The following is a 72,089-nucleotide window of genomic DNA, read 5'->3' on the forward strand; positions in this document are numbered from 1 at the left end:
TGCCTTCTGATAAATTAAATTTGAAAAAAAAATCTAAAAAATAACATTAACAAACGCTAGTCTAGAAATACCATAGTACGAGTTCTACGAAATACCATACAAACAAATTTATCTAAGAATTGTCATGGTTTTTATGTTTCCATCCATCTCGTGCAGTTAAATCCACTATTCATATTACCATAATTAACATCGTACTGTTGGTGGAACTCTAACGATGATGATATTTCCAGATAAATTCATTTGTACGATGTTATTTCATAGAGCTTAAACTCGTCGATGATATTTTGTTAGAATTATGTGTTTATCAAAAACATTTGTTAGATTTTCTCAATAAATAAATATGGAAATCAAATCAATTAACGCAACAGGACATGTGGTATACATATTCCTTTGTCTCACTCTAAGACAACTACTATCAGTACTAACCAAAATTGCCCCTTTCATCACTCATTTTCGTAATCATCTCAAATTTCGTTGTATTAGTTTCACATGCATTTAATTAATTAACTGCCGCATGTCTGGATCGAGCAGCTGGTCGATGATGAGTGTGAGTGCTACAGAGATCCAACCCGATGGAGCTCCAACACCAAACTAAAATTAATTAATTAATTAAACAGCAGCATCGACCCGTCGACAAATTAAACGCTGCAGCGTTGCACGCGTGCTAACATTGTTCATCATTGCATATATATATTACTAATTTTTGTATCTGTAGTGTTACATCACCAAAAAGTTGTGGTTAATCTTGGAGAAAACGAAATGGCCGGCAGCCACTTGCACATCCGTATCTCCTAAGTATACGTTACTAAAGTGTAGTATAATTAATTATGACAAAAATATATATGCCCGTATATTAATGTAATGGAATTGCCTTGCTAAAGCATCATTTTCCACTTAATTAATTAGGTTCCTGACTTAGCGGCCTAGCAGGTCCAGCTAGCTTTGTCAAACACGCTCGATTGACTGGAGTTTTGACATTTTGATCTTTTTAAAAACCTATTTTACAAATAAACATCTGAAAAACTTAATGTGACCACACCAATATTATTGGCGCCGTCGCTGAATAGAACGACATTAATATTGCTGTCCTCTAAATCATTATGTTATGCTCATGTGGCCGGAGGACGGTACCAATGATATCCGTATCTCTTAAGTATATGTTACTAAAGTATAGTATAATTAATATGACAAAAAATATATATGTCCGTTAATGTAATGGAATTGGCTAAAGCATCATTTTCAACTTAGTTAATTTGGTTCCTGACTTAGCAGCTTAACAGGTCCAGCTAGCTTTGTCAAACACGTTCGATTGATGCTATATATACACTAGTATAAAAAGACAGCAGTGCACCGTTAAAGCTTATTATATCATGTGTAAATACTTTAACTGCTATTTCTACTTACTGGCTCTACAATATTTTTGTTTTTGTTTTTCACACCAATATTTTTGTGTTTTTTAAACACAGTATAAAACAAAAGTCATGTTGTTTTAACCAACTATTTTTTTAGAAAAAGATTTAATTCTGTATAACCTGATGCAACACCGACATATGTTCAACATAGTTTTTGATCCCAAAATTTTGGATTTTTTCTTTAATAAAAGGTTGGCACCAAAAGTTATGGTCGTTCTCCACACTTTTGTGTAGGGATGAACGTGGGTCGTCGGTTGACAGGTAATCTGTGGTTGACTCCAGTTGAACCAAATAAACTAAGTTCTATTATTAAGCATTTTTTATGTATGAAATATAAAACTTAGCTCATTTAGTGAAATTAAAACTAGCCATGGATTATCCATGAATAGCGATTCAGTAACCATCTCTACTTGCCGATGTGCAAGGCAAGAGGAGGGGTGAGCCATCACACACGACAGGGGAGATTTTTGCAAGTGGTTACTTTTTTTAAGTTTAGGGAGTTGAATTTTGTTATCGTTTGGAGAGAAGATATCTTTTAATATGTAAATTCTCTCTAAAGATTTCGAAGAAGATATTTAGGGGATAATATTTTAGGCTTCTATTAGTGACACATTTAAGTTCGCCCTAAAAACTAGCATGTATAGTCATGGGGTTGGATCTAGATATATTATATGAAATATATATACATATATTCTAGGCAATTATAAATTAAATTTTGTTAGACCGCTTATTGTTGTACCATGAGAAATTAATGGGCGTGACAAAAATAACTTGCCATATCTATTCACGTCACCTCACTGCAAATCACAAGTGATGTACTTAACATCAAGTTCTTATTGCACCTTGCTATTTAACTAGTCGAGACTTATACCTAAGAGATGTACTAATAAAAAAGTAAACTGAAAAATCCCGATTAGACCCTTGACATATCAAATCCGTCTATATGCATACAGAATTATTACATATCACTTGTACCAACCTGAGCCACCACACGTAACACACGAAAACCAAAAAAACCTGTCATCCGTTGGTAGCTACCAGCAGCAGCTTTAGCTTGTAACGGTTGCTCCTCAGCTCAGATGGAGTACATTACTGTATATTGGTAGCTACTAGTAGGGCGGAACCAACCACGAGCCTGCCTAGGGCTCAAATCAATTATTTTGTTCTAAATCTTTATAAATTTAATATTTTTCTAAAATTTATATAATATTTATATATAATTTGGATCATAGGCCTAAAGCTTAAGCCTAAACTCCCCTGGGCCTGAATCCGCCCTGGGCTACTACTCGATCCACCAGAAACGGTAAAAGCATGCGTAAAGCTGCAGATGATTTTGCATCACGCTAGCTAGCTAGGCACCTGCCGCTGCAGCTGCACGTTAGCTACAGGAATAGTATCGGTTGATGATCAACTACTCAACAGTCATATATATATATATATATATATATATATATATATATATATATGTCACCTTGTATTCAAATTCATGTCTAACATCTGCTACTCCCTCCGTTTTTGATAATGTAAGATGTTTGAATTTTTTGGTTGAAATGTTTGATCATGTTTTATTTAAAAAATTATGGAAATATCAATTATTTTCCCTGTGACTTACTTTATTATCAAAAGTACTTCAAGCACGACTTGTTATTTTTTACATTTCTACTAAATGTTTGACTAACATGAATGATCAAACGTTACAACTAAAAAAATCAAACATTATGAAACGGATGTACAATTATCTTACAAAATGTTCTGCTATTTGTATAACAATAGTAGATAGCATACATAGCTTTCACCTCTCGCCCAATGCTATAATCCTTGCTCGCTAGTCGCTACTCTCCCAACTTCTCTCCTCCACGTGACATGTGGCCGGTTGAATCTTTGCCCATAACTTTTTTTCCTTTTCTTTTTGTGGGGTTTTCTTAATTTTTACCATTGTAGTGAGAATGTTTCTGTTTGTTGGTCTAAATATATAATAGTCTCACAGCCGAAAGTTGAAGACGGAATTAAGCATAGTTTGTTGGATTGATGTCCAATGGGCCACGGTAGCTAGCTAGTTGACCATATGATGAAACAACGAAGCAAATAAAAACGTACGTAATTACAGAGATTAACAAATTAGAGATTGTAACACACACTGATTGATCGATCGACATGGAATTAGTAATCAATCAACAAGTTATATGGTTGCTGGTAGAGGATCGCAGTCATACTCATACAACGCTGCACAACTAAATTAAAGAAAGAAAAAACCAGATGAGCACCCAAGAATTAGAAGGCATTGATTGAGAAAGTGCGTGGGAATACGAGGACGAACATGCGTGAAAAGGAGACGATGGATGATGGCAGAGTAAAGAGCCGCATGCAGGGTCCTACCACCATTGGAGGTCCACCTGCGGGGTCATCATTTCGCTTATTTAAGAAAAAACACCGAACAATATATTTATAAACAGAAAATAATTTATTAATAAAATTTTCATATATATATATATATATATATATATTCGTAGCGATATAAAAAATAATACTGAAAAATAAAATACGATACAAAAAACTTTAAAATCAACCCCAAATTTAAGGTTAAAAAATTTAAATTTTGATTTGTAATCACAAACAAAAATTTAAAAAAACGGGTGGTACGCAGACAGCTAGCCGCAGGAACAGCAACAGCAATATTGCACCAAACTGCACGCCCTCCCTGTCCACGATTGATCTGCCATTCCTTGATCTCTCAGTGCGTGCTGGATGCATGTTTCCATGTACTGAGTGTGTGCCACGTCACTTATGAAATTGCCGCGATTAGTTCCTCGCAGAATGGAAATTTTCTGTATCTTCTTGTGCAAAATGGTTGCCTTAACCGTCTTGTGCATTCAGTTCAAAATTAAGGTTATTTTTTTAGCCATTTAGTTTGCCACAAAATACATTTACTTTTAAGTATAAATGCATTGAAAATAGATAGAACAAGAAGTAATTGTATTAAGATTTGATAAAGTGGATGACAAGTTAGTCTTTTTAGCTTTTGTATGTGTGTAGGTGTGTGATGAGTGAAAAACGAAGAGATGATTTAATTTATTGGTTTACTGTTCATTATTGAGGACTTGTTTGGAACATATATAGCAATTTATAAATTCCACCTGCTCTGTGCTACGTTCAAATCCTTTTGATGTTGCTATTGTGTGGTTATCTCTTATGGCGATGAATGGAGGACGAGGTGAAACCAAGGATGATGGTGGCAAGATAAAGTTGCTATAGGAGATTAGGAGGTGTTGTTCTGTGCTGAATGACTAAATAATTTACGATAATTATTCAATGGTACAAACAAATTAAATAAACATGTCAAAAATTTAAAGATGAATTTAAAATATTTTCCAAGGAATTCATTCATTTCACTTCATGTTCCTAAAATTATTGTTTAGTTTTGAACTATCTATTTCGAGAGATTTTTTAATGTGTTTAAAAAAGTACATCAAGATACCATATTTTTTAAGTTCAACTTAAAAGGCTAGTAACTCGAATTACCATATGCTTTAAGGTATCAAAATTTTAAACTAAAATTTTTGGTAACTCAATATACTTCTTAAGGATGGTAATAAAAGCCCTTATTTCGAAGACAACTGATACGCTCTCTGAATTTCATAAGCTTTAATCATTTCACGTTAGGCCATGTTCTTTTGTTAGATTAATCTCATATTTTTCCTTGGCTATCGTTAAAATTAAGAAAAATATTTTATCTTTCATTTTTATCCAAAACATAACTGCTCCCTTCATCTAAAAAAAACTTAGTACTGTGATACATCCTATTACTATAAATCTAAATATAATTCTATCTAAATTTGTAATATTAAAAAGTGTCATATGTAGTATTGGGTTTAATTTTTATGGATGGAGGAAGTATGCACTTTCTCCATTTTCTATTGAAAAACTTTTTAGTATTCATTAATGGATGAATTTATATATATAAATGACTAGATTCGTTAGTGTTTATATAAATTTATGCAGTCACAGTAAGTATTATTACATGATTAAACGGATAAAGTACAAAAAATAGTAATATCTTCTGGTGTACTAAATTTTAAATAAAAAACAGTGGTACCTCCTGATACCTTGTTAAGTATGATAAAATTACTCATTTTTATGGCAACAAAAAAAACTGACATCACCCCAGCCCCAAGACGATAAATTACGTGTGAGACCATCTGAGTCAATAACAATGAACCATGATGTCAAATAATCTAACCTCAAATCTTAGTGGTGTTAAAAAGTCAAATCTGTCCCCAATGCCCAAGCCTACGACAAATCGTCACAGCGGTATTTAAACGAGTACGCTTCAACTGCAGTTGATGTTCCCACTGTCACTCTCCCTGTCCGTCTCCACTCTCTCGCCATGCCACCGTCCCAGCCACACCCGCCGCCGCCGCTGCCGCTTCCGCCGCCTCCCCTCTCACTGCCCTCGCCGTCGTCCTCGTCCACCGCCGCCCATCGCCGCCGCCACCACCACCACCGCCGCCTCGTCTCCTCCTCTTCCTCCTCCTCCTCCTCCTCCGCCGCCTCCATATTTGTCTCCCCGTCGCCCTCGCCTTCCCGACGTTCCTCCCGCGCCGCAGACGACGCCGCCGGCGCCGGGGGCGACACGAAGGCCTCCGTCGTCGTGCCCTTCTCGTGGGAGCTCCACCCGGGCATTCCCAAGAACGGTCACGGCTCCTCCTCCTCCTCCGCCGCTGCCGCCGCCAGCGAGCCGCTCCCGCTCCCGCCTCCGCTCCGCGCGTCCCCGCCTCGCCGGCGCCACCACCGGCGCCGCCGCTCTGACGGCGTCCCGGCGCGTTCCGCCACCGGCGACGACCCCTTCACCGCGGCCTTTGCGGAGTGCACCAGGGAGAGGGAGGACGGCGCCACGGACAGCTGCCGGCCGGCGGCGCCGACGAGAACCGTGTCGGCGGGCCGCCGCTCCGACGCCTCCGAGCACCACCGGTGGTGGCTATCCGGGAGCAGCGGCCTCGTCGGGTTCCTCGACCTCTATGGATGCAAGAGCGCCATGGCGGTCACCGACGTCGCCTTCTTGGCTCGCCGGCGGCCAGTCGTGGCACGTACCAAGCAAGGCAGCAGAGCCACCCGGAGAGATAAGTAATTAACGCAAGTGCTAAATTTGATCAAATTTTAATTAATGGAAGTGTAAAATTTGACCAAATTTTAATTACTTATCCGCGTGTATATATAATAACCAAGATTAGATTAGAATGGATTGATCATTTCTCACTCTATCTCTCTCCCTCTCAAAAATGGGAGGACTATATTGCTTGATGCTATAAGCAATAAATTAAACCTTGTAATTTTTTGTTTCATTTGGATCACCCCACATGTATTTACATGCTAGTTTATGATCAATTTGCTGTGTCATGTGCAATATGTACTCCTCTTGCCTAGCTATCATATTGCTGTTGGTGACAGTGGTTAGAGCTGTTCCTTAATTACACTAGCACCAAATTATGTTATCTTAATCAAGGTCACTTGTGTGCACCAAGGAGCTGGCAATTAATATATAATGGAGTATTGGAAATCAATACATTGATAATGTCCCTACCTAGCTTGACACTTAGGTGCTACATACATGTCACCCCAATAACTCAACAAATTGATGTGCAAGCATATATATATACTAGCACCATGTATGTATGCGTACATGTATGTTCCATTTGGCACACTACACAATATGTTCCTGTCAGGTGCAACACAATCATGAGTGCATGTAATTAAGCTGTTGTCACTGGATTAATTGCATGACGATGCTCCCTGGTCTTCTGCAGTTAGCTGTTCTTAATTAGTCCTAACAAAGTTGTTCATATATACTTAATAGCATCTTCCTTGAAGCAATGTGGATACAGTGGGTGTATATAAAAGATTGTCACAAGTGGTCAAAGTACAGCTTGATTCAATCCTGCAGAAAGTGGTTTCATGTGTCCATGTGAGCATCATCTTCTTGGCACATGGTCACCATTGCATATTGGCTTGCCACTAGATCTATATATAGTTCTATATAAATTTATTTGTATGGAAGAGTGAACTGTCCACAATCACAAGCCATAGTACTGTCCTAACTATTTTGCAGACTGATTATGAGAGTGCCGGCCGGTACGAATTGAAAAGAACTCAGAAATTTTTTTATCAATATATATATATATATATATATATATATATATATATATATATATATATATATTGGATACTCTTTTTCCCTCTTCCGTTTATTGACATCAAAGTAGGCTGGAGAGTGGATCAGCTTCGATATATAGAGAACAAAAAGATTGGGCGTTGCGGTGTGACCTAGCTAGTAATTCACCAAATTTCATGTCCTAGATTTGGCGCTGATGTGAGATGTCTGTCGGTTTGAATGTATATACTAGTAAAATATTCAATTTTTCTTGCTGGGTTTTTAAGTGGAAAAAGAAACTTCGGAGGTGATAGAGGTGGTAGAACGGACGAAACTCTCTATTTATGTGGTGTTAGTATCTATGAGAGATGCCATTGTTATTAATCCGACAATATAATAGTGGCTCTGTCATGAAATATATCTTGCGAGGGCCTTGATAGCTGTATCAAACAGGCCTAAATGTTTGTATTACATTTGTCCTAAAATAAATGAACATTTTAGTGTAGAGATGATAATTTACAGAGTTAATTAGAACCATGCCATTATAAATTTATCTGTTTTAAAAAATATCATTACTATTTCACTAATTAGAAGAATATCATTATAGTTTTAGAACTATCTAAAATAAGCCATTGCGTACCCCTTTGGTACACTTTTAAAATTTTTTGGACAATATCACCCTCTGTATTGTTTACTGCTTCCTTCGGGACATTGCTATAAGTGCAAAAGACAATTTGGTCTAAAAATTTTTAAAAGCACCGCAGGGGTACACAATGACATATCTTAAATAGCTCTAGAATATAATGACATCTTTCTAATTAGTAGAATAGTAATGACATATTTCAAAACATGCAAATTTATAATGGTATTGATCTAATTAACCCTAATTTATAAAGATAGTAAAATGACCCATATATTCCTTATCGAATGAAAAATGTTTATGAGTGAAATGGTAGTTGGGAGTAGAATGAGAAGAAATTTAAAGAAGCGATAAGTGGGGGAAGTAGTGCTTCAAACACGGTCACTTATTTTTAGACAATTTTAGAATCCAAAATGATCGCTTACTTTGATACCAAATGGATACTTTATAGGAAATATCTAAACAGTCCTCATCAGAGGTGAACTAGAGAGAGATTAATTTCTGAACTGAGAAACTGAAATTCCAAAAGGCTGCTGATTACATGAAGGACACCATGAGCGGAAACTTGTCATTGCTTCTGAAACGTAATTTGATCTTTATTGGACTTTGCATTTTGATCGGGAAGAGCGAAGTCGGCCCAGCAAAAGCTTGACCGATCAAGCTCGCTTGCTGCTAGATTGGGCTCCCACACACGAAACCTTATTATCTACTCTATAGATCCTTTCCTTTCCTTTTTTTTTTTTTGGGGTCTAATGAGGTTGAGGTAGGAGGGATGGTATTCATCGGATCAACACAGAATGGACGGTCTCAACAATCTTGGAGCACTATAAAAAGAAATCCTAAGCCAATACATATGTTATAAAATGTTAAAAGATCCATTACTACAATTTGTGAGTGGACAAAATTAAAGCCCTTTTTGACAACGCGGTGACCCAAGAGTCACGTACGTGACACGGCGGCAAGTAGCACATATATTGCCAGCAGCTAGCGTACGTGCGTTTTGTTGGAACTGGCTACCGTGTTGATCCGACCGAGAGCGGACCTACGATCGACCCGTCCCGACCGGCATGGAAGTCGCCTGTGCCCACCAACCCCGCCAACAACGACGCACGCACCGACCCAGCTGATCCATAGATTTGCAGATCAATCCTACTCCCGAGGGTTTCCGTTTCCGTGGTAACCGGGGCCTTCACGGGGACGCGATACGAGATAGCCGGTGGTTTTCAGTTTAAATTTTAGAAGGATCCAAAAATTTTAAGAGAATTTAATGAAAAAATATATATGTCGTAGATATCGATAATTAATGTATTTTTGTCAAAGAAAATACTAAAAAAACGTATTTCCGTCATAATTAAAATTTATAGGTGAGAAATAAAAAAAATGATACTATTCATGACAAGGCCCGATAGGGCCCAAGAAGGGGACCAAAATATCTACCCCACCCACAGGACAGAGGACCACATCCCCCAACCCCTCCGCAAAGAGAGCGGAAGCGCGACATCTCGCCGCCAGCGCCAGATCCGCTCCTGCCGCCGCGTGGGAAGGGGCGGTACGCATGGTAACTGCCTGGTATAACCGTGGCTTGAAGCGCCCAAACCGCATGGTAGAAGGCGATTCCCGTCTTACTCTCGGTAAAGTGCTGGAGCTACACTCCGCGGTTACCGTGGTTAATTACACGAGTTTTCTTCGATTTCGTGTTGTTTTCTCTTGGAAGCCAACGTTTCATAGCTGATGAAAATATATGTAATGGACAGAACGTGAGGATTTGTTTGCTTAATTAGCAGCATATATGCAATGTATATATTTGGCATCATAAATACAATATATAAATGCGTTGCGGATTGTATAGGGCGTGGTTAGCATGCCCAAACCGCGCGATAAACTCGTTTGCCGTGAAAATTTGAATTCAAATTTTTGGTTTTTAAATTCGTCATGATTTTACGGCATCCGAAGCTACGGCAGGGGCGGGAGCCACGGGAAGTGGAGCCCTGCTACTCCCTACTCCGAAACAACATCCTAAGGCCCAGCTCTAAACAACTAATTAATTTGGTTTAGCTATTCCTTGAGATTCCCATTTGCTTTTAGAAAAATAAATCTATTTTATGTTTTTAATAATTAATACTTTCTTGGTTTTTTATTTAACGATGTCCATATATTTGTTTATCTGTATTTGATTGTTTGTCTTATCAATTATTTTTCAAAAAATGTGTTCGACATCAAAAGTAGACCCGATGACATATCACATGCGAAGGCCTGATAGTCCCTTCTTAGATCGTGCAACAACCATTATTGTGGCCTTTTGCAACAACCATTCCAGCATATGCACGAGTCAAACATGATAATCCTAACAACTCATTCAGAATTTAAAAATATATATTGCATCCGAGGATAATTGTAGAACATAAATTGATAAATGTTCAATAATAGAATTCTAACTTTAGATACATGACATGAGATAGCACAAGATGGCGACGATGGATTTGTTCTCTTGCACCCGGACGGAATGAAAAAATGGCGACAGTGGAAAAAAATGGCGCAAAAACGTGAGATTGGGAGTCCCATGACAGGGCCAAAATTTAGGTAAAAATACACTGATGCTTAGGGATGCTAAAATTTTAGGAGTATTTTTGGGAGCTGTTGGAGTCTATTTTTATCCTTTAATGCCAAATTTTTAGGAATCATATTGGCCTCTTGTTGGAGATGCTCTTAGAATTTATGGCTCCATTCAAAGCTAAAGCAACTTCTCTAGATGCAGGTAGGAACACTAAGGGGGTGTTTAGTTAGGGAAATAAAAAATTTTGGGTGTCCTATTAGACGTTTGACCAGATGTTGGAAGGGGTTTTCAGATACGAATGAAAAAACGAATTTTACAGCTCGAATAGAAACCGCGAGATGAATCTTTTGAGCCTAATTAATCCATCATTAGCGCATGTAGGTTATTGTAGCACTTATGGCTAATCATGGACTAATTAGGCTCAAAAGATTCATCTCACGATTTCTTACATATTAGTTTTTCGTTTCATCTATTTAATGCTCTATTTAGGTGTCCAAGTATTTGATGCAATGTTTTTGGGGAAAAAATTTGGGAACTAAACAGTATCTAAATTAATCTGCACAGTTTTTCCAGCATGCATCGTCTTTCTTTCTTCCACAGTATCTAAATTAATCTGCACAGTTTTTCTAGCGTACATCGTTTTTCCAGCATGCATCACTTCCACTCCGATCGTCTGCTCGTCCCAACCAGCCAACGTAAATATCAACCTTCCCCGCCGCGGCAAACAGCCATTGCCAACCACGCGCCGATCGATCAACCAGCAACCCATCCAAGAACCAACCATACTGCAGCCATGGCCGCCGCCGTGCTACGACGCGTCCGGCTCGTCGTCCTCGTCCTCGCCGTGGTCGGCGCAGCGGAGGGTGTGGAGACGACGCACATCAAGGTGTACTGGCACGACGTGGTGAGCGGGGCGAGCCCGACGGCGGTGCAGGTGGCGCGGGCGGCGACGACGAATTCGTCGGCGACCTTCTTCGGTGCCGTGGTGGTCATCGACGACCCGCTGACGGAGGGCCCCGACCTGAAGAGCTCGGCGCCGGTGGGCCGCGCGCAGGGCACCTACATCAGCGCCGGCAAGGACAAGCTGGCCATGCTCATGAACATGAACTTCGTCTTCCAGTCCGGCAGGTACAACGGCAGCACCGTCGCCATCATGGGCCGCAACGAGGTCTTCTCCGCGGTCCGCGAGATGGCTGTCGTCGCGGGCACCGGCGTGTTCAGGTGGGCGCAGGGCTACGCCCAGGCCAGGACGCACACCCTCGACATGAAGACCGGCGACGCCACTGTCGAGTACAACCTCTGTATCAAGCACTAATCCATCCCTTGTATCGCTAGAATACTAATACTTCCGTTTCATATTATAAGTCTTTAAAGCTTTGCCTAAATTCATTTATGGATGGATGTATGTACTTTATATATGTGTTTATATTCATTAGCACCTATATAAATCTAGGCAATGCTAAAAAGACTTACATTGTGAAATGGATGGAGTAGTATACTACATTCTCCAGATATTTTATATAAACTTTTTCAATAAAATGAATGGTCAAACATATAAATTTAAATCTGCAGTGTCGAATATATAAAAGTACAAGTTATTTAGTGGGAACTATACATATGTATGTAGGAGTGTCTAAGTCGTTATCACATCTCAAGATGCCACACGAGAAATACCCAGGGGTCTTTTGGCTAGCTCTATGAGATGGTGGGTTAGCCAGCGTAGATTCGAAGCCCCACTTCTATCTATTTTCTATCTATTTAATTGATATTAGGTACTTCCCTAATATCCTAGTTTTTTTCTTGGAGGCCATACATACATGTATTATCGGAATTACTAAATTTCTATCGACAGAAATGGACAGGAACGTCCAATTTTTTAAGTAACATATATTTGCTTTCAGGGGCGGATTTAACGTGTGGCGACGAGGCTCGCTCCGCTTCCCCTCTTAAAGCATTTGGAGCCCTCACGAAGATCCTACTAAAGTTTTATGACAAATATTAATAGAAACGGGGGCTGAAACTCTATCTATCTAACTTGTTCAGACCCTCCTAATCTCGTTGGCTAAATCCGCCACCGTTTGCTTTGAGATTCTAGTAACAGATATGATTTCGTCTATCCCCAGACGAAACTCTAATCACCATCTCCTAACGTCAAGCCAAGAAAAAAAAACAAGAAGAAAATAATGGCGTCAGTACTTTGCACTTGCGAACCACGGGAAATGTGTAAATGCAGGATGCAAATGAAGGCTCAAGTTGATCCATCCGCGAGTTGCTTTTCAACATCTCGAGCGAAAAATCCAAATTTTAGTATGTTATAAACATACTCGCCTTCATTAGTTTCTTCCCATTTTTCAAAAGATAAACAACCATTTTCTCAAGAACCAACCTTAACCAATCTTTTCCTTCATTAGCTTTTGAATTTCAAATGATTCAGATACTATTTCTAAGTTTTTGATCGGTCAGTAAATTATTACTGTGATATAGGAGTAGTATTTTAGAACGTACTAGCAAGTATATATTAGGTTACAAATGGCGTCGTACGTTTGGTGCAGCTAAAAATACACTTGGGTCATTTCACAACCATACATAAGTAAATAGAACAACTATAAAATTTCATCTAATTCTATTTTAAACCTAACCATTAAATTTTATACGAAAAAACTTTAGGCATTACTAGCTATAGTTAATTAAGCCGGGTCCGGTCCATAGCGATGGGCCTGAACGTCTTGATCGGTTTGTTAAAGTTCCATGAGAAATCATGGTAAGAGTATGAAATTAAAACTCATATATAAAAATTTATATTTTGCAAATAAAATGGACTGCAGTTTTAAAATCCAAAATTATGAAAGCTGCAGCGAAATAAAATATTGTGTAGATTCCAAAGTATTTGAAAATTTCATAAGCATGTAAGTCTGAAATATATGCACCAAATTTGAATTAAGCTGATTTGATCACATAATTCAAAATCCCCATTCGGGATTTAAAGACGTACAAAGTTGAAAAATATGAAATGAAAGTATCGCCTAGCTGTGTTGTAATTCGAATTCTCATTAATTGCTTATTTTATAGACATTAATTTTGTTATAGCAAGTTGAAAATTTTTTCCCTTTTCTTTTTTGTCCATTAATTACCTCCAATGAGATAGGAGGGATCATATTCATGAGATCAACGCAAAATGGACGGTCTCAACAATCGTGGAGCACTATAAAAGAAATCCTAAACCAATACGTGGTACATTTGTTATAAAATTCTAAAAGATTCGTTACTATATTTGTTTGTAAGTGGACACAATTAACGCCCGTTTTGACAACGCGACGACCACAAGACTCACGTACGGACCTGACACGGCAGCAAGTAGTACATACGTAGCCAGTAGCTAGCGTACGTTTTGTTGCAGCTACCGTGTTGATCCAGCCGAGCGGACGCACGCACGGTCGACTCGACCCGACCGGCACGCGCGCATGGAAGTCGCGTGTGGCCACCAACCCCGCCCGCCCACACGATAGATTTGCAGATCTCACCCACCCACCACTCATCCCTACATCCAAGGCCCAGCTCTAAACAGCTACTACTAATTAATTTGGTTTAGCTACTTCTTGATTTCCGTTTGCTTTTTAAAAATTAAATATGTTTTATGTTTTTGATAATTAATACTTCATTTGGTTTTTTTATTTGACGGCGTCAACTTTTATATCACCGTTCATCTTATTCTATTTTTTAGTGTAAATACGCAAATTATAAGTCTTTCTTAGAGTTTTCTTTAGTAAATCAAATCATTGTCAAAATAATTAATAATTATATAAATTTTTAAATAAAACAAATAATAAAACATAAACATAAAAATTAACGATATTAAATAAAAAATGAGAGGAGTACTCAATTAGCATATACTCTCTCATTTACTATACCGTAGACTTTACGGTCCTGCATACATTCATTCGTTAAGTAATATATAATTTGTATATAAATATGTGTGTTTTGATGTATTAGCAATTATATTAAAAATTCTTACCTTATGCAATTGTGGAAGTACTAATCATATTCATCATTTCGTGTGTTAATAATCAATTATAATCACTCTTTAAGATGAATGAGGCCGGACTAAGAGCAAGGGTGACCAAGGCCTAGGCGAGGCCCAACCATCTAGGGCTCCAGCTGAGAGGGGTCCGCCAAGTTTATATTTATATGCTCATATGATTTTTATTTTAAATGATATAAATGATTGTACAATATAGGTTAGAAGTAAAAATATTTAGCCTAAAGAGGCTATGATGCTGAGTTTACCTATGACTCAAAACTATATAATCAGCCATGACTAAAAGTTTAAGTTTTGTCCAATAATATAAGAACATCATCATCTAACTCCTCATTTTAACTAACCACAGCAACATGTCATTCATTTTTCGTTCTACTTATCCATCTTAACCGATCACTACACTTAGTTCTCTCAACTTTAATCTCTCAAAAAGCTACATTCACCGACGGAGGAACTACGTGCTATTATAGTTGCTGCCATGTTAATGACCATATAAACATAAGCTGTTTGGATTTTCCTAATTGCGGTATATGTTACTTGCAGTGTTTTACATACGGTCACATCTTTTCGTTTCTGCTTAGACTTACAAGCCAAAATTTAAATTTTTAATGTAAATTTAGAGTGGATTTTGGGTTTTTCATCGTAGTTTATTTATTAACATTGGCTTTTAGATCAATAATTAAGAACATGCATGTGAAAGTTTTATTCATAAATTATTTTTTGTTTATAAATATGTAGTTAGATATTTTTCCTAAATAAGAGAAATAACCCCCTTAAATCCTTACTACGTGAGGAACATATATATAGGCCTAGATATCGAGTTGGCTCAGCTCAACTTGTTATAGTTTGATAGAATAATGAGCTGGCTCGTTATAAATAACGAGCTAAAATACTGACTTGGCTTGGCTCGTTAAAAACTCGATCCAGCTCATTTAGCTTGTGAGCCATTGGCAAAGACAACCAAAGTCACGACACCAATCGCTCGGCTGGTAACCACCACAACCGATAACAAAGCCAACGACGGCGTGAGGCGTGCGATTGTGCGGGGCGGTACCAGAGAAAGTGAGGGATTAGGGTTTGTACATCGTGTGCGTGTACATGTGGGCCGAGCTTTGCGGGCTCATTAGGCTCATGAGCTGCTTGGGAGTTGGCTCGATATAGCTAACGAGCTAAAACCTTGGTTTGGCTCGGCTCGGCTTGACTCATCCTGTTATTATAACGAGCCGAGCCAAGCCAATCCTAAGCTACTGAGTTTCGAGTTTTTCGTCTAGGCGTAGGACCATATTATCAAGACGAATGGAACGCTCAGGTGACGTGCATTTCGCTACAAGTACATTTCATACGGATTTGTGTGGTGCATCTATGCATGTGACATCCATAAAAAGGCTATGTAATTAAGTAAGGTTTAAATTCGTTTTTAAATATTTATCTAATCTACAGCTATGTCAATTAAAATTTAAAGAAAGACTTCAGATGATTAATACTGCAGTCAATTAAACATTTAAAATAAGACATCAGATGATTATAGTGGTCCATTAAATTTAAAACATGAACCCAAATGAAAAAAATGAATATAGCTTGTTGCAGAAAATATAAATATTTTAATCGTTAAATTCTGATATTCCATATATAATGACAAAACAATTCAATTATGATTTTAACTGTATTTCACATTTTCCAGAGCTTATAACTTATGGTCCACTTGCAGTCAACTAAGACTCTGTTTGGAAAAGCACATTTTCTAAAATGCTAAACAAAAATGTTTCAAAATAAATTATGTCAAAAAATACTTTTAAATCATATTAATCTATTTCTTGAGTTTATAAATGCTAATACTTTATCATTTGCCAATAAAATACCTTGTTTTATATAATCTTCTTCCACTACTTTTTCACTCACTCAAAACCCAATAACTTTCACTCACCCAAAATTATTTATATTAACTAATTTATGGGTAAACTTTTATCTAAAAGTAAATAGTAGGAAAAAAACTACGATACACTCTAATTACATTTTAAAATTCAAAATTTAAAAATATAAGCGTGAGCATAAGCTAAAAAGATTATGCTCCATGGCTCCATTCAAAGCTAAAGCAACTTCCTTCTAGATGCATGTCGGAACACTCTAAATTAATCTGCACTGTTTTTCCAGCCTCGATCGTCTTCTTCCACAGGCCGACGAAGTGGAGGCCCCGCCCGCGCATCTGACCAAACATTTCAGCAAAAGCAACCACCACAACACGCCATGCGCACCACCGCGCGCAACACGCCATGCATCTTTTCCATCACTTTCCAATCCCATCGTTTGCTCGCTTCTCCCAACCAACCAACATAAATAGCAAACCTTCCCCGGCCGCCGCGCCAGCCATTGCATGCCATCGATCGACCACCAACCCGCCCAAGAACCAACCACCACAGCCATGGCCGCCGCCGTGCTCGTCGTCCTCGTCCTAGCCGTGGCCGGCGCAGCCCGTGCGGAGACGACGACGCACATCAAGGTGTACTGGCACGACGTGGTGAGCGGGGCGAGCCCGACGGCGGTGCAGGTGGCGCGGGCGGCGACGACGAATTCGTCGGCGAGCTTCTTCGGCGCCGTGGTGGTCATCGACGACCCGCTGACGGAGGGCCCCGACATGAAGAACTCGGCGCCGGTGGGCCGCGCGCAGGGCACCTACATCAGCGCCGGCAAGGACAAGGTGGCGCTGCTCATGAACATGAACTTCGTCTTCCAGTCCGGCAGGTACAACGGCAGCACCGTCGCCATCATGGGCCGCAACGAGGTCTTCTCCGCCGTCCGCGAGATGGCCATCGTCGGCGGCACCGGCGTGTTCAGGTGGGCGCAAGGCTACGCCCAGGCCAGGACGCACACCCTCGACATGAAGACCGGCGACGCCACCGTCGAGTACAACCTCTACATCAAGCATTGATCCACACTCATTGTATACTACTGCCTGTACCGCTCGCCATTGTATTTCTTGTATACTACTGCCTCTCGACTTTTTATATCAAATTTTCAAATGAATAGTTATATATATATAAAAATAAAAAAATTAGGAGTGCATACAGCATTTGCAAGTTAGTTTGTGAGAACTATATGTATGTGTAGGAGTGTCAAAGCGTTATCACCTCTCTTGGAGGCCACACACATGTATTATCGGAATTTTTCTATGGATCCGTATATTGATTAAATGTTTGAAAATTTTAATTCCATCGATCAAATGCGATCACTTATGTTGGATGATAATCTGTAGACGTGCACGCAAGTAAAAAAATCCATACATGTCCCCCGGCCCTCATGTATTGCTCTCGTGTTTGACATAAGAAAAAAAAATCAAACGTTTCGTCAATAGCAATCCGCATATTGACACAGTACGGTGCCATCCGAACAGACACCACCCGCCAGTGGCCACCAACCCGACCAATGGATGGACCGATTGTGCCAAGTGAGCGACCTAGATCCCCCTCAGCAGACCCAGACGGCCGGATTTTCAACAACACTCCGTGAGATTTTTGATCAAGATAGACTTTATTTATTTAAATATTTATTAAAAATTAGAAGAAAAAAATAAGATGGTTTATTATGAGATATATTACTATATACATAAACATGTAACTTCAAATTCGATTCATACATGTTATAACCACAAAAAACATATCAAACGGAAACCAGTATGGATACATTTAATGTTAAATTTATTATTTTTGTTACAACCTTTACGTGTCAAATTTGAACTTGCATATATATGAAGTGATATATCTTATATTTATCTTCTTTTTAATTGTTTTTTAAAATTTTTCTGGTTATTTAGATGACAATAAGAAAGAGGTGGATATCTATCGAGTGATAAAAATACTTTCCTTAACAGATAATGTTATTGATTCTTGACACATATGTTCGATCATTTGTTATTCAACAAATTATTAAAATATATAAAAAATTAAGTTATAATTAAAACATATTTAGTAGTAAATCGAATTTAAAAATAATTAATCTATTACTACGTTTATATTTTTTTAATAATTAATTAATCATGTACTAATCTATTATTATGTTTTCCGTGCGGGATAAATTAACTTATCACCCTCAGTACCGAACACGGGCTTAGTTCATTTATAAGTCACGTGCAACTCACCCCGTTGAAACTATATGGTAATGGGGAATTCATCGTGAGGGATCACCACTGCGTCGCCGTCCCCACGGTGATAATATTTCCTTGTCCCTGTTCCCGTCAACCAGCCGGGCTCTTTTTAACCCATCCCTGTTCTCCGTGTAGTGAATTTTCCCTGGCCCCATAACCGAGCCGGCGGCGCACCAGTGGTCGGGAAACAATGTAAATTGGTCAAAGTGGAGGGAGTAATGTGCATGAGTATATTTTTCTGATTGCATGGAAAATACGCCAGTGGCGGAGGGAACATATACATGTTGTTCCGTTCCTCCAAAATGTTTTGCATCACATAAATATATGTCGACAATAAAAAGTCTAGATAATCAATCGAGTGAAAACCCGTTTGTCTCATGATATTTAAACTTCCATAAATCTATATCATCCGAACGAATTATTATTTTGGTGATTAATGTCATCATTTTTCTAAACATGCCACTTGAGTTACAAGCTTAACCTCGGTCGACGATCTGGCTCGGCTGTAATATACGAGGTGCCTAATAAGGTGCGAAGATCAAATGGTTAGATATAGACACGGGGTTACCCAGGTTCAGACTCTTGATATAAGAGATAACACCCTACTCATGCTTTGTAACTCTATTCGATAATGATTAGATTAACTCAAAAATAGTTAATCTGAATATGACATGCCTCTTCACAGAAACCATGTCCTCCTTATATAATGAGGGACAGAGTAACAGATAGAGAGCTAATATAATAGGCCTATCCGGTCTAAATACAGTAGAGAGAGTCTAGCCATCTCACCATGTAATCTAGATGTAACCAAACTCTAACTGACATAGTACAAAATAATATTGATTTCGCCGTGCAGTATCCCTACCTATATAGATACATACAGGTTATAAATATCTCAAGTACATGTATCTCACAACCTCTATTACGAAAATTATCTCTTCGCCACTAAGACGTGCACACGCCACAATGCACAAGTCCCCACAATTATATATGGATCTAGGAATTAAATTTTTAAAGGATTCAAAATTGGCTCGTTTTTCATCAAGAACCTAGAAATGCTCAAACTCATTTTTTTCCTCTCAACTCAACCAAAATACCGCTTCCATCTTTAAAGGTACGATGCTTTGTTTGGACATGAAGTTTGACCATGTTCATCTTATTCAAAAAAATTAAACATTGTTTATTGTATTGTGACTTATTTTTTCTCTTTATAAATAATTTAAGCATAATTTATGTTTTAAATTAATACGTTAATTTTTAAATAAGATAAAATGTCAAACATTGAATTAAAAGGCGAAGCATTGTATGTTAAAACAAAGAGGCAATAGTTTATATAATGTCTTTGAATTATTATTTTTCGATTGTATAGAAGACGCACGTGCCAGCAATTATGAATTTAGGAGTTAATATTACTTGGTACCAATAATTGATGATTAATCTGTATTGGCCGGCCAGCTTGATCCATTTAATCATTATTACGCCCTCCGTTTCATATTGTAAGACTTTTTAGTCTTCTTTAGATTCAAATAGATGCTAATAAATCTAGACATATATATATTATATATATTTATCGATGGATGAATTTAGAAAACGCTAGAAAATTTTTTATAGTACAGAATGGAGGCAGTATGTCCCAAACATTGGGCGTCGATTAGTGCTAAGTGTTGTTTAATAGCAGGTGTGTGTGCACGCATATATACGTGTGCGTGTGTCTACCTCTTAGAAAACTACATATGCATTCCACTGGGTCAAATTATTTTTAAAAATAAATTGCGTGTCTAGTCAAGCAAATAGTAAATCATGGTCAATGTACAACTGATTTGAGAAACGTACACTAGACCCTATTAGGCCATTTTCAACCAATTTTTCTATGCCCTAGTCTCTTTAAATTTTTTATTTGATGCAATGAAATTAAAATTAAACATTGTGCGTAGAGAAAGACATGGATAAATTTGATATTGCATAGAAAAAGACAAAAAAATAAATTTCGGATTGTGTAGAAAACCATATAAAAATGAGAATGTTTAAAAAAATAAAAAAGTGTCTACACAAATTATTCTAGGTAGAAAAACACAAAAATAAATAAATTTGAGATTGTGTAGAAAAAAAAGTGTAAGAAAATAAAAATTAATGTGTAGAAAGATACAAAACAATTCTAGAAAAAATGAGAATGTGTAAAGAAATAAAAAAAATCCCCTTGGGATCATGCCATGCACACCTTTTGTTCCCATACTAATATAATTAATTGTATTATTGTACATGAGGGTCGATATGTCTGAGTGGTTAAGACGGAAGACTTGTAATCTGGAGACAAAGAGGAAGCACAGATCTTAGATTAAATATGAAGGTTAGAAAATCGTGTGATTCCATCTCAGTGATATCCTTTTGCCCAGTTAAGTTGATTGCGTAGGTAATTTACCATAAATCTGTTTTGAAGGCTGGCCTACATGGATGATCCATGTACTGAGTTTCGAGTGTCTGTCATTGATTAGAAGAAAAATTGAGATGAAGAATTCTCTCTTAACAGGATAATACTTTAGACATTTTGTACTTAATTTTTGGGTATTTGGATGCAAACCATCCCCAGACCACAGCATCAATGTGATTAGTATACTCTACCTAGCTTCTTTCTTGCTCATGCTGTAAGTGACCAGATTGTTATACATTTCTTGGCAACACTTGCATGCTCTTTAATTTCTACAGGAGTCATGGAGGACCACAGGAAAGAAAGTCGTACAATGCATGCAGAAAAAGGAACAGTGCTGATTTTAGTAAAGATGTTTAAATCATCCAAAAGATGATTAACCAAAATTCATGATCATTTAAAGCATGTTAGTATCTGATTCCTCATTTCTACCAGCATTAGAGCAAGTCCAATAGTATAGCCAACCAGTAGCTCAAAATCATCTATAGTGAACCTAATTGCTAATTCATACCATATTTACCTATAAAACATATACTACCTTATCCCAACTGTCATGGGGCGTGTGCGGACAACCGTGGGGCGTGTGCGGCGACGGCCAGCGCGGGCGGGCGCGCCGGCCGGCGCATGGGGGTAAACGATGTATGGTTTTCGCGTTTATGGGGTTAATTCAGCCGACCGTGATACTTAGGGGGTAATTCTTACTTTTATATTCCCAGTGCATTTGTATCACTTTACTGTAATTGATTGAGATCAATTAAAAAAACTTCCTTTATCTTAAAAGAAAATTACAGTGCATGAAAAAAAAGAATCCGTGATGCTTTCATTCACTAGTTTGCGTCATCCAAAGGACCAAAGTTGCAGCTTTTCATGATCATGTAAAGCATTTTGCTAACTGATTCCTATCCCATATTATCTTACTCGGATTTATATATGTGCTAATAAATCTAGATACATATATAAAATATATTTATTAATTTAATAGCAGTTGTCATGCTTTGTTCCAGCTATATTATTCCTACTAGGAAAAATGTATAAGGCATTCAATGTTTCAGCTTCCTCGTGTAAATACATTCAATAGACTACCTGTGCGGAAGATATAAAGCAAATTTTGCTATTGGACATCGTAGCTTTGTGGTTTAGCTCCTGAACACAAGGAAAATCAGGTTTTAAGGCAAAACACTCTGAAAATATAGTCAATTGTTGGTGAACATCGTATCCATTAGAATATGGTAAATTTGGCTACAGAACATCCTGACTTCGTGATTTTAACTGTATGACACCGCACGAAGTGACTTTTAGGAAAATACTCTGTTAAAAGTTAAATATTTGCTGGTGGAGCTATACCCATTAAAATAATAATTTCTACTTAAAGAGTAGGGAGAAATCACATGAAAGGTTAGAAATACCCCTAGACCCACATATCAGTTCTCTCATCTCTCTATCTCCTCCTTCCCCATTGCTTGGTCGGCACCGCATCACATTGCTGCCACAAGCCATAGTCGTTGCTGTTGTTACCGTCACCGCAAACGTCCAGGGGTATTTTTGACATTCACATGATTTCTCTTTAATAAATTTTTAAATTTGTTAAAAATTTAGAGTTAATTTCACGTATTTTTATCATAATTTATTTTTTAACATTTTCTTTAGATCGTCGTTAAGAACATATATATAAAAGTTTTATTCATAAATTATTCTTCATTGCAAATATGCCATTTAGGCTGCATTTGGTAGGGATTCAGATTCTGGGTTTCAGTGTTTCTGATTCTGTGTAAATCAGATTTAGGACAGAATCAGAGACAGTTTGGTACAGCATTTGGCTAAAAACAATAAACTTGGTTTCTGGTACGAGTTTTTGAGATAAATTGTCAATACTACCCCTAACGTAGCAAGATGTTTGAATTTTTATGCATTTCTACCTGTGGCATAATGTATACTTCAATAATTATTGTTAGGCGACATATATGCAATTGTTCTAGGAAAAAAAAGGGAAAATTCAGTCTGTAGCACAGGTGGAGGGTCGAAATCACAAAATACCATCGAAAACTCTCAGTTTTGGTTTATACCATGGCACGGTGCTTCTGTCTTTCGTTTCTACCCTGACCGTTAAGAATGACATTCACGGAGTTAGCTTATTCTCCTCGTCGCAGCGTCGGAGATGTTGCTCGTCTTCATGCTTAGTATCTAGCAAACGTGTCATGCCCTGAGTTTTTTTCAAGCTTAAAAATAATTAAATAATGCATTAAAAATAATGTGTTAATTAAAAGTTCAAGAGAAAACCCAGTGTAAATTAATTTAATTAATTAGAAGCTCTTCGGAATGTTGTAAAATGTCCCGAAAGCATTTTAAATTATTAACGAGATTTAAACTTAAATTGCAGTCAATAAAATTTGCTTAAATCAACTTAATAAAAATCGGTAAAATTGGAGGCAATTTCTTTTTTTTTCCTCCCTCCTTCCTTTTTCTTTTCTTTTTCCCTTCTTTCTATCTCCTTTTTTTTCCCTTTTCTTTCTCTTTTTCTTTTTCCCCCTCCTGGCCGAACTCCCCTCCTCCCTGCCATCGCCCTGTGCGATCACCCCCTTTGCCCCTGGATCGCACATCTCTCCCAACTCCCCACCTTGTGCGCCACCTCCCCCCAGCCAGCCGTGCAGCCCCACCACCTCCTCTCCTCATGGTAAAATCAATTCCAATTAATTAGAACTCTAATTCTTATCTCTTTTGGAACCTTATCTATTTTTTTTAATAGAGAATGGATAACTAGATTTATCTCTAGCTCTCCCCTGTAAATACCCCATAGAGCCTTGCCTCTTTTCCCCATCTCCCTCTCCCGTGCACCTTAAGCCGCCTCCTACTCCCCTACTGCATCCCTGTTCGTAGCAGCAGTTTGCCATATCTTTCCCCTGAATCTCAGGTTCGCATATATTTTATTCTTGCGAATCAATCTAAATTCATCTATCATTTAATTGTTTAGGTTTTCTAGACGAACAGCGAGGAACAACAGCAATCCGTCACTGATCTCTCTATCAAATATCAGGTTCGCATACGTTTTACTCATGCAAATCAATCTATTATTAATCTACCGTTCAATTGCTTAGATTTTCTAATCTAATTAGCTAGCGTGAGATTGATCTACAGTATGGAATTCAATTTCGTACACGTAGATTGGTTTAACGTTAAAGTCGTTTAGTTTCCAGTTTAGCGAGTCGTTAGATCTCGATTTAACGGGTCGCTAACTTCTTACGGAATTCCGTTGTTCCGCTAACAGTTCGCGGTTTTGCGTTTCGGATCCGATTCGTCGTACGAATCTTTGATTCATGCACGTTTCGGTTCTGACGTGCGAAGGCACGTTCTATTCGCAATTTCCCGGACCGTCGCACAACCCGCGCTAGAAGTCTCTTTTGCCTCCCTCTCCTCATGGCCAGCAGCCAATCGGCCCAACCAGCCTCCCTTCCCCCTCCTCTCCCTTCCTTCCTCCCACTTGGGCCGAGCCAAGCCAGCACGGCCCACTCCTTTCTCCCCCCCTCTTCTTCCCTTCGGCCGCTTTCCCTCTTCCGCGCTGGACCGGCCCAACTCGGCCCAGCCGCTCGCTCTCCTCTCTCTTTCCCTCTCTCTCCCGCTGGGCCAGCCCACGGCCGCAGCCCACTGGCGCCCCAGAGTCTAGGTCGCTTCCCCTCTCCTCCCGGGACACTAACAGGTGGGGACCACCTGTCAGCCCCGTCTTCCTCCTCTCGCCGCCAAGCCTCCACCGCTGCCGTGTCGCGCGCGCCTAGCCACCGCTGCCGCTTGTCGCCTCGCGCCGCCGATGGTCGCCTTGCCGCGTCGCCACTTAGCCACCGCCGTGAGCATGTGCACATAGTCACCGTTCGCCTCCCGCGCCGTCATAAATGTCACCGCCCCCTCTCGGGTCGTCGTCGCGTTGCCACCCCGTGCTTGCGCTGCGCCGCTTACGCCCACATCCTAGCCTCGCACTGCGCCAGCACCTTGCCACCGGCCACCGTTCGTCGCTGTGCTGCCTGCGTAGCTTCTCGCTACCTCTCGGCTACGCCGCATCTCGCTGTGCCGCTTCCACTGCTGGCCGCCGCACCTCGCCTCATCGTCGCCTCCCGCGTAGCCGCACTCGCCGCTGTGAGCCGCCCCTCACTCGCCTCGCCACCGCGGCCTTGCGCCGTCGTCGGCACCGCCTCCCAACCGCACCTCCGCCCCCTCTCGGCCACACCGCCCTGCGCCGCCGCGTGCCCGTCGGCTGCGCCGCGTCGGCTCTCCGCTGCCGCTGCGTCGTGCCTACGCCCACCGCCTCAGACTTGCTCTGTCGCGCCTCGCCTACGTTCAGCGTCGCGTCGCCCGCGTCGGCCACGCCTCACCGTGTGCCGCCGTTGAGCTGCGTCACGTGTGCGCCGCCGCCTCGCTCCCTCACGCCGGCGCAACAACCACTCTGCTTTCCCCGGGCGCCACCAACCGCCACCGCGAATTCTCCGGCCGTCCGCCACCTACTCACGCCACCCCGCCCGTGAGCGCCGCGAGCACGAGCCGTCGCCCGAGCCGTGCCGCCTCGCCCCGCCCACGTCCCGCAACGGCCGCGCGCAACCACCGGCCCGCTTCTCCCGGCCGCGTCCCGCTCCGACGCCAACCACCGCCCGCACATCCCGGCGCCGAGTCCCGGCCACGCCACTAACGACCTCCCCGCCCTAGCCGGCTGCTCTTCCCGTATAAAGCCCCGCCACCACACGCCGCCATGCCCAAGCCTCGTCACCGCCGCCCCTAGCCGCCGATCGATCTCGCCGTCCGCGACCCGCCAACCTCGCCGCCGGCCGTCGTCCCGTGTCTCGCCGCCACGCCGAGTCACCGCCGCCTTTAACCCTATTGGTGAGCACCCGTGTCACCTCTCCCCTCCTCTTCCTCCCCTCCGCGCCGCCGTCGGGTCACCCTCGTCGCGGCCGGCCACCGAGCACCGTCGTCCCGCCGTTGCTGCGCCTCTGCTCGGCGCCGCCGTCGCCATGCGGCCGCCGTGCCGCGACCGCCGACGTCTATACTCGCCTTCCTCCGTCGCGCGCCACCCGTTGTCGGTCGCGCGTTGACATCGTCGCCGCGTCGCCGTTGGTCTTCGCTGCCGTCGCAAGAGCTGCTCGGCCAACATCGCCGCCTCCGCCTCGTCCTGCTTCCCCGTCCTCTCTTCCTCCCGGCCCGTGCTCAAGCGTCGACGCCGTCGATCTTCGTCGCCGCCGTCGTTGAGCCAAGCCGAGGCCGGCACCTCTGTCTCCCCCTCCTCCTCCCTCTCTCCCGGTGCTCGCCAGCGCCGCTGCTAGCTGCCCACCGCTCGCCTCCCCGTCACCGCCCGTTGGCCATCGCCTCTACCGCTCTACGCATCATCGGCGCTTGCCGCTTGGTCGTCGAGCTCCGCGCTGCTCCTTAGCGCCGCCCCTCGCAGCGCCGTCGGTCGTCGCCACCATCCACTGCCGCCGCGTCTACGTCGCCGGCTGACGCTCGCGCCGACGTCCCCGGCCGCCGCTCGCGCCGCCGCCCCGCCGTCTGCCGCACCGTTCGACCGAGCGCCTGCGCTCTCCCCTCCCTCCTCTGCCCTCTCCCTCTGTCAAGTGAGCCCCGCCTGACATTCCTCTCCCTCTCTCCCTTTCTCTCTTTCCCCATGGGCCCCACGTGTCATCCCATCCTTTCTTCTCTCTCTCACCGACGAGTGGGTCCCCTTTGTCAGTCCACTCTCTCCCCTCCCCCTAAGGCACTGTCCAGTGGGCCCACGCTGTCAACCTCACTCTCCCGAGGATGACGTCAGCGCCTCCAATAATTGCACAATAAATCAATTAAGGTTTTCTGTTTAGTTTAAAAACACAGTTAATCTTCTAAAATTCATAGCTAATCCATCTAGTCTCCGTTTAGGTCTATTCAAGTTTCATAAAATCCAGAAAAATGCCAAGAATCCATTAAAAATAGTTTCTTTCTCTGTTTCAGTAGTTTTATAGTCTGTTTTTGCTTGTTTTGCCTTGTTTGTCGTAGGTTTTGATCCCGTCGCAGCGCCGTTCGCTCTCGAAGTCATCACCGAAGTTCCTCATGGGTCTAAGCAAGGCAAGTGACACCCTTCTTTGATCATATTGAACCTATGTTTGTAAAATTCCCCGCTTTTACATTCAAACATGCATTGCTTTATGCAAAGTTATTTATTTTATCTATTGGGCTATTACCTTTATACCCGTTGATTCCCACTCATGATTATTGTCATCCCAGGGTTAATTTGACTAGAAATAGGTTTAGGCAATGCTTAGCCATGCTTAGTTCAACTAGCTCACCAATTATTATTTAATTATTGATTAGACTTTGATAGACCTTTAATGGTTATGATCATTACCCATTTCTCGATGTGGATTAATGACAACTAAAATATTTCTTATGGTGGGCTGTAGGTGCATGGTTTTGAGAGTCGCAGCCATGACAGTTAAGGACCAGTTCTCGGAAAACCCTGAAAGTCTTACACGTACTAACCACAAGCTAGAGTGGATAGCGGTCAGACTTGTAGTCTAGCTCGTCCCTATTCGACGTACCCAGGCAAGGGTGGGCGTGATGGAGTATGGATGGGAATCGTGGTGTAACGATGGTCCTATGCTGCTTCTAGATTCACCTAGGCACAAGAGGGGGCTGCCCGACTTGGTGTAAAGGAGGGGGCGAAACCTGAAGTGTGGTGCGATTGTCTAGGGAGAGTTAAGTGAAAGGTCTTGTCATGGTTTCCGTACTGAGGTATCGTGGTGATACGTTGGGCATGGTAACATGCTTGGGAGCCATGTGTTGTGGGTAAAGTTGTACACCTCTGCAGAGTAAAACTATTCAAATAGTCGTGCCCGCGGTTATTGGGCGAACTGACAGATTCGCTGGGATTAGTTGAACCATTAATAACTTGATTAATCTTGGAAATGGTTTGACCCTGCGCAACGTGGTGTAACATTGGCAGTGGTTCGGGTCTGTCGCAACGTGGTGTAACGTTGGACAGAGGGTTGACCCTGTTGCAGTGTGGTGTAACGCTGGACAGTGTTTTGGGCCTGTTGCAACGTGGTGTAACGTTGGACAGCGGATGATTATTTTAAATGTTACTTTACTTTTTATTCAGTCTATTTTATTTACTGCTTTGCTAAATAACAGTAGCTTTTGTGCAAGTTAACCTTAGCCTATCCTTATTACCCTATTGCATTCATTATTCTCCTCTCTTGGGTGTTACTTGTTGAGTACGGTGGTTTGTACTCAGCCTTGCTTAATTTTTTCCCACCAGAGCAAGTGTCAGAGTTCCAGTCAGAAAGTTGTTCCCAAGGTTGAAGTAAAGTTCAGTCCGCCGTCGAGAATGCCTGTGGTTGGAGCCGTCATCGCTAGCTGAAGTTGAAAATTAGATGGTTTAGTTCGTTTCCTTTTCCCGCTGTATTTCGATAGATAATTGCTTTTATTTATTTTTAAGTCGTGGAACTGTGTATTAATTTGTCATAGTGTGTACTCGGGCTGATGCCTGGACCGAGATTTAATACATGCTATTGTTCAGAAATTGGTGTAAATTTCTGGACGTGACAAAACGCTGGGATCATGTGAACATGCACCCATCAAGCACAACACACACAGCAATCCAATGGAAACAACCATGTGCTCTAAGTGACTACATAAAGCAAGAAACGGAGGACATGCGGAGTAAACAGAACTAAGACCAAATCAACTAAACAACTAAGCGTGCACAAGTTTTATTTGCTAACATTAATTGATGAACACTATATGTTGCATTGCTACGATGGTGCTCAAGATGTGGAGTAGTGCATTCATGAACTAAAGTTCAGACAAATTCCTTAACAAATGGTGCATCACTGCTCAGAAACAGAACAAAAGGAGACCATGTCTCCTACATCAGTTCAGATATTGGTCTAAGACAAGTATATCTCAGACAACAAAAGCTACCATGATTGTTTCAGAGAATACATTTGGTTCCAGACACGCACCAAAACACTTACATCAGAAGTTTTGAGGGAACAAATTGGTTCCATGCATGGACCATTAGGAACATAATTAAAGGAAATATAGTCTCATACATCTAATCTTGATAGGATAGCAGAAATATCATAATTAGTTAGGAATGCTTCTCTTTCTAGTAGTTGTAGCGGCAGCTAGCTTTGGTTTTTGCAAGCCTGGGAGTTGTCCTTGGCTGTGGTTGTGATGCAGCAGTTGTTGTAGCTTGTCTTGTATGTGATTTGCTTGGTGGTGGCTAGGAAGAAGAAGCCGATGCACCAGCATTTTTCTTTGAAACAACAACAACGGGAGCCTTGGTTCTCCTGAAAGAGATGCACAATATTAGTATGAATATATGTGCACAGTGAAATGAGCTATCTAAATTTCACATTACCTTTTCTTTGCTGTTCGCGGTGGTGCTACTGGCCTACTATCAGTTTCAACAGGGTCTACCCATTCAGGTTCTTTGCAATTTTTGGAGTGATGGCCAAAACCTTTACATCTTGCACACTTCTTTTGCTTTCCTTTGCACTTGCCCTCTGATCGGTTAGGTATCCTAAGCTTACGGGGCCTTCCAGGTGATCTCCCAAGCTTAGGTGGTAACATTTTGAAGCCTGGATCAATTATCTGCCATTGATTCTTATCTTCCATAGGTGTTATTGATTTTTCATATGACATCTTGAACTTATCCACTGAGAAGTAATCATCAACATGATTTTCTATTTTTTCTCCCCTAATAGAGCAAATGAAAGCAATGGCATGCAAACATGGTTTGCCCGATATTTGCAATTGCCTATATGTGCATTCCCTCTTATTGAGGAAGACACCATATGTAAAGTTTTTCTTTTTCTTCATATAAAAAACAGTGACTTCTACATCAGTGAGTCCACTTCGAATAATTTCATAGTTCAAACCCTACTCTTTGCATGAAGAGCTCTTACTACACTTGGAAGAATAAGACCTACAGTTGGAACAGTAGGTCTTCACAGCACCACCTTTGTGGAAGTAGGATTCCATCTCAATGCATAGACGATAAGCATTAAAAGGATCAACCCTGTTATATCAATGGTTTCTACGGTTGGCATAATCCTTAAGCTAATCATAAGCTAGTCAATTTTAAACTATATATCGTCATTGACAAACCAATGCAAAAACAAACCAAACACTAGAACAAATTTCAGAGAACACTCACCCTTCAGAGATTTCATGGGGAGCCACCATATCTTTAAATTTCAGTTATTCAAATCACACATATATAGTAGCCAAACCTAAACATACAGTGCAGAAAAAAAAAGAATCAGGTAGATCAAGGAAATCCAAGCGATGCACTCACCGATCATATGTTGTGCCAAACCAGCAACGATGTGTGAGACTCCAACTGTGATTCGCTACCTTGGTGTTTAGCAAGAAGTGGCGGTGAAACGCTGCCGCCAAAACCCTAAGCTTGCTGCTGCCGTGGTAAAAACCAAAACTGAGAGCTTTCTATGGTAGTTTGTGATTTTGACTCTCCACCTGTGCTATAGACCGAATTTTTCCAAAAAAAAATAATACAGTGCATATAATTATTGTATGACCAGGTAGAGTAAGATTATATAGGAAAGAAGTAAAATTGCATAGCAAAGGCTTTGATACAATAATTATTTACAATCCATGGAACACAAAGATAAACTTGCAAAGGAAAAGAAGTAAACTTGCAGAGCTTACAGGAAAAGAAGTAAGCTGCCATTGATTGCAAGTTTGTAACAGGTTGATTAGTGATTACGGTCTACCAGTCCTGGGAAATATTTGCCCCCAAACTGATTTTCAATCCTAGATCAATTGGCTGTTATTATATGCTGGACTGTTAATGTTATAATATCGTCTTGTTTGGCAGTAGCACCATACTTGTATCGTTGCTTCGACTACTGACGAGTCAACACATCATTTGACAACATTAAACTTCACTAGTGTAATCACTAATCAGCAAAAAAGTAATCACTAGTGTAATCACCAACTACCACACCAGGCAGTGTCAGAGGCGGCGGCTTGTTCGGGTTGTCTGCGGCGGCGAAGGTCCGGGATGGCGGCGCTCCGAGGCGGCGGCGACGACGAGGTCGGGGACGACCACGGTCGGGAGAGGCGCCGTCGTCGGTCTGGGGCGGTGGCGGGTTTTTCGGTCTGGGCCGGCGGCGGGCGCGTCTTTGGTCAGCGGCACCGGCGTCGGCGTATCCGTCGGGGGCGGCGTCGGCATCGGGACGGCGGCGGCGTGTCTTTGGTTCATGGAGGCGACGAGTTTCCTCACGCGGCGGGGCAACCATTCGATCTGATTCTGGAGAGGGCGGTGGGAAGAGGGGGTGTATCGATGGCATTGGTGATAATTTTTTTAAGATAGGGATATTTTTATATTTGATTGGTTAGATTTAGGTAGGAAACTTATTTCTTTTTTTTTCATATTCACTTGGCATATGTAATTGAGAGAATCGTTTCTCGTGTTTCACCTTTGAATCAGAATCACAAACAAACTGTCTGGATTGTATTTTGCTAATTCTACAAGGAATCGATGATGAGAATCCCTATCGAACATGGTCTTAATGTTGCTGTACCGATCCTACCCGATATATAGTTCCATACACGGAGAGCACTCAGACAGGAGGAAAAGAACATGTCATGTTGCACACTGCGGATTGCCAAAGAGATAGGGACAAACAGAGTTGGAAATGGGTATTCTAAAGGAAGTAACGTCCAGCAACAAATAATCACATTTTAAGCCTTTCTCAAATTAGCTTTTTATCATGTCTACGCGTTAAAACTACGAAGTGACGACGTTGTACGATAGAATTTACCAATATACAATAATTGGAACGGAGTAAACAAAAAGAAAGTTACTTTGATAGCTTGACTTAACGTATATACCCTATGTCCCAAAAGAATTAACTTTTACAGATGAAACTAGATAATTGTTTGTCTAACAAATGCATTTCAGGGATTGATTTTTTCCAGACAGAGAGTACCTAACAACGAATCCTTGTAGAATTTTTTATGTAGTACACACACAGCCAGTAGCTAGCGTACGTTTTGTTGCAGCTAGCTACCGTGTTGAGATCCAGCCGACCCGACCGACAGGCGCATATATGGAAGTCGCGTGTGGGCCACCAACCCCGCCCACCCGATAGATTTGCAGGTCCCACCCACCCACCCCCCACTAATCCCTACATCCAAGGCCCAGCTCTAAACAGCTACTAATTAATTTGGTTTAGCTACTTCTTGATTTCCGTTTGCTTTTTGAAAATTGAATATATTTTATGTTTTTAACAATTAGTACTTTCTTTTGGTTTTTTATATGACGATGTCAACTCTTATATCACCACAGGTTCATCTTATCTTTTTCTTTTCGCAAATACACAAATTATAAGTCTTTCTTAAAATTTTATTTAGTAACGAATCAAATCACCGTCAAAATAATTAATAATTACATAAATTTTTTAATAAAACAAATGATCAAACGTAAAGACAAAAGAAATGCCGTAAAAAAAGTACTCAATTAATATATACTCTCTCTTTTTTATATAAAAAAGTAGACTTTACAGCCGTGAGTACATTCATTCGTTAAGTAATATATAATTTGTATATAAATATATATATTTTGATCTATTAGCAATTATACGAACCTAGGTAATACTAAAAAAGACTTTTTAAGTTATAAAATTGAAGAAGTGCTAATCATATTCCTCGTTTAGTGTGTTACTAATAAATTATATCAGTCTTTAAGATGAATGAGGACTAAGAGCAAGGCTGCACAGGGACTAGGCGAGGGGCGACCATCTAGGGTTCCAGCTTAGAGGGGTCCGCCAAATTTATATTTATATGCTCATAGTCGTATGATTTTTTTTTCATCTATTCTCTTCTAGAAAAAGCAGATGATTAATTTGTCAACATACAAATCTAATAGATGATGAAATATATTGGTTAAGGTCAGTACCTCTGTCATTTACTTATTGGCTTATTTTGTGTAGCAAAAATTTAAATTTTGAATCATAATATTAGAGTTGATCTTAAGGTGTTCTTATTGTAGTTTATTTTTTACATTGCTTTTTAAATCGCTAAGAATATAAATAAAAAAATAATCATAATTTTTTTTATTTATTTGGTTTATTTTTTCATTCATTTTCTTTATTTTAGTTGTTAATTTAGTGTCAACATTATTTATGGAAATTTAGAACTAAGGCAATATTGCAAGTTAACTTTAAGAGTTAATATTTGGTTTAATTATATTTTAAATGATATAAATGATTGTACAATATAGGTTAGAAGTAAAAATATTTAGCCTAAATAGGCTATGATGCTGAGTTTACCTATGACTCAAAATTATATAATCAGCCATGACTAAAAGTTTAAGTTTTGTCCAATAATATAAGAACATCGTCATCTAACTCCTCATTTTAACTAACCACAGCAACATGTCATTCATTTTCGATCTACTTCTCCATCTTAACAGATCACTACACTTAGTTCTCTCAACTTTAATCTCTCAAAAAGCTACATTCACCGACGGAGAGGAACTACGTGCTATATTATAGCTGCTGCCATGTTAATGACCATACAAACATAAGCTGTTTGGATTTTCCTAATTGCGGTGTATGTTACTTGCAGTGTTTTATATACGGCCTCATCTTTTCACTTTTGCTTTTGCTTATAAGCCAAATTTTAAATTCTTAACGTAAATTTGCAATAGATTTTGAGTTTTTCATCGTAATTTATTTATCAATATTGGCTTTTAGATCAATAATTTGTGAAAGTTTTATTAATAAATTATTTTTTATTTGTAAATATGTAGTTAGACATTATTTCTAAATAAAACAAACAATAACCCCCTTAAATCCTTACTACGTCAAGAACATATAGCTCAACTCGCTATTGCTTGATAGGATAATGAGCTAGCTTGTTACAAGTAACGAGCTAAAATAAAGGCGCGGCTTGGCTTGTTAAAAGCTCGAGCTAGCTCATTTGGCTCATGAGCCATTCGCAAAAATAACCAAAGTCGCCACACCAATCGCTCGGCTAGTAACCGCCAGCCACAACCGATAACATAGCCAACACGGCGTGAGACCTGCGATTGTGCAGGGCGGCAACAGAGAAAGTGAGGGATTAGGGTTTGTGCATCGCGTGCATATGTGGGCCGAGTTTTGCGGGCTTGTTAGGCTCATGAGCTACTTGCAAGTTCGCTCGATATAGCTAACAAGCTAAAACCTTGGTTTGGCTCAGCTTGACTCGACTCAGCTTGTTAATATAACAAGCCAAGCCGAGCTGGGCTAATCGTGAGCTACCGAGTTTCGAGTTTTTCATCCAGGTGTAGGAACATATTATCAAGACAGATGGAACGCTCATGTGATGTGCATTTCGCTACAAGTACGTTTCATACGGATATGCGGTGTATCTCCATGTACACTACTACAGAACCTATCAAATTTGATGGGTCATCCGTGACGGAACCTAACAGCCTGTCACACCCACACTTATTTGTGACTGGCCAAAATAAGGCCTGTTGTAGATGACTCTATTCAGTTTGGCCCGTCACCGATGAAATATCATCTGTGTCGGGCCAAAATTTACACCCGACATAACTTATCCGTGAATGGCCAAAATCAGCTCCCGCCACCGATGACACTTATCCGTGACAGGCCATTCGTGACGGGCTATGAGCATCTTGGTGACGAGTTTTACTTTTGGCCCTTTAAAGATGATGCCCATCGGTGACGGACTTTGGCCCGTCAAAGATATGTTTTTCTTATAAGTAACCACTAATCACTGATCAGACCATTGTCTGTCACAAATATGGATTTAGGCACGTCACAGATAACCGGTTCTGTAGTAGTGGTAGTTAGGTAAGGTTTAAATTCTTTTTAAAATATTTATCTAAACTACAGCTATGTCAATTAAAATTTTAAAGAAAGACCTCAGATGATTAATACTGGTGTCAATTAAACATTTAAAATAAGACATCGGATGATTATAGTGGTCCATTAAATTTTAAAACATGAACCCAAATGAAGAAAAAATGAATATAGCTTGTTGCAGAAAATATAAATATTTTAATCGTTAAATTCTGATATTCCATATATAATGACGAAACAATTCAATTATGATTTTAACTGTATTTCATATTTTTCAGAGCTTATAACTTATGGTCCACTTGCAGTCAACTAAGACTCTGTTCGGAAAAGCACATTTTCCAAAATGCTAAACAAAATGTTTCAAAATAAAATTATGTCAAAAAATACCTTTAAATCATATTAATCTATTTCTTGAGTTTACAAATGCTAATACTTTATCATTTACCAATAAAATACCTTGTTTTATATAATCTTCTTCCACTACTTCTTCACGCACTCAAAGCCCAATAACTTTCACTCACGAAAAATTATTTATAGTAACTAATTTGTGCGTAAACTTTTATGTAAAAGTAAATAGTAGGAAAAAAACTACGATAATTACATTTTAAAATTCAAATTTTAAAATATAAGCGTGAGAATAAGCTAAAAGGATGATGCTCCATGGCTCCATTCAAAGCTAAAACAACTTCTTCTAGATATATGTAGGAACACTCTAAATTAATTAATCTGCACCGCTTTTCTAGCATTGATCTTCTTCCTTCCACATGGCATCTGACCAAACATTTCAGCGAAAGCAACCACCACAGCACGCCATGCGCGCACCACCGCGCTTAACACGCCATGCATCTTTTCCATCACCAACCAACGTAAGTAGCAAACCTTCCCCGCCGCGCCAGCCATTGCATGCCATCGATATCGACCGCCAACCCGCCCAAGAACCAGCCACCGCAGCCATGGCCGCCGCCGCCGTGATACGACGCGTCCAGCTCGTCGTCCTCGTCCTCGTCGTGGCCGGCGCAGCGGAGGGTGCGGAGACGACGACGCCGACGACGCACATCAAGGTGTACTGGCACGACGTGGTGAGCGGGGCGGACCCGACGGCGGTGCAGGTGGCGAAGGCGGCGACCAAGGGCTACTTTGGCGTGGCGATGGTCATCGACGACCCGCTGACGGAGGGCCCCGACATCAACAGCTCGGCGCCGGTGGGCCGCGCGCAGGGCACCTACATCAGCGCCGGCAAGGACAAGGTGGCGCTGCTCATGAACATGAACTTCGTCTTCCAGTCCGGCAGCTACAACGGCAGCACCGTCGCCATCATGGGCCGCAACGAGGTCTTCTCCGCCGTCCGCGAGATGGCCATCGTCGGCGGCACCGGCGTGTTCAGGTGGGCGCAGGGCTACGCCCAGGCCAGGACGCACACCCTCGACATGAAGACCGGCGACGCCACCGTCGAGTACAACCTCTACATCAAGCACTGATCCACCCCTTGTATCGCTCACCATTGTATTACTAGTATAATATACTCTCTCCGGATTTTTTATAAATTCTTCGGATAAAATAAATGATCAAACATATATCGAAATATAAATTTAGAAATTACTTTGTAGAAACTATATGTATGTAGGAGTGTCAAAGTGTTATATCTCTCTTAGAGACCATGCACATGTATTATCGGAATTACTAAATTTATATCAACAGAAAATAGAGATGAACACATATATGCCTTGAGATTCGAGTAACAGATATGTTTTCGTCCATCCCTAGACGAAACTCTAATCACCATCTCGTACAGTCCTACCTAACTGGCCTTAAGCGAAGAAAAAAAGAACAACAAAAAATAATGGCGTCAGTACTTTGCACTTAGTGATCCACGAAAAGAAGTGTAAATGCAACATGCAAATGAAGGCTCATGTTTATTTGGCAAACGTTATTTAAAATATTTTCCAAAACTCTAAACAACCATTTCAGAAGGAGACATCTCACGTTGATCCGTCCGCGAGTTGCTTTTCAATATCTCATGCGAAAAAAACCAAATTTTAGTATGTTATAAACATACTTCCCTTCATTAGTTTCTTCCTATTTTTCAAAACGTAAACAACCATTTTCTCAACAACCAACCACTAACCAATCTTTTCCTTCATTAGTTTTGAATTTCGAATGATTCGGATGCTAGCTATTTCTAAGTTTTTGATTGGTCAGCAAATTATTTCTGTGATATAGGAGTAGTATTGTTTTAGAACATACTAGCAAGTATACATTACGTTACAAATTAATGGTGTCGTACGTTTGGTGCAGCTAATTAAAGATGCTCTTGGTCTTTTCACAACCATACATAAATCGAACGACTATAAAATTTCATCTAATTCTATCGTAAACCCAACCATTAAATTTTATACGAAAAAACTTTAAGCATTACTATCCCTAGCTACAGTTAATTAAGCCGGGTCCGGTTCATCACAATGGGCCTGAACGCGCGTCTTTGATCGGTTTCTTAGGATTGTGATGTGATTATGTGGCCACCAAACTCCGACCAACGGATGGACCGATTTTACCAAGTTAGCGAGCGACCTACATCCTCAGCAGATCCAGATATATGGATTTTCAACAGCTCGGTGAGATTTTCACCGAGATAACTTTACTTAAATACTTATTAAAAATTTGAAATTAAATAATAAGATGTTTTATTATGAGATATTACTACATAAACAAGTAACTTCAAACTCAACTCCTAAATGTTATAACCATAAAAAAGCATATCGAACTGAAACCAGCATTCACACACTTAGAGCAAGTTGAATAGTATAGCCAACTACTAGCTCTAATCTAATAGCCAATTCATATAATAATTAAAAATAATTAATACCACCACTTCCACTCCGATCGTTTGCTCGCTCGCTCGCTCCGAGCCAACCAACATCTATAAATAGCAACCTTCCCCGCCGCACGTCGCCAGCCAGCCGTCGATCGATCGACCTACCACCAACCCACCCAAGAACCAACCATGGCCGCCGCCGCCGCCGCCGTGCTACGACGCGCCCGGCTCGTCGTCCTCGTCCTCGTCCTCGTCCTCGCCATGGTCGGCGCAGCGGAGGGTGCGGAGATGACGACGCACATCAAGGTGTACTGGCACGACGTGGTCAGCGGGACGAACCCGACGGCGGTGCAGGTGGCGCAGGCGCCGACGACGAATTCGTCGGCGAGCTTCTTTGGCGTGGTGATGGTCATCGACGACCCGCTGACGGAGGGCCCCGACATGAAGAACTCGGCGCCGGTGGGCCGCGCGCAGGGCACCTACATCAGCGCCGGCAAGGACAAGGTGGCGCTGCTCATGAACATGAACTTCGTCTTCCAGTCCGGGACGTACAACGGCAGCACCGTCGCCATCATGGGCCGCAACGAGGTGCTTTCCGCCGTCCGCGAGATGGCCATCGTCGGCGGCACCGGCGTGTTCAGGTGGGCGCAAGGCTACGCCCAGGCGAGGACGCACACCTTCGACAAGAAGGCCGGCGACGCCACCATCGAGTACAACCTCTACATCAAGCACTGATCCACCCCTAGCTTGTATCGCTCACCATTGTATTTCTTGTATACTACTGCCTCTGGATTTTTAAAATCAATTTTTCAAATAAAATGAATAGTTATATATATATATATATATATATATATATACATAAATTAATAGTGTCAAATAAAGAAAATAGAAGGAGTGCATATAGCATTTGCAAGTTAGTTTGTGAGAACTATATGTATGTGTAGGAGTGTCGGAGCGTTATCAACTCTCTGGAAGGCCACACATATGTATTATCGGAATTACTAAATTTCTTTGGATCCGCCTATTGATCAAATATTTGAAAATTTTAATTCCATCAATTAAATCCCCTCACTGATGTTAGATAATAATCTGTAGACGTGCACGCAAGTCAAAAAGGCCCATGCACGCTATCCTCGAGCCCCATGCATTGCACTCGTGTTTGACAGAAGAATAAAAAATCAAACGTTTGGTCAATTCAATCCACCTATTGATCAAATGTTTGAAATTTTTAATTCCATCAATCGAAACTAGTCAGTATTGTTAGATAATAATATGTAGAGGTGTATGCAAGTCAAAAAGCCCATGCACGCTCTCCTCCTAGCTCTCATGCATTACGCGCGTGTTTGATATAAGAACAAAAGTTCAAACATTTGATCAATAGAAAAAGTGAATTTCTATCTACAGAAAATGGAGAGTAACATATATGCTTTGAGATTCGAGTAGAAGATATATTTTCGTCCATCCTGAGACGAAACTCTAATCACCATCTGATGGCTAACCTTAAGCCAAGGAAAAAAACAACAAGAATTAATGGCGTCATGAACATCTTGATCGGTTTCTTAGACCCTGTTTGGATCCAAAAAAAAGTTCTAGGACTTCTAGGAAAAAGTCACTTCTTCCAAACAGAAGGACTTTTTAGGGACTTTTTTTTATACTCCCTTAAAAATCAGTAGTCCCTAGGGAGGGATTGCTTTTAGGGATTTTTTCTCTCTCTTTCCACGTGTTGCCCCTCTTCTCTCCCCTCTGCCGCCTGCCCACCCGCCGGCCCGCCGGCGTTCACCCCCGCAACGACGTCCGCCAGCGTCCGCCCCCGCAACGACGTCCGCCGGCGCCGAGCGGGATCCCGGCCGCTTGGCCGCCGACGCAATTTGCCGCCGCCTTCACCGACGCGATTTGCCTCCTCCGCCGCTACCAACGTACATCGCTGCCGAGGCTGTCCTTGCCCGCCGGCGCCAAGCAGGATCCCGACCGCCTGGCCACTGACGCGCTTTGCCGTCGCTCCACCTACGCGATTTGCCGCCGCCGACGCGCGTCGCCGCCGAGGCCATCCCCGCCAGGGTTTTAACTTTCGGTTTATAATTTTCTACTGGAGGGGACCGAAATTTCTGAATACCGGAAATTTCAAAATTTTTTCGGAAATTTCGAAATTTTTTCAGAAATTTCGAACGAAAATTTTCAAATTCAAATTTGAAAATTCACCAAATTTCTGCAAAAAAAACCCGAAAATGCTACCTCTGGAAGAGCCGCCACCGCCGATGTGTTTCCCTGCCGCCGTTGTCACTGCCTTCCCCTCCCCTATCCGTCAGCACCGCCGCCTTCCTCTACCCCTGCAGCCGCCGGCTCCGCCTTCCAGCCCTCTCCCTGCCGCCCCCTGACGCCGCCGCCGCCTTGCCCTCCCATTGCCGAGCCGCCGACGCCGGCCGGAGCCTTCTTCCCCTCCTTCTGCAGCCGCTGCCGCCGCCGCCACCGCATCCTCCCCCTCTCCCTATAGCCACCGCCGCGGCATCCTCCTCCTCCCCGTGCTGCCGCCGCCTTCTACCCTCCCCTTGCTGCCGCATCTGCTGCCGCCGACGCCTTGCCCTCCCCTCGCTGCACGCGCGCACGAAACCACCACCGCCGTCGCCTGCCAAAAAGCTCGATCTGGATGGCTATTGCTTTGTTTGACCAGCCTGAGAGGGACAGAGGGGTGTAATGCAAATTTTTGCAAACTTTTCTCACCGAAATTTTTGCCCGGCACTCACTGCTACCGGACCACACCGATAGAACCGAAATTTTTGAAATTTCAGAAATCTCAATCCGAAATTGCAAACCTTGGTCCCCGCCCACCGGCGCCGAGCGGGATCCCGACCGCCTCGCCGCCAACGTGATTTGCTGTCGTCTCCACTGACGCGATTAGTCACCGCCTCCGCCACCGCCGAGGGCTGCCCCCGCCCGCTAGTGGATCTGGCGGCGCCGGTGGACAGGGAGCCGGTGGGGAGGGGTGGCAAGGGTAGGATCTCAGGGGTAAAATAGTACTTGTACCCTATAATAAATCTCTTTTAGTCCTTCTTTCCAAAAAGGAGGGACTATAAAAAAATCCTAAGGCCTATTAGAAAAAAGTCTCCCGATCTAAACAGTCCCTTAAGTATTGTGATGGGATAATGTGACCCAGTAGGTTCCAACCGGACAGACACCACCCGCCAGCGGCTACTAACCCAACCAACAGATGGACCGATTGTGCCAAGTGAGCAACCTACATCCTCCTCAGCAGACCCAGACGGCCGGATTTTCAACAACGCTCCATGCGATTTTTGATCGAGATAGACTTTATTTAAATAGTTTTTAAAATTTGAAATAAAATAATATGATGGTTTATTATGAGATATATTACAACATAAACATGTAACTTCAATTTCAATTCCTATATGTTATAACCATAAAAAAATATCAAACTGAAACCAGTATACACACATTTAAAGTAAATTTGTTATTTTTGTTACACTCAGTACGAGTTAAATTTGAACTTGCATATTTATAAAGTGATATATTTTATTTTAATCTATCTCGTTAATTTTTTAAAAATTTCTGTTGTTATTTAGATGACAACAAGAGAGACGTGGATACATGTCCGAGTGATAAAAATACCTTCCCTTAACAGATAATGCTATTGATTTTTGACACATATGTTCGATCATTTGTTTTATTCAACAAATTATGCAAATATACAAATATAAGTTATAATTAAAATATATTTAGTAGTAAATCTAACTTAAAAATAAATAAGTTTTTAATAAGACAAATGGTCAAATGTGTGTTAAAAGTTATCGGCATTATTTATTAAAATACGGAGAAAGTATATAGGACACGATGGTTTGGAATAATTTCTCCATCAACATTAATATTTACTAATTAAACAACACATTAATATTTAATATTCTTGTCGTTTGTTGTTAAGCTTGTAAGACGCTTTAAAATTTTGGATTTTAACACATAGTTTTGAAGATGGTTTCAGAGTCTTTTCTGATGGTAGTTTATATAATATATTGAAATTCTAATATTAAAATGGTACATATTTACAAAATACTTTGAACTTAATGGACATATTTTTTAACTGCAACTAAATTCACAATTTGTTAGTGTTGATTAAATGTATAAAGTGGCTAAAGCACAATGCATGTATTTCTATTTGAACATGCAAGTTTCGTTAGTGGATGCCTTCTTCTTTAAGGTCGTGAGCATGCAAGTTTTGTAGAAAGGAAAAATATCAACCCTGATTATTTTTTTCCTCTATGCATTCATTCTTTCCGTTTCATCTTATCCAGTTAATGGATATGTAAAAAACAAAATAATGTAAAATCAAAGTGTATTTTAATTATTAATTCATGATGAAGAATTGGTAGGTGAGATAATTGGTTTTGATTTTTGACCGGCAGATTTCTGTTTGAGTCATTTTTGCATTGTATTTTTGGATACTCATGATTATGACTTCTAGATTATTTCTTTACGTGTGTAATACCGTTGTGCCCTAACATTGAGTCAAGTCAGGAAGAAACTTGTACTCGGCTATGGCTTTCTGTTTGATTCGTGTGTAGATATGTCTTAATGCATCGTAAGGATTAGCAGTGATGGATTGGAGTTAACTTGGGATCCAAATGGTCATGGTACCATGCACGATGGTTATTAGACTAAAACAATGCACGTAGTGATTAATATTCCATGCGGCAGGCGATGTGAGATTCTGGCTTATGGGATGAGTAGTTAAATTTGGAAGCAGTTCAAATTTGGAAAACTAATGAAGTTTTTATAGTGATTGGATAAGTTGGTTTCGTGTATGGAAAGGTTCCATGGGTAATTAGGACTGTGTGTAGTGTGTACATAGTTGGATAAGCGGCTTTAGGATGTCTAACTGTAGGTATAAATAGAAAAGGGGTGGAGCCTCTCGATATCGATTTTTGTGGGAGTAGATTTCTAAGAAAAGTTAGGGTTTCAAGTTTATTCGAATTTTGTAAGAGAAGTGATGTTGTTGCACTTTGTAAACATAAATAGCAGTAAAGTCGATTTAGTTTTAAGAGTTATTTGATTTGTGTTCTCTTGGTTTCGGGGTTACACCGATGGGATATTGGTGCTTAGACCGATAGGAATGTACCAGAAAGATCGGTTGCGGCGACAAAAGATTAGTGTGCATAGACCGGAGGGACATTAGTGCTTAGACTTGCCATGCCACCGATACTAGTATGACCGTGTTATCTTGCCACTAGCCGCAACGAGGTCTTCTCTGCCGTCCGCGAGATGGCCGTCGGCGGCGACACCGGTGTTCAGGCGAGGCACACCCTCGACATGAAGACCGGCAACGCCACCGTCGAGTACAACCTCTATATCAAGCACTGATATGTACATATATATATATATATATATATATATATATATATAATATGGACTTCTTTTCAATGTACTCTAAATTTATTTTAGACCATTCATTATGCCTTCATCCAGTGGTTGCTAGTTATCTTACCTCCTTGGTAGTAAGATCATAAAATAAGAAAATATTTTACATGCCATTAAAACATCATTTTGGATATGCATGTTAACTATATATTAACAAGATGTCATATACTGTCTTTTCAAATTTAAATTATGAATTGCAAAAATTATTTATAAAAAAATTATCCATCGTCTTTCCAAATCATATTTAAAAACTATCATAAAACTTAATGCTAAAATGTTAAAATTTTAAATTTGATAACAACTCAATTTTGAGGATCATGCAAAAAATAAATGACTTGTGATTTAAAACTGCGGTACAAATGTTGAAGAACTCATATATTTGAAACATATATATTTTAATTGCATGGACTTAAATTTAGGAATTAAAATTGGCATGCAAAACTATTAATAATTATGCTAGATTTATTTTCCTTAATTTTAGTCATGCATGATTAATTTTAGAAAAGACTCTATGTTTTCTTTTCATTCGTACTTACCCCTCATTAGTGGACGCAAATAAATTTGAGAATGCGTAGAAAAAACATGAAAAAAAATTCAGATTGTGTAGAAAAATGCACAAAAATGAGAACATGTTGAAGAATAAAAAAAAGTGTCGACACAAATAATTATTCTGTGTAGAGAAAACACAAAAATAAATAAATTTGAGATTGTGTAGAAAAACAAAAAAAAATAAGAAAGAGTAAGAAAATAAATAAAAACTAATGTGTAAAATACAAAAAAAAATCTAGAAAAAAATGAGAATGTGTAAAGAAATAAAAAATTCTCTTGGGGGCATCATGTTTCCGCACTAATATAATTAATTGTATTACTGTACATAACGGTCGATATGTCTGAGTGGAAGACTTGTAATCTGTTTGGCTTCGCACCCTGCGGTAGGACCTCTCTGTTCAAGTTTGGGCCAAATAGGAAGCGTCTGTCATTGATTAGAAGAAAAATTGAGATGAAGAATTCTCTCTTAACAGGATAATACTTTAGACATTGTGTACTTAATTTTTGGGTATTTGGATGCAAACCATCCCCAGATAGGAGTAGTAATGAACTAAGGTTCTTGGGTTATTTCACAACCCTATTTAATTTTTAAAATTTTTAGCTCAAAACACTATATAATTTTATTTTCAACCCGTTTTAGACTCATGCCTTAAATTTTATAGGCATAATGGTTACGCCCGTTACCACCCCTATCCCCGACAACATCATCAATGTGATTAGTATATTCTACCTAGCTTCTTTCTTGCTCATGCTGTAAGTGACCAGATTGTTATACATTTCTTGGCAACACTGGCATGCTCTTAAATTTCTACAGGAGTCATGGAGGACCACAGGAAAGAAAGTCGTACAATGCATGCAGAAAATAAACAGTGCTGATTTTTAGTAAAGATGTTTAAATCATCCAAAAGATGATAACCAAAATTGAAGCCTTTCATGATCATTTAAAGCATGTTGGTATCTGATTCCTCATTTCTACCAGCATTAAAGCAAGTTTAATAATATAGCCAACTGCTAGCTCCAAATCATCTATAGTTAATCTAATAGTCAATTCATATATAGTTACCTATAAAACTTATGCTACCTTGTCCCACCTGTCATACACACGTGACTTCTTAGAGCCCGTGCTGCAGCTGACTATAAATCTATAGCTCGCTGCTCTTCTCTCTCCTCTCTTACCTCCTTAAAATCATCTATAGTAATTAATCTAATAGCCTAGTATTGTAACTGCTCTTAGGTCAGCAGTGGAAAGTGGTTTCAATTATCAGTGATGTCAGTGAAAACGATGCACCATTCAGATTCAAACCATTGTGTACTTTTTTGTTATTTGGACGCAAACCATTCTCAGATTCAGACCACAGCATCAATGCGATTAGTATAGTCTAACCTCCGATTAGTATGCTCTACCTAGAATCTTCCTTGCTCATGCTAATTTACGTAACCAGCTTCTCGCCTTATTTGACAAGGTCGGCATACTCCTTAATTTCTACAAAAACTCATGCAGGACTACAAGCAAATTGTGTACTAGCATGCATATTTGAATGTATTTCTTAGCTATGAAGAGGTTAATTTACCTAGAATCTTCCTTGCTCATGCTTTATGTAACCAGCTTCTCACCTTATTTGACAAGGTCGGCATACTCCTTAATTTCTACAAAAACTCATGCAGAACTACAAGCAAATTGTGTACTAACATGCATATTTGACTGTATTTTTTTAGAAAAAAAGTACGAATTACCACCCTGAAGTATCGCGGTCGACCGAATTACCCCCTAAACCCGAAAACCAGGCATCGTTTAGCTTGAACTTTTAATACTGGGCAAATTACCCCCTCGACACAATCCAAAGCGCTTTTGTCATACGTGGCGTACACGTGGCAGTACACTCAGCATTTTCTTCTTTTAATGGTGGGGCCCACATGTCATGATCCTCCCCCTATCTCCTTCTCCCTTTCTATCGGAGAAACAGGGCGAGGGCGTCGGCTGTCGGCGAGCACGATGTCGGCGAGCACGATGGGTAGGCGAGCGAGGGCGGAGGCCGTGCGGGCAGTGGGCGGGAGGACAAGGGCGTGTGGACGGCTGGCGCCGCGCGGGGGTGGCGGGCCGACGGACGCGGGAACGGGAGCGGTGTGCGGATAACCGTGGGGCGTGTGCGGCGACGGCCGGTGCGGGCGGGCGCGTCGGCCGGCTTGTGGGGGAGTCTCGCGGCGACCGTGGGGGAGTCTCGCGGCGACCGTGGGGCATTTGTGGCGCGGCGATGGCTCGCGACGAGGAGGCAGCAGCGGCGCGCAGAGGCGCCGGCAACTGGGGGGCGGCCCGTGGCGCGGCGGGGAAATGGTGGATCGTGGCAGCCGTGGGGCGTCTACGGCGTGCGGAGGTGGCGACAGCCGGCAGGGCTACGGTGGCGCCGGCAATGGGAGGTGGCAGCAACAGTGCAGTGCGACGCGCGGGGGGCAGCATGCGGATGGCCAGCGCCGCGTGGGGGGCGCGCGGGGATGAGGAGCGGGGCGCCGCTGCTCCAATCTCCCACTGCCTCCTTCTCCGCCCCCACTTCGCCACCTCGTTGGTCGACCTCCTCCAGCGCGCGGCCCTCACCCTCGGCCTCCGCCGCTGCGTGTTCGCCTACGTCTGTGCCATCGCCTGCGTTTGTGAGGTGCGTCTTCGTCTGCACCGTCGCTCACGACCGTCCTCGTCCCATTCGCGAGAGAGGGGGAGAGGAAGGATTATGATATGTGGGCCCCACTATTAAAAAAGAAAATGCTGACTGGACTGCCATATGTACGTCACGTATGACAAAACCGCTTTGGATTGTGTCGAAGGGGGTAATTTGTCTAGTATTAAAACTTCAGAGTAAACGATGTCTGGTTTTCGGGTTTATGGGGGTAATTCAGCCGACCGCGGTACCTAGGGGTAATTCTTCCTTTTATATTCTCAGTGCATTTGTATCACTTTACTGTAATTGATTGAGATCAATTAAAAAAACTTCCTTTATCTTAAAACAAAATTACAGGGCATGCAAAAAAGAATCCGTGATGCTTTCATTCACTAGTTTGCATCACCCAAAGGACAAAAGTCGCAGCTTTTCATGATCATGTAAAGCATGTTGCTAACTGATTCCTAACACTTCTGGCTCTTACTTTAAATTTATATATAACTCCGTCACTAAATATTTAACGCCGTTGATTTTTTTTATATGCGTTTGATCATTTGTCTTATTCAAAAAAATTTATCAAATATATAAAGCTATATATATGCATAAAATATATTTAACAATACACGAAATGATATAAAAATAATTAATAATTAAGTAAATTTTTTGAATAAGACAAACGGTCAAACATGTATAGAAAAGTTAATGGTGTCAAACATTTAGGGATGAAGGGAGTATGTGCTAATAAATCTAGATACATATATAAATTATATATTAATTTAATAGCAGTTATCATGCTTTAGCTATCTAGCTATTATTCCTACTAGGAAAAATGTATAAGGCATTCAATGGTTTGGCTTCCACGTATAAATGCATTCAATAGACTACCTATTGGACATAGTAGCTGTGTGGTTTAGCTACTGAACACAAGGAAAGCTAGGTTTTAAGGCAAAACACTCTCAAAATATAGTCAATTGTTGGTGAACATCGTATCCACTAGAATATGGAAAATTTTGCTACAGAATATCCTGACTTCGCGATTTTACCTGTATTGGTATGAAACCGCACGGAGTGACTTTTAGAGAAATACACTATTAAAAGTTAAATATTTGCTGACAGACACTGTATCTATTAAAATAATAATTTATGGTTCAAGTGTAGGGAGAAATCACGTGAAATGTTAGAAATACCCCTGAACCCACTATCCCCTCCTTCCCCATAGCTTGGTCGGCACCGCATCTCATTGCCTCCACAAGCCATGGTTGTTGTAACCGTCGAGAGGTATTTTTGACATTTCACGTGATTTCTCTTTTCTCTTTAACCAGAAATTATTAGTTTGATGGGTGTGGTGTCCACTAGTAAATATCTAACTTTTAAAAATATATTCCCTAAAAGTCACTACATACGGTCTCCTACGACTAAAATCACAAAATCAGGATGTCCTATAACAAAATTTCCCTTAGAATATTTATCGAAAGAGGAACGGTGCAAAAGGTTAGAATTACTTACCATCACTGTGCTCTTCGAGATTGGTGACGATCTAGCAATGTCATGGGAGAGGCAGGGGAGGCGACAATGGATGCAGTTCCCGCATCAAAGCAGTCGAAAAGATAATCAGCCTCATTGTTTGTACTTCTAGGCTAAAATTTAAAATATTAATTTTATATTTGTTAAAAGTTTAGAGTTGATTTCCGTATTTTTATCATAGTTTGTTTTTTACATTTTCTTTTAGATCGTCGTTAAGAACATATATAAAAGTTTCATTCATATTATTTTTCATTACAAATATACCATTTTATGTTGCTATACCGATCGTATCCGATATAGTTCCATACAGGGAGAGCACTCAGACAGGAGGAAATGAACATGTCATGTTGCACACTGCGGATTGCTAAAGAGATAGGGAGAAACAGAGTTGGAAATGAATATTCCAACGGAAGTAATGTCCAGCAACAAATAATCATATTTTAAGCCTTTCTCAAATTAGCTTTTTATCGTGTCTACGAGTTAAAACTATGAAGTCACGACAATGTACGATAGAATTTACCAATATACAATAATTGGAACGGAGTAAAAAAATAAGAAAGTTACTTTGATAGCTTGACTTAATGTATACACCCTCTATCCCAAAAGAATCAACTTTTAGAGATAATTGTTTGTCTAATAAATGCATTTCAAGAGTTGATTTTTTCTCCAGACAGAGAGTACCTCAATCAATTCTTGTAAGAGATATTACTTGAAATTGCAATATTCATCTACTATGCGGGGTAACTTGACCAGTTAGTTAGGCCCTATTTAGTTTTCAAAAATTTTCATCCAAAAACATCACATCAAATTTTTTGACACCTAAATAGAGGATTAAACATAAATAAATCGAAAAACTAATTGCACAGTTATGTGAGAAATCGTTATACGAATCTTTTGAGCCGAATTAGTATATAATTAACCATAAGTGCTATAGTAACCCACATACGCTAATGACGGATTAATTAGGCTCAAAAGATTCGTCTCGCGGTTTCCATGCCAGCCATGAAATTCGTTTTTTCATTCTTGTCTGAAAACCCCTTCCAACATCCGATCAAACGTCTGATGTGACACGTAAAAATTTTCATTTCACAACTAAACACCCCCTTCTCTAAGGACTCCCCCTTTCCCTCCCCAAACCAAAATTTAGCAATTTTGAGCACAAATCACATCCCAACAGCCTCTTCATCCCACTCTCCAAACTATCCGATGGCCAAATGCCTCCTCTCACTCGCCAAATTTGACCAGTCTACTCCACTTGCCAAACGTGGAACCCACATATGGCCCACCGGTCTACCCAGTCCTAGCCTCCCAGACCGCCAGATCCAGCAGGCAACAGGTCGTCGCCGAGCAGGTCGCCGACGCCGCCGAGCAGCCGCCGTCGCCGAGCAAGTCGCCGTCGCTGACGCTGCCAAGAAGCTGCCGTCGCCGAGCGGCCGCCGTCATCGCCCGATCCGTGGCGGCCGTCGCTGCCGCGGCATCCGGGCAGCCGTCGCCACCGCCGGCCCCTCCCCGCGTCGAGCCGCGCCGCCCGCGCCGGGGCCGTGCGCGCCTCCCCCTCGGCCTAGCTGCGCCGCCTTCGGCCTCCTCGCGGCTGGCCGCGTCGCCCCGCGGCGCACTGCCCTTCGTCGCCGAGCAGCCGCCGCCGCTGGGAGGCCGCCGCCGCGCCCTTCCCCGCGCCGCCTCCTTCCGCCTCCCCGCGCCGCCTCCCACTCCTCCGCCCTCCAGCGCCGCGCCGCTGCCCCGGTGCTCCCTGTGCCGCCGCCTGCCTCACCGGTGGGAGGAGGAAGAGGAAAGAGAAAGAAAGTGAAAAAAGAAAGAGAGAGAGGGAGAGAAAAAAAAAGCTGACAGATGGGGTGACTTAGATTAGAACAGAGAGGATAAATGGAGAGATCGTTTGAATAAAAAATAAATTTGAGTGGCCAAAAAAGATAGGGAGTGGCTAAATATATATTTGGAATGCTCTTATATACCTATTCAGTCCACGAGGTAGAGAAATTAGGTACATGATTCTGTTTAAGACCAAGCAGTGAACCATTCTTCACTGTATATTTAAGTACAGGCACGGTGCCACCGAAAGTTCTAAACCTACTAATAACTCTCATTGTTCGATGGGAGCAGCAATAACAACAATAGTAGAGATCATGTTGAAATGAAGGTGTGGTGGTACTGAGGCATCAATCTATTGAGAAGTAATTATGCACAGAACAAAAAATTTCAAGCTTCAAACGATTCCTTCAAGGCATAAATGCTGTGCACGAATCCGGCATTCATTCAGGAGCAACAAACGGACAGCCAGTTATTCCTGCAAGATAATATAAATTAAGGCAATAAGAATTATAGTTTAGCCAACGGTTTATGCAGTGATATTGCGTACGCATCGTGCAACCTACCTCAGTGGTTCGACCTCAAAAGATCTTTCAGCTCATCAGCAATTGCACGATAGCAGAACATGTATTGTTGCTGAAAAGCAGATGTACAATTAGAACGTCCAAATAGTTGTACATATGAAAACAAACTGCACCACTCAGTTCTCACAGATCCTACTAATATCAAATGCCAAATAATCAATGGTTGACATAAGTTTATTATCACCTGCATTGCGAAAATAAAAAAAGTTTTTCCTACAATTTCATTAGGTATTCCGTAATGTGCAAGGAAATTTTGTCACCAAGGGTTAAGTCTGCTACACTGATGTTCTCAGATTGCACTGGACTTGTCACCTTGACCTTGTATGCTTTCAAAGGGAGCAGTGATAGGACCAAAAGAAAAACAGTGTACCTCAGTTTGGACCATTCCAACTCGTTGGGTTCTCAAATGTTTGACAGTTTCGTCAAGATTATATGAGCTTTTGTCACCCAGGAGAACTCTCTCAATTGTACTATGGATGATGATGTAAGCACCAGTTCTTCCAATGCCTGCACTGCAAAAAAAGATGAAAACAAAGTTAAAGAGAATAAAAATGTACACAGGGTAGCCTTTTATATCAAGTAGAAGCAAACCTGCAGTGTGCAACTATAGGATGCTCAGTTGGAGTGTTTTGTATCCATTTTCGAATTTGCCTTACAGCATCAGTATTGGTTGGAACTCCATGATCAGGCCAATCAGGATATTCTATATGGCGTACAGAATGAACCTTGCTTGACTACATTATGAAAACCAGCGGTCAATTATAACTTTAACACAAAAATTCTTCCAAATTACCAGAAGTACTGGTAGTGGTCAATGCAGAATATGTCATGATTATTGCAAATGAGTGACAGCACAGCAGGACTGAAGAAAAATAACTTGAAAGTACTTGTACAAACGCAGGGTTAGGTTGGCTGGGTACATAGCTTACCCGAACCTTCTAACAGATTAACACTTTACATGGGTTAAGTCAGTTTTGTGCTATATTTGAACAAGCTGGGGATTTCACAGATTAGCTGGATTGGGTTCCACGGGTTATGTCAGTTTATTGGTGAGAAAACAACAAAGCCATAACTAGATTATGTGTACTATTGAGATGACTAGGATAACTAGATTATGTACTATTGAGATGACTAGGATAGGTGAAACTTACTTTAAGTTCATGAAAAAAACATTATTGTGTTTTCCATTTTATGCATGGCATGTTTTCCTGTAAGAGGAACAATAAAACAAAAGCATACATATTTACCTTGTTGCACTGCACCGTCACATCGCGCAACCATAACCGATGCCTATCTCTTTTGGCATTTGTAATCTTAACATTATAGTTTCCATACGCTTTGCATTGGTCAGTCAACGGAAGATACTCATCACACTGCCACATATAACATCATTTAGCGGTAATTTACCAAGGGAAATTTAAATGATTAAAACTGCATCTATAGCACAGATAAAGGCAATGGATCTTAATGTAAATTTCAGTACGTACTGCATGAAAAATGGTTGTTAGTACATTATCATTACCTGTTATGTTAGGACAAACTAGATATGTTCCACCGTAAAGTCAAATTGTAGAGATAGGCCATCAAATTTTAGCTTAGAAAGATGAAATTGCAATTGGAAAAAATGAAGTGCAAGCAGGGGTTGGCAGCTAGTGTTGTCCTCCTCATCCCATTCCCATGGCAACCACTACTTGCCAGTTGCCATCTCTAGTAACACAACCCCTCAGCACCCTAACTGATACCGTCCAGCAGGGGGGACAAGATTGGGCCAGGGGCGACAAGGAATCCATTGGGTGCTGCTCAATCAACTGAAGTAGGCACATCAAAAATACTGATTGATATTAGTTCTAAGTGGGATCCTTACTAGCCATAGCCATTATACAGTTGTTGTTCCCCTTCTCTCCTTCCAAGGTGTTAAGGAGTACTCTTTCACTCAAAGTTTAATACTTGCAAGAGGGGAGTTTATAAGACCTTACGGAACAATATTTTTGTTTTTTATAAGCATAAGCGAAGCGTCTTATTAACAATTAAATAATAAATTATGGGCAAAACTTTTATATATGTGTTATTAGCGATCTAAAAACAAAGACTAAAAAATAAACTACGATGAGAAAACCGCAAAATCAACTCCAAATTTATGTTTTAAAATTCAAATTTTGGCTTATAAGCATAAGCATAAGAGAGGAGATGGGGGCTTTACATTTATACAGGTGCATTTGGATCCAGCCAAACTAAGATCTACTTTTATTTTTAAAATATTTTTATATTATATCCTCAAGAGTGATACCTATTGTTTTCTCCCAAAGGAATTTCATACAATGATGCTGTTTAGCTTATATGATTGATTCGTGTACCTCTCAAGTTATATTTTTATGTTGTGAAATCAACATCAAGCATTTTTGTTACTCTTATGAGATAAATTCAGCTATTCATACTGTTATTATGACTGGCTCACATGTGTATGTAATATTATGCATATAAGTATTAACAGCTAAGCAGGATCTCACTTGAATGTCAATTCAATACAACATAGGCTGAGGAGAGTGTTTAATGTAACTAAGCACCTTAAGACTGGCGAATTGTGTGAGCATAACAATAGCAGGACACTGATATTCATAGACCATTTCCCAGAAATCCTCAAATGTCTGGACTAGTGGACCTTGAGTGGAAATAAATTTTGCAACTCTGTTGTCCTCGGTGACCTGTAATTTTCATAAACTATGTCTTAAGATGCTCAATTGTCCCAGACATGATTCAGAAAGGGAAAAGGAACAGCGCTATAAATACATTTATGAAGCTTGCATTGATGTAATCATTTCTTGAACTCTGGTTGCTTGTTGACTGTTTTAGCCTTACCCTGGTAGTATCAACTAAAGACAAGAAAGTGATCAAACCTTAATCAAGTTCATAAAATGCTTCAATGAGGCACTGCCGTTTGGGAACCAATATAATCACCATAATTACAGATAAAGGCAAAAAAATCTCACATGGTACGACATCGAAATAGCGGTTTTTTCCCCTGTTTGCATCATCACGTGCTGCATTAGAACCTTTCAACAGCTCGTTTCTCATGTCCTGAAGAAATGACCAAGATAAATGAAACGACATGACAGTACTGTTCTCATGGTAATTCAAAATATTAATAATTGATAAGATATCAACTGAGGAGAAAAATACCATTCAATAGAAATGAAATGCAATCTTTTGCAAGATAATTTTAAGAAGGAATATTTTTTGCCAGAACGAGTATTAATAGAGTTGTGAAAATAAACTAACCCCATGAGTTCTAATTGTAACTAATTTCTTTATTAACAGCTAATCCAGTAGCAATTATATTTGAACAATATAGATCTTCATGCAGTAGTGGTGAGTCGTGGAACGCCGAATTCATACACTCCCATCTTTTCGCTTCTACTTATGCTCATAAGCCAAAATTTAAATTTTCAACTTTAAGTTTGAAGTTGATTTTGAGGTTTTTTCTTCGTAGTTTATTTTTTAACTTTGGCTTTTAGCTCGCTATGAACATGTATATAAAAAATTTATTCATAAATTATTTTTAGTTTGAAAATATATCGTTTCCCTAGAAAAGCCAAACAATTACCCCCTGTATACTCTTGTACAGAGAAGGCATAAATAAGGAAAGAACATCCCATCCATCATATCTTGCGGCAGTTGATATGGCCAATTGGTCGCGATGCCATCTTACAAAATCACAGGGATGTTCCTTCTAATTATATCCAACAACATTTCCAATGACAACTATGGGAAATTGGTTGGATACTGGTACAATAGATATTAGAAGATATGATTGATACTAGTACAAGATATATTAGAAGATATGATTGAGTTTATATCTAGTAATAGATCAATGGGAGAAATTTTAAGACACTTAAATCCAGAATCGGCAAATAAAACTACAACATGGTAGATCAAACTCTACCTTGCACTAGAAAGAACACACACTATCACATCCCATCCCATCCCATCCCAATTCTTCAGTTGAAAGCAACGCCAATCAAAGTGCTTCACTTCAAAGCAATGCCTAACTAAATTCACTAATAAACAAATCATCTGAAGATAAGGCACAGACCCAAATTAATTACTACACACCATTGCAACTCTTCACTTCAATCAGAAAGCCACTTCATGTCAGAGTCTCTAACTCTCTGTCACTAAAATTCTCAGTAATTTTCAAACCTAACTGCAAAATTATACTAACTTAACACGAAAGGCAACATAGAAATTACGAACAGACAAGCCAAAAACAAATATGCATCATATTTAGCTGCGGAATCGCAAGAACACCCCTACCGGCAGCCTCGAGAACTCGTCGGACACCTCGCCCGGCCGGGCGCACTTCCCCTCGAAGTGCGCGAGCGCCTCCCTGCACAGCCCGACCTGCTCGGGCGTCAGCGCCCGCGCAGGCGGGCCTGCGGCGACGACCTCCGCCGGGGCACGCGACGAAGACGACTGCGACCCGCGGCGAGAGACGGCGCCGGCGACGCGGGCGGCGGCCTTCGCCCTGCCGCGGAGGCCGCCGCCGGCGCGGGAGCTCCCCCCGTTACCCGTGGCCGCGGCGGAGGGGGTTTCCACGGCCGGAGGCGGGAGGGGAGGGCTCGCCGGAGTCGTCGCCGGCGCGGCGGTGGAAGCGACGGAGATGAGATGGTGATTTATATAGAGGAGGGGGTGGTTACGCTGCGTACGTATTCATAATTGAGACTCGCGAGACTTTTTTGGGTCAATTTCATTTATTTTTTGACAATTTGTAATTTTTTTATGTTTGTACTGTAATTATACAGCGGTTGTAAGTTTATATTTTGGATCAAAATATCTTCTACTCCCTCTATGGTTTGTTGACTTTTGGATATAATTTTGATCATTCGTCTTATTCGAAAATGTTATTGAAATATGCAAAATTATAATTAATACTTAAAGTTCCAATAATAATAAATTAAATTATAAAAAAAATATTTAATAATTATATATTTTTAATAAGACAAATAATAAACGTAAACATAAAAATAAAAGTAAAAGTTAACGGTGTTAAATAAAAACATAAAGCGAGACATTAATCGTTGACTTGACTCGCTGGTGCTTGAAAACACACGTGAGAAATGCTTACTAACGGGAGCACGGATGATTGCATGTAGGTGTGGGCATTCGGTTAGACTGTCAATCTCCGGTCTCGAATTAAATTTTTATCACTAGAAATATAAGACTGAATTTCACTCGTGAGAAAAAGGGAAGACCAAGCATTTCAATCTCGGTCTAAATCATGCCTGAAAATATGTAGTAATTTTCTTTATAGAAACAAATCACATAAATATTCAACAATTTTATAACATAAAAGTAAAAAAAGATCCAAGGAAGTGAAGAACAGTGTGGCAATTGACTGTCTAGGGAGCAGGGATGTGAATAACAGGGTTTACTGTTGTCAGACCGAGTGCGTTGGAGGCTGTATCTGGGATTCTATCCTTAGTTCACATGTTCATCGTTTGTCTTTATAGGTGAAAAAGCAAAACCTCATATTCACGATTAGACAATAATTATAGAATAAAATTTTTATATGTTTTCTTTGCAACGTAAAAGTAAATGCTTAAATTAACTTGAAATTTAATGTTAAAATTTAAAATTTTAGCTTATAAATATAATATAATGATGATGCAAGTGTTTTCAATCGATCGAGAGTCTGAACCTAATTCAGTCTTTTCACTGTCCGCGATGTCAGTTCTGACCGAACCTAATTCAATCTTTTCACTATCCGTGATGTCAGTTCTGATCATTTCGGTTTGCAATTTTTATGCCCATACCGATTGTAGACATGGTTTCCAAACTCTTAAGTTGTAGTCTGTAGTTTTCTTTTCTAAAAAAACAATACTTTCTTTGTTATATTCTTTCGTTTTCATCCTCAAGTAATTATCATAAGCGTGGTTTCATCGGCCATCTACCAAGAACATACATAATGGGTTTAATTGACTGAAATTAATGGTTTTACTCATGGTTGAGCAATGTGCAGTTTTATGAGATGTGGTACAATTTTTTTAAAATTTTTTATTGTGTTTTTGTTAATTTTGTCTTGAATTTGGTTTCTTTCATAGGGAGGCGGGACATTAATTTTTTTTAAAAAAAAGGTTGTTTGGTTATTTTCCTTCTCAAGTCCCAGCGTGTATTGCTTGCGTGAGGTTAAGGTAGTTGGTTCAAATTTGTAAAAGGTAAGCATTTCCTTAACTTCTTTTACAAATATGCAATTTTGGGCTAATTCCATATAAATAAGTGGTAAACCAAATATCGTTGTCCTATTGCTACTGATGCATTAATTATGCAGGATTGAGTCAAGTGACGAAATGCTGCAAATTTCAAGGCTTAGTACTAGTCGTCCCATGTGTACACATACTAAATCAAGAGGCACACGTGCCTGTTTAGTCATACTTGCACTTAAGATATGTTTTGTTTGGAGATACGTTTTTAATGGGATGGTAGTGAATTAGTGATGGATGAGATATACTTTGGTAGAATTTGACTTAGTAGTTGGTGGTACACAGTGGTACAAGATGATGGTTGGTTAGTACATCTCTCCATCCTTAAATGTTTGATACCGTTGATTTTTTTATACGCGTTTGATCGTACGTCTTATTAAAAAATATACTTAATTATTAATTATTTTTATGCATATATATAGCTTTATATATTTTACAATTTTTTTTGAATAAGACGAATAGTCAAACACGTATAAAAAAGTCAATGGCGTCGAACATTTAGAGGGTGAGGTAGTAATAATTATATTTAGAGAGTAGTGAGACTTTATAGGGTCAGTTTGTAATACCAAGATAATGTATACATCTTCTGTTTGCTCTATTTCGAAATAAAAGATTCCAATCTGCTTTCCGTGAAAATTATTTTTTTTTAAAAAAATACAAACTTGGTCTTTCCCAATAGAGACTTGTGAGACTTTTATTTGGGCTACCAAACATATTAGTTCTATTTTTTGAGAGAAATGTTTGTTCTGGTCTTGACAGTAACCAAACTAATCAATGACTCTGAAGTTGGCTGGAAAAATGTATACTCATGTTCTACTTCTACGTTGTAAGACGTTTTATAGCTTTCTAATAGGAGTTTTTACTCCCATCCTTCCTTTTCCTTTTGTACCTCGAGATATCAGTAACTCGCGGTACCAAATTATTTATGATCGTTAGATCCAACAGTGCACATCCTACTTAGCTAGATCTAATGGTGATAAACGATTTGGAATCTTTTAGGGAGTGAGGCAGTAGTAATTATATTTAGAGAGTAGTGAGACTTTATAGGGTCACTTTGTAATATCAAGATAACGTATACATCTCTTGTTTGCTCTATTTCGAAATAAAAGATTCCAATCTGCTTTCCCTGAAAATTATTTTTTTTTAAAATACAAACTTGGTCTTTCCCAATAGAGACTTGTGAGACTTTTATTTGGGCTACCAAACATATTAGTTCTATTTATTGAGAGAAATGTTTGTTCTGGTCTTGACAGTAACCAAACTAATCAATGACTCTGAAGTTGGCTGGAAAAATGTATACACATGTTCTACTTCTACGTTGTAAGACGTTTTATAGCTTCCTAATAGGAGTTATACTCCCATCCTTCCTTTTCCTTTTATACCTTGAGTTATCAGTAACTCGCGGTACCAAATTATTTATGATCGTTAGATCCAACAGTGCACATCCTACTTAGCTAGATCTAATGGTGATAAACGATTTGGTACCTCGAGGTAGGTACAAAGGAAGGATGGGAGTAAAACTCTTCTAATAGACCAAACTTCTCCTGATTAGTATTGGCATCTTACTGTTATTTCTATATATATATATATATATATATATAGTTCCTCAGGACAGGATAATAAATCTAAAAGGGTCGTACAATTATCTGAGTAGCTCCAGTAATAACATATACATACACCATCACTGATGTTCCTCTGGACGGCTAGCTAGCTGCAAGTTATTCTGCCTGTTAATCTATCATCATCTCAATTCTGAACTAATCCATCTGGAAATGCATAGCCCTGCTTTCTGCTGAAACCTTCTTCTGGTGTCACCAGTGATGTTAATCCAGGCTCAATGTTACTGCCATAATCGCTATGGCTGAAAATACAGTTCATGTCAACATGGCTGTCCATGTCATAAAGCAAGTACTGTGTTTCTTCCTCCTCTTTTCTGTCAAATAAACCCCTCCACAAATCAGCTGGAAAACCATCACAGCTAGGAACTATATGCTCTTCAGAAGTGTGACTGTGGCTGCAGTTATACTCATCCAAGAAGAGTGTCCCTTGAGTAGTGATCATCATGTCAGATGGATTGGATCCTGACCTCTCATTGTTCATCAGTGATTCTTGTGGAGACAATGTGTCAATGTCAAGGCTCTTGATGTAGTCTTGCAGAGCTGTTCCTGATTTGGAGGTGGATCGGTTGCGCCTTCGCGCAAATTGCCTTCTCTTTGTTGCATTCCAGTGGTTCTTGATGGAGTTTTCAGTTCTCCCATGTAGGCGTTTGGCTATCTCTGCCCATCTGTTGCCAACTTCCTTGTGTATTTCTATCAGAACCATGTCTTCCTCCTCGCTCCAAGTGTCTTTCTGCATTTGTATTTGCACAGAGAAGTTTAACCATTCAGTGCATCAATTCTAGGAATATCTGATGGCCTCATGGAAATGTTTATTCATGCTGGCATTTTGTAAAATCACTTGTAATTTTGAATATCTGAATTTCGGACCGGCTAAACTGAAATATAAGAAATGAAAACACATGCATTCCCTTTGACTAGATATAGAGCTGAAAATCATCCAAACAGATTACAGAAGGCAAGGGTAAGAAGGACCTTGATGTTAGGTCTCAAATATTTGTTTATTCTATTTTAAATCACTGGTAATTTGAATACATGAATTTCAGAAAGGCTAGTAAACTAAAATAAAGAAATGAAAATGCAGGCATTCCCCTTCACTAGCTATAGACTGAAAACCTTCCAGACAGACAGACAGACAGATCAAAGAAGGCAAGAAGGGGACAGACCTTGATGTTGGGCCTCAAATGGTTAAACCATCTTTCTCTGCATTGCTTTCCTACTCTTCCAGGCAGCATTCCACTTATCTGAGACCACTTCTTCAGTCCAAACTGTTCCACTAACTTCACCAACTTCCTATCAAAATTTGCAAGAACAACTCAATTTACTCATGACTATTAGAGTTACTGTACAGAGAGCACAAACTTATGAGTTCAAATTACATTAGACAGCAACCTTACAAAGTGTACTACTCGGCACAATCACAAAGAATTCATCCAACTTATGATTTCAAATCACACTGGACACATAACATTACAAAGAGTACTACCCTGACAGAAAAACGAAGCATTCATCCAGCATGAGTATGTCTTTTTTTTACCTGTCTTCTTTCAGTGTCCAGTGGCCTTTGACAGCATCAGCCTTCTTGCTGGCTTTGCGCGACGCCTTGCTTCTTGAAACCAGCTTACCATTCATCCCACACGCATCGTCATATGCTCCAGCATGAACATCTCTTACAAGATGAGAAGAAGCCTCAGCTTTGGGCATCAACAGGAAGATCGACGAAGCCTCGCCATCGGTGCGACCCTTCCTATTAATCCCTCTTCTGCACAGCTCATGATCAATGTCATAGAGTGTTGTGAAAGGATGCACAGATCCACCTGCAAGTGCAGGTTCATGAACAGTGGTGAATTCAGCTTCAAATGGGTGATCAAGATCGACATGATGCTGCTCCTGCCGGTGGTGCCCATCTTGCTGCAGAAAGGAATCAAATGGCATGCCATCAGAGATTGCTGTCTGGGGATGGAAGAGCCAGCTGAAATCCATGGTGAGATTTTCAGAATCTGAATAGGAGAGATCGAGTAATGTGTCCATAATCTCTCGGAGGAGATATTAGTATAGCATTTGGTGATACTATCTAAACAAGAACTTAGTGCCCTTAAACTTGGGTGGCCGAAAGTAAATGCCAGGTTAATGCAAGGTTAATGGATCTCATTTACTGTGTCATCAAGAGAGAAAACCTCATGCAGAGGATGTAATTAAGGCTCCATTTGCATTGCATTTTCCCTGCAAGTCTGCAAAATGGTGTGCTAGAGGTGCACGTACAGATTGAACACACGTTCAGAGATGCAAAAAAATCACATTGAATTAAGCAAGTCGGTCAATTGTCAGGCATATGGATTTAGAAAGTTCAGTCACAATAATTTGTCACAGACGTCAACTCTGAACAATTGTGACAAGCTAAGCTGGATAGTCAGGATACATGTGCACAGCATGCATGCACCTGTTCGTTCACCATTTGTTGACAGTAGCATCAACACAAATAATAATTAATTTGAACGAAAAAGGGAGAGAGGGAATTGATTTGGGTAAAAGGATTTCAGAGAAGATGGTTGGACTGATCCTATTATTGCTAAGTCTTAAATTGATCGATTCATGCTCTCTGTAAAGATGCACGGTACTTGGATTTTTAGACATGGCATTTGACCACTCATCTTATTCAAGTATTCAATTAGATTTTTAGACATGGCATTCACCATTCATCTTATTCAAATATTCAATTTTTGAAAATATCATATATTTTTATTACTACTTGTTTTATTACAAAATATTATAAGCATAACAATTATGAGCAATTTTATGCTACTTGAGAATATACCAAGAGGTACCAAAATTTCAGTGTAAAATTTTGATACCTTTTGAGAGTTTTTTTATCATCCTTGAAAAATTTTAGTGTAAATTTTACTAAAAAGTGTGGTACCTTAAGGTACTTTGTCAAGAATGGTTAAAAAGCTCACCTCTTGGTACCTAGGTACTATGAAGTATCAAATTTTATACTAAAATTTTGCTATCTCGCGGTACCTACTCAAAAATGATAAAATTGCTCAATAGTATACAAACCTTTTCAATAAGACTCGCCCAAGCTACTCCAGGCCTACGAAACTGGTTGTGCTTGTTGCACCTGGTTTGGTGATAATTGTGGGCTTAGAGCATCACCTAAACTCTGTTTTAGAATTTCTAATACATGTTGGCATTCATGGGCCATTTGGATCTGAGAAGGCCTCTGTAAGACCATCTATTAAGGTCGGTAATATAAGCCAAGATCTATGGGCCCTTTCATAGTTAAACTTGGTCTTTATATATTGTTAGCTTAAAAAATATACAATTTCAGTCAACTTGTTTTTTAGACTCAGGCTTTAAATTTTGTAAGCCAAAATATTGTGCCTATTACCACTCTAGTTACTTTCTGTATGATATACTAGCTTTGTTTCATATTGTAATACTTTAAAACCTGTCTAAATTCATCAATTGATGAATGTATATAATTTATATATATATATATATCTCGTATATGTCTCGATTTATTAGCATTAATATGAATCTAGGCAAGACTAAAAAGTCTTACATTATGAAATAAAGAGCGAGTAGCACGTTTGCTGTTCCCTTGAGCAACCATGTGAGGTGGATGCCGATGCAGCGATAACAGCGTAGCAAAGTTTCAGCGCTGTTAACCTATATGAATCTCTAAAAACCAATGGTCTAACATATACACTTTAAAAATATAACTTCATGAATGCCGGGATTTATCAAATCTACCAACTTTTTTTACATATAAAAATGAATACTTATGTATATACTTTATTTGATTTTTAATTTTTTTTGAAACTCTGATTTTTAATGTTTAACACCATGGGTTTTTTACACATACGTTTGGCCATTTATGTTTTTTTTCGAAATAGTATGTAATTATCATTTATTTTTTTCGTGATTTGTGTTATCACGGAAGGTTCTTTTGGCACGACTTATACGATTTCATATTTGCTCAAAATTTCTAAAAGAAATTAATGGTCACGCTCATGTTTAAATATCAACAACATTAAACATTAAGAACTACATAGATTATTAATTAGCTTATATATTTTAAGACTTTGTTTTATCATAATATTATAAGATGTGACTATCTATAGAAATGCATGTTCCAAGGTTAGTATAGGACATCATTTGTTTGGTGGTATATAACGACTTATCGACTAGAGATCAAATCTCTATCCATAATCTAAAAAGATGGAGCATACACCCAAAACGTTCTAGTTAGTATGGGCGCAGGAGGGCTAAGCACCCTATCCTAATTAGGATGTAAGTGGGCCAACCCGCAAATCCGCTGGTGGGTTACCTACTTAATTAGCCTATAAGCGACCGGGTTACCCATTTAATTAGCCTATAAGTGGGTTAACGGACCGGCACATTTACACCCTTAATCCTGATAGATCTCCATGAACTGGTCAAAGGAAACAAGAAAGGGAAAGAAAATGACAATGAGCCCCTACTAATCCTAAGCTGGATTATCTGCCCTGCATGCATTGATCTTTGGTCAAAAACTCAAAACCATTTGTACTATTTAAACATTAAGCTAGCTCTGCATGCATGGATTGCAGGGAATCTTGGTTTCATCATATATGACTGCAGGGAGTACATATCTGTCTGAACACAAAGATGCTGAGAACACCCTGCTTCATTATATTTCAATGGTGTTGAGAAAATTAACCTAGGTGTAGCTAGGTCAACATGTGATGTGATTACCTGCAGGCTGCAACCATATCAAGTAGTAAAAAGTCAAACCGACTATCCTCTTCAGGGGCTATTTAGTTTCCAAAAATTTTCATCCAAAAACATCACATTGAAACTTTGGACACCTAAATAGAGTATTAAACATAGATAAAATGAAAAACTAATTGCACAGTTATATGAGAAATCGTGAGATGAATCTTTTGAGCCTAATTAGTATGTGATTAGCCATAAGTGCTACAGTAACCCACATGCGCTAATGACGGACTAATTAGGCTCAAAAGATTCGTTTCGCGGTTTCCACGCCAGCTGTGAAATTCGTTTTTTTTATTCGCTCCGAAAACCCCTTCCGACATCCGGTCAAACATCTGATATGACATGCAAAAATTTTCATTTCACCAACTAAAACCCCCTCGGTATTGTGCATAAGGAGACAAGCCTAGAAGCTAGGAAAGTTAAGTATATGTATGTGAATTTGATGGCTACATGAGCATCTTAATTTGGGGTAAAACATAAATGTTTATTCACTGTCAACTAAATAAATTAAAAAGCCCCTCTCATCCCAAATGTGAACAGATGGAGATCCTTTTCTTTCATAGAAAGAACATGTATATTGATCAGATTCCTTTTCTTTTGTGAGAAAATAACATATAGAGATTCTGTTTATATGTATATACTTGCATGGCATTTTATTATTTTTCTTCCACGGCCTAATTAACCAAAGTTGCTTAATATTTACTTCTTAATTTGGTACATCATGCATAAGAGCTGAGAGGTACATGCATGGACCAAACAGACAGCTAAGGGCCTGTTTGGTTGCCCGGATGTCCCCAGCCTGCTCCGTATCATCCAATCCAGGCTGTTCGCATGCAGCCTGGATAGAGTAATCTAAGTAGCTCTGTTTGGTTACCTGTATGTATCTGTCCTGGAATATCTGAGATAGTGTTTGATTGGTTGTATATTTGGAGTCTGTATCTAACAGATGTTGTTTGGTTGATTGTATCCCTGGATGCTATTTGTAATAGATGGTGTTTGGTATGAGTTGTTGTGACAGCAAGTTTAAGAAATTGTTGATTTCGTCGAAGTGGTTTTTAGTAAAAATTAACAAAAGGGTATACATATAAGAAATTGTTGATTTGTATACAACGAAGGTAGGAGTTGTTGTGACAGCAAGTATAAGAAATTGTTGATTTGTATATGTATGCGTATATGTTCGGAATTGATGTATTTGAGCCGGTTCTCAACACTTGAACATCTCATAACGATAGATTGGAAGTGACAATACAAACATCACTTAACCATATTTAAAGCCGATGAAATTTTTCTGGAACCAAAGACAAGCATGCACATAATCCAGTTTGCTAAACCATTGATATTAGATCAATTACAATAATAATCCAGCGGCGGCATAATGAACCTGTAACGTTGATGAAGTGCACTCGTTCACTGTACATAATTTACACACACAGTACTGACAGACATGACTGTACATATTTCATCAATTTTTTGTAGACCATCAATTTCTGTTTACAAACTGCATCCAGAGATCCAATTTTCAGAGGATTTTATACACGCAGTATTGTAGACCGACTGTTGTCAACAGGAAGGCTGAAGGCTGGGGTGCAGCTCGTTCGTATCCTCAGTTCCAGAATTCCAGAATGGAGTACCCAGCCAAAAATAGCAAAAAAAAAATGAATCTCACAATGGAGTACCCAGCAAAAAATAGCAACATGTAAATACAGTAGAACCTCAATTCCAGAATGGAGTAATTGGCCTCAGAATTTTGAATCCAGATTTTGTTGGAGAGGAGATGACCTCAGAATTTCAATAAAGTATTGCATTGCTTGTCATCGTTGCAAAATGGAATAGTAATAGATTAGAAGAAACCAAAAAATGCAATAGAATGGTGAAACAAAGATAAAGGACCCAGAAATAAGACAACACCCATAAATAAGACAGCAACATATAGTTCATTTAGAAATAAGATAGGAACATATAGAAGTACAAAAATAATTTGGCACCTCAAATCACATATCAGCATGCATCACTGAACTAGAGAAGTGTTGCTATCCTGCTCAAAAGGCATATGTTGTCCACTACTACCTTAGCACTTACAAAAAATCACATATCACATTGCATCACTAAACCCTAAAGAAGTGTTGCTATCCTGCTCAAAAGGCATATGCTGTCCACTACTACCTTAACACTTACAAAAAATCACATGGTGTCCTGTGCCACCGTAAGCATCACCATTTAAACCATATGGGTGTTCAAGGACTACCTCATAACAATAATAGTTAGTTAAATAGTTAGATTTCGTCAGGGTGATTCTTCCGTAGGAAATTTGTGACCCAACGAGCACGTCTAGCCTCATTCTTCTAAATAAAGACAAGACTTTCTGCCTTGTCCTTTGTCAAAAAAGTGAGAACAAGATCTAGTTGATCCTCAGTGAAACCAGACAGATCCATCACTGACTTGCACAAATCAGGATGTACCTCAGTGTACGCAGTGGCGTGTATTTCTGCTGCCACATTATTGACAGATTCAGTCATATTGGTGATAAGAGCAATATCACCTTCATTCAGAACACTTCTCTTCCTCTTCCTGTCTCCACTAGATCCTCCAGTGAGATCATGCAATGCAGCTAATTCTTCCTCACTAGGCCCTACTGCACTGGCCACGGTTCTCTTCCCTATAGAGTCAGCTCCCACACCACTTGCCCTAGCAGCAATACCATCCCCATTACTCACATCCATTGGCACATTACCACTATCAGCCATGTCAACAGGGTTGCCAAGGGCTTCAGTTGAGGCCATGGCATATCTCCCCGTTGCTTGGCCGTTGGCAAATATTATTGCCATCTGGACATAGTTCTCTAATGGCACATTGAGAAACTCAGCGTCCTTCGAGTGGTCCTATTATGAAATTAACCAAAGCTTGAGTTATAAATTAAATGTAATGATGTAATGCCGTACTAACGAACCAGTATTTACACCAACCTTCACATAAACCATGTAGTGCTCCTCTTCTAGGACAATCATGCATAGCTGATCATCCCAAAGAGCGCCGCTCATATCCTTGAGCCTAGTAATGCGCACCACTGTTGACGCCATTTTCGAAGATGGTTATATACTTGGGTCCCACTGACTTCAAACCCGTAGTGGTCTGAAACAGCTCACGCAACTTGGTTTAGGTGAACTTCCTTGAACCCCTTGTCAGTCTTAACGCCTTGCGCTATCAGCTCAACCATGCGCCTAAGCATAAAGCTAGACATGTTTGAGGTCCAACGCAGAGCTCCCTGGTGTCCAACCTGGGCACCATTCCCACTGCCAGCCTCAGCCATCCTATATGCATGACATGCAAATAGCAAAATGAATTTAAATCAAATATGAAATTCCTCATTATTGCAAACATCCATAGGTCTCAAATCAATAAATAAGGTTTACCAATAATCATGAATGCATAGAAAACATGGCAACACCACAGCCCTAAAGTAGTTACACCCTAGACCTTCCCCTATTGTTCCACATTTCAGTAGCCAAATTATCCCTATTGAGCAGTACTTATGTTGTCCTCCTCTAAGTCATCGTCCTCCTTATCAGAAGAGTCCTCCAACTCCTCCTCTTCTGGAATGTGAGGATCTTGACCGAACTGTAGAATCCAATTATGCAGAATGCAGCAAGCAAGGACGAGCTTCACTTGGGTCTTGTATGGATGGAAAGGTCTATTATAAAGTATTTTGAATCGATTTTTGAGAGCCCCAAAAGCCCTTTCCACCGTGACTCTAAGAGAAGAGTGTCTCAAGTTAAACAACTCTCTCATGTCATGAGGATAGTTTCTTCTACTATACTCCCTCAAGTGGTAGCGACACCCACGAAAAGGTGGAAGGAACCCTGGTCTAGCCGCATATCCAGCATCAACAAGGTAGTCCTTCCCTATGACATAGAAAAGGGTAGTGTAGGTGTTATTTTAGTGAAAGTGATAACCTAGTTTATCTAAAAAAATTTCACTTCTATTACCTGCGGGGACACTAAGGCCATCATCCTTTTCCAAGGCATCGGCTAGTATCAGTGCATCGTGTGCAGAACCTTCCCACCCGGCGAGAACATAGGTAAATCTAAGATCGAAGTCCACCGCAGCCATAACATTTTGTGTAGGGACACCCTTCCTACCCCTAAAGGCAGCAGATATTGCTGATGGAACTCGAGCGTCAACATGAGTTCCATCTATTGCACCAATACAATCCTAAGGAGCAATGGAAAAGATTAGGATCGAACAAAATAAATATAATATGGTTTCATAGTAGATTGAAGATAGATATATTATTTTACCTTAAAATAAGGGTTGAATCTTGGGTTCGTTGTGATTTTCATATGAGTCTGAGTTGTGAGGGCAGTGATCATCTCATTTCGTAGCTCACCAACAGCATACAATACTTCCCTGAAGTATCTACTAATAGTTTCTATGGACCTTCTAAAGGTGGGCTGCAAAGCTCGAAATCTGTGGTTATGGCCTACAACCAGTAGAAACATGGCAACTTGTTCTTCGACCGAACTATGTATGCTATCACGCAAAAGAGCTCTATCACGGAACAAGTTACATAGTTGGAAAAATGGGGCCCTCATCATTCTAAGTTGATTCAAACAGTTTGTGGATCCGTGTGGTAGATAACTAAGATTACACTGTCTAACACTATCTCTTTCGGACGGTGGACCATAGTAGATCCTAGGTGTCCTTTCTCTAGCTTTCGGTAAAATGAAAAGCATATAAGCATACAACACTGCCACCAACCCCGCAGATTTTGCAATTAAAGCCTTCCGAATACGCCGCATTTCATCCATCTACGGAAATAATTTGTACATTAACATTGTCAATAAAAGGTTGAAAGCAATGGTGTTGCCAATGTAAACAAATGTCATGTAATTTGTATGCATGTGTTCCACGACTGCCACATCCAGCGGATGCTACCTCCAGTGGCACACTATCATTGACCATGGATGTTTGCTCAGACAAATGGGAAGCTGCACAATATGCAGAATATATACGAGCGATGGTTTCCAAACCCACAAAATTCAGCACCCACAAATCAGAAATGTAGGAAGAGAGAGCAAATTGTAGTCTCAAATTTAAATATATCAAACAACATCAAGAAAGTGTAAGCACACCAATTTAACTACCAATGTATCAAAACCTATGGGAGAACTAATCGATCCAACAATCATTTCGGCAGTACCAAATTTAGTAAATTTTCCAGTCCATGCCCAACAAAGAATATAAATCGAGTTACTGGAAAATTAACCCAGAAAAAACAAGAAGTAAATCTACCATTTGAAGGATGTGAGGGTGCCCACTACCATTCCTCAGAGCCAACAAGCAAAGAAAATATAGGACAAGCGCTGAAGTGTTATACAAATAAATCAGGGACCAAACCTTGGCATGCCAACATTGTAAGCACTTCAGTGTATCAATCAATAGTTCTAACCTCTAAACAAACATAGCATAGAAATAATAATTGTAAGAACTGCAGTAATGGAATATGAGTAGATCTACCAAGAAACAAAAAGTAAGCAGTACTAACCTAGCATGGAAATCATAGATCACACGCTACAGACAACAAAGAACATAAATATGGTTACTCAAAATTTATTCCAGAAATATCAACCAAACATAGCATAGAAATAATAATTGTAAGAACTGCAGTAATGGAATATGAGTAGATCTACCAAGAAACAAAAAGTAAGCAGTACTAACCTAGCATGGAAATCATAGATCACACGCTACAGACAACAAAGAACATAAATATGGTTACTCAAAATTTATTCCAGAAATATCAACCAGTACATCCACTAGATCCATGGGGAGACGGTCACCAATTCCACACAAAAACAAATCCACACCAAATCCACCAAATCAGAGTACCCAGGCAAAGAACAATACCATACCAAAACAAAAATAAGCTACAAAGGTAGAAGGGAGCAAACCTTGAAACAGACAAGGGGTAGGGAGTGTGTTCTTTCTTACTGGACACGGGAGGGGGGGCGAGTCCAACAGAGAACAGGCCCCTACTGCCCAGCGACGAGTCGCTGCCACAAGCGCCGTCGTGGGAGCAATTCAGCAAAACCTAGCTTTCCAGAAGCGATTCCTGGCTCTCGGTGACACCGGGACAGAGGAAGCGGTAGAGAAACGGTGGAGGCGACCGCGCTGGCAGAGGAAGCGAAGGAGAAAAGACGGAGAGTGGTTTCTGCTCGACGACGAGCCGCTCGCACGAGCGCCGCCCTTCCAGCTTCCAAACCCTACATTTTCACGCGAGGGGAAGAAATGAGGAGGGGAGCCGACGGGCCTACGCGCCGAGTGGGTTTTGTGTCCTACGCGAGCGGGTGCAACACTGCACCCGCATATGCAGCTTGGTTGTATGCGACGGGCCAGGCTGGGTAGCGAAGCCGGAATCGGCCGTTTCCCCTCAGCCTGGCCCGGAGCTCCTTTTTGCATCCCATTGGCCTGGCTGAGGACCGAGCCCAACCAACCAAACATACCAATTTTTACATGCCACATGCGAGCCAGGTGCAGCCCAAGCAACCAAACAGGCCCTAAGAATCCCGAGCAGTGCTCAGTGGGTTAGCTCGCGTGGGATCCCTGGGATCGCACTCGCACGTCTCACTCAGAGATTTTTTCCTCACACGCGTGCGCACCCCAAAATTCTAATCGTGTGGTAGGGACGCGCACGCGTGTGTGCATGTGTTATGATATGTGTTCGTGTACGTCCCGAGTTATACCCTTCAGAAAAACAAACAACTAAGAATTAGATATATTGCGTCGGCCTACCACAGCATGTTTATCCTTTTTGATAATTGAAACTCGGCCGTCCTCTATACATTACATTAAAAAATTGTATTCAGCCACACACGTGTGTTTATGAAGGAAAAATATCTATTAATTTAAGCTATCATTGAGGTCAGAAAGTACACAAATAATGCACCTCTAGATTTGCCAAATGGATTGATGCTGTACTCAATACTACATCCTAGGCTGGTAGGTAAGCCTTCTAGAACACTACCAAAACTCATGCGTACACATGTCATCACAGGACCACACATGGAGGGTGGCTTATAATTACCTGCTAAACAAACACTATTAAGCATAGTCTTAATTAGGTTTGGTAAGCTGATCATATAATTATTACTCCTGTCTGTTAAAAATATGCATTGTTTTGGATAAGATTTGATTAATATATATAGACAAATGATAGACTATCATAATATCCCAGACTTATTAGATTTTACAAAATTATCTAAAACAAAATTGGTTGTCGAAATTTTAGATATTTGACTAAACCTCATCCTAAATAGCAAATATTTTTGGCCAAATGTATTGTACCCCATTGGATGATCTATCTATCTACCAATGTGCAGTCTTCATTTGGCCTTCAATAAATTAAATGTTATGTTATGTGAAGCATATATATATATACTGCATATTATTCTCTATACTAGCTTGGGTTGTCAGTACACATATATGAAGTTGAAGAAATTTATTTATTTTTCCAGAATACAACCTGCAAATAACAGATCTGGTGGTGATTATTTGGCTTTTTAGGGGGAAAAGTCAAACGACATATTTACATACGAAAAATATTTATAAATAAAATTTTATATACATATTTTTAGCGATCTAGAAATCAAGACTGAAAAAATTACGATAAAAAAACATCGAATCAACTCTAAATTTAAGGCTAAATATTTAAATGTTGATTTATAAGCATAACCATGAGCGAAAAGACGAGGATGTCTCGCGAGCACTGTAGGAGCAGGAGTGTTTGCATTACTCGTATGGGAGGACTTAGTCCGCCCGATGGTATCGCAGTTATTATAGACGGTAACCATATGATCATCGTAAAAACTAAGAAGTTTTTATATTATTCTCGAAAAGTATCTCAAGATACCAAAAATTTTAGTATAAATTTTTTGGTACCTCAAGACATAATGTATCTAAACGTACTATACTTTTTACACTAAAAAGGTACCAGTTTCGGAAACTGACCGACAGAAGGTTTTCAGGGTAACCGAGCGATATATGGCCTCGAGCTCTCTCATGGAGGATCGATGATGCCGAATAAATGGACATAATGGGTAATATTAGCACGTAAGCACGCTGGATTGATATCTCTTTTCCTTTGACCAGTAGAGATTATATTTATTATTATTCTGTTCGCGAAATGGATCTAAGGAAGCAGTTATATATTCATTAATTATTTGGTCAAAACCAAAACCTAATCGTCTCTTCTATGTTTTTTTAGATCATGACCATAGGGATTACAGTATGTATGTGAACACAAAGATATGGCCAATGATGATCGAGAGACGGGAGAAAGCAAGTTTAATTTAATTGTAGTTCAATGGAGTTGAGAAAATTAACCCAGCTATATATAATTAGGTATGTATTTACCTGCAAGCTGCATATATATATATATATATATATATATATATATATATATATATATATATATATATATATATATATATATATATATATATATATATATATATATATATATATATATATGAAAGTAAAAGTCAAACTGATCACTGTCAATATATATATATATATATATATATATATATATATATATATGAAAGTAAAAGTCAAACTGATCACTGTCAAAACGTCTCTAACGTTTGCATGGCATGCAATTAATCCAAGCCAAAATAAAACTAGGCAGGATATGTAAATGTGTACCCATCATGGAAATTTGATGGCTACAGGAGCATCTTTGTGGTAGTAATATTCATTTTAGAAAAGCCTAATTAATTATAACCTCCCTTGTTCTGGAAATTAATATCATGTGAACATGGAGAGATTCGGATATTTTTGCATGATCATTTTCCTCGCTCTCGAGTCTCGATCGTCACGAATTGACCTATGTATTTAATCATAA

General features: G+C 40.1%; 7 protein-coding genes across 7 annotated transcripts; 4 read left to right on the forward strand and 3 right to left on the reverse strand.

The window, feature by feature from the left end:
* Positions 1 to 11,515: 11,515 nt before the first annotated feature.
* LOC102715995 (dirigent protein 22-like) lies at positions 11,516 to 12,066 on the forward strand. Its single transcript, XM_006664320.3, has one exon. The coding sequence runs from the start codon at positions 11,545 to 11,547 to the stop codon at positions 12,064 to 12,066; it is 522 nt and encodes a 173-aa protein (XP_006664383.2). The 5' UTR covers positions 11,516 to 11,544.
* A 5,022-nt stretch (positions 12,067 to 17,088) lies between these two features.
* On the forward strand, positions 17,089 to 17,975 carry LOC102716276 (dirigent protein 22-like). The gene has a single exon (XM_006664321.3). It carries the CDS (start codon positions 17,159 to 17,161, stop codon positions 17,711 to 17,713), a length of 555 nt encoding a protein of 184 aa, XP_006664384.2. The 5' UTR covers positions 17,089 to 17,158; the 3' UTR covers positions 17,714 to 17,975.
* An 18,018-nt stretch (positions 17,976 to 35,993) lies between these two features.
* Positions 35,994 to 36,940, forward strand: LOC102717112 (dirigent protein 22-like). The gene has a single exon (XM_006663800.3). The coding sequence runs from the start codon at positions 36,010 to 36,012 to the stop codon at positions 36,673 to 36,675; it is 666 nt and encodes a 221-aa protein (XP_006663863.3). The 5' UTR covers positions 35,994 to 36,009; the 3' UTR covers positions 36,676 to 36,940.
* A 1,230-nt stretch (positions 36,941 to 38,170) lies between these two features.
* On the forward strand, positions 38,171 to 38,789 carry LOC102716554 (dirigent protein 21-like). The gene has a single exon (XM_006664322.2). The coding sequence runs from the start codon at positions 38,199 to 38,201 to the stop codon at positions 38,742 to 38,744; it is 546 nt and encodes a 181-aa protein (XP_006664385.2). The 5' UTR covers positions 38,171 to 38,198; the 3' UTR covers positions 38,745 to 38,789.
* A 10,515-nt stretch (positions 38,790 to 49,304) lies between these two features.
* Positions 49,305 to 56,345, reverse strand: LOC102716833 (protein-tyrosine-phosphatase PTP1-like). Its single transcript, XM_006664323.3, has 10 exons — positions 56,298 to 56,345; positions 54,874 to 55,257; positions 53,550 to 53,637; positions 53,350 to 53,432; positions 53,127 to 53,264; positions 51,810 to 51,935; positions 51,154 to 51,296; positions 50,933 to 51,074; positions 50,545 to 50,614; positions 49,305 to 50,456 (listed from the first exon to the last, which is right to left on the reverse strand). The coding sequence occupies exons 1-9, from the start codon at positions 56,343 to 56,345 to the stop codon at positions 50,546 to 50,548; spliced, it is 1,221 nt and encodes a 406-aa protein (XP_006664386.3). The 3' UTR covers positions 49,305 to 50,456; position 50,545.
* A 2,220-nt stretch (positions 56,346 to 58,565) lies between these two features.
* LOC102717115 (transcription factor MYB13-like) lies at positions 58,566 to 60,418 on the reverse strand. Its single transcript, XM_006664324.1, has 3 exons — positions 59,973 to 60,418; positions 59,602 to 59,728; positions 58,566 to 59,168 (listed from the first exon to the last, which is right to left on the reverse strand). The coding sequence occupies exons 1-3, from the start codon at positions 60,416 to 60,418 to the stop codon at positions 58,566 to 58,568; spliced, it is 1,176 nt and encodes a 391-aa protein (XP_006664387.1).
* Positions 60,419 to 66,706: 6,288 nt separating this feature from the next.
* Positions 66,707 to 67,998, reverse strand: LOC102717669 (protein ALP1-like). The gene is made up of 3 exons (XM_006664325.1): positions 67,489 to 67,998; positions 67,177 to 67,402; positions 66,707 to 67,092 (listed from the first exon to the last, which is right to left on the reverse strand). The coding sequence occupies exons 1-3, from the start codon at positions 67,996 to 67,998 to the stop codon at positions 66,707 to 66,709; spliced, it is 1,122 nt and encodes a 373-aa protein (XP_006664388.1).
* Between the last annotated feature and the right edge of the window lie 4,091 nt (positions 67,999 to 72,089).

Source organism: Oryza brachyantha, chromosome 12 (genome assembly GCF_000231095.2).
Source record: "Oryza brachyantha chromosome 12, ObraRS2, whole genome shotgun sequence".
NCBI classification, from domain to species: Eukaryota; Viridiplantae; Streptophyta; class Magnoliopsida; order Poales; family Poaceae; genus Oryza; species Oryza brachyantha.

Bases quoted from the DNA above. Each gene is read 5' to 3' on its own strand.
- LOC102716554 (XM_006664322.2), top strand. From the start codon at position 38,199: ATGGCCGCCGCCGCCGCCGCCGTGCTACGACGCGCCCGGCTCGTCGTC.
- LOC102717115 (XM_006664324.1), bottom strand. From the start codon at position 60,418: ATGGATTTCAGCTGGCTCTTCCATCCCCAGACAGCAATCTCTGATGGC. The intron at 59,729-59,972 runs GTAAAAAAAAGA...AAATTTTGATAG, and splicing joins TGGACACTGAAAGAAGACAG to GAAGTTGGTGAAGTTAGTGG. The intron at 59,169-59,601 runs GTCTGTCCCCTT...ATACAAATGCAG, and splicing joins ATTTGAGGCCCAACATCAAG to AAAGACACTTGGAGCGAGGA.
- LOC102717112 (XM_006663800.3), top strand. From the start codon at position 36,010: ATGCGCGCACCACCGCGCTTAACACGCCATGCATCTTTTCCATCACCA.
- LOC102716833 (XM_006664323.3), bottom strand. From the start codon at position 56,345: ATGATCAGAACTGACATCACGGATAGTGAAAAGATTGAATTAGGTTCG. The intron at 53,638-54,873 runs GTAGGGGTGTTC...TCATTTCTTCAG, and splicing joins ACGAGTTCTCGAGGCTGCCG to GACATGAGAAACGAGCTGTT. The intron at 53,265-53,349 runs GTATTTATAGCG...TGAAAATTACAG, and splicing joins TCAATGCAAGCTTCATAAAT to GTCACCGAGGACAACAGAGT.
- LOC102717669 (XM_006664325.1), bottom strand. From the start codon at position 67,998: ATGGATGAAATGCGGCGTATTCGGAAGGCTTTAATTGCAAAATCTGCG. The intron at 67,403-67,488 runs GTAAAATAATAT...ATTGCTCCTTAG, and splicing joins GATTCAACCCTTATTTTAAG to GATTGTATTGGTGCAATAGA. The intron at 67,093-67,176 runs GTAATAGAAGTG...TCTATGTCATAG, and splicing joins TGGCCTTAGTGTCCCCGCAG to GGAAGGACTACCTTGTTGAT.
- LOC102716276 (XM_006664321.3), top strand. From the start codon at position 17,159: ATGCCATCGATCGACCACCAACCCGCCCAAGAACCAACCACCACAGCC.
- LOC102715995 (XM_006664320.3), top strand. From the start codon at position 11,545: ATGGCCGCCGCCGTGCTACGACGCGTCCGGCTCGTCGTCCTCGTCCTC.